At 36.9% G+C, this 67,359-nt stretch overlaps 1 protein-coding gene across 1 annotated transcript; it reads right to left on the reverse strand.

The window, feature by feature from the left end:
* Nucleotides 1–1,137: 1,137 nt before the first annotated feature.
* On the reverse strand, nt 1,138–43,244 carry Rols (zinc-RING finger and ankyrin repeat domain-containing protein rolling pebbles). The gene is made up of 15 exons (XM_076386119.1): nt 42,836–43,244; nt 12,169–12,539; nt 10,846–10,969; nt 10,615–10,758; nt 9,235–9,864; nt 8,121–8,452; nt 7,762–8,040; nt 6,915–7,358; nt 6,594–6,800; nt 6,080–6,346; nt 5,703–5,998; nt 4,715–5,163; nt 4,335–4,636; nt 3,479–3,898; nt 1,138–2,452 (listed from the first exon to the last, which is right to left on the reverse strand). The coding sequence occupies exons 1-15, from the start codon at nt 42,897–42,899 to the stop codon at nt 2,150–2,152; spliced, it is 4,632 nt and encodes a 1,543-aa protein (XP_076242234.1). The 5' UTR covers nt 42,900–43,244; the 3' UTR covers nt 1,138–2,149.
* Nucleotides 43,245–67,359: the final 24,115 nt, after the last annotated feature.

Below are 67,359 nucleotides of genomic sequence, written 5' to 3' on the forward strand. Positions count from 1 at the left end.
CACCGCTGGGTAAATCGTATCTTAACCGATGCGCATAATACAGAGCGAATCGTCAAACTTGAGTAGCTCGAAAACTCAGCTGAAAATAAAACAAATTTTATTCTTTATATTTGTCTTTATCATGAGGAATCACCTGTTCGCTTGTACCTGTTATTCGGAAACACCCTGTATGTATCTACTGTTTCATAAGATGGGTGATCCTTTGGGTAATTTAGTAGAAAATGGGTAATCCTGAGTGATTGTTCAGTACATACAATTCATGGATCAAGGAATGACGAACGGTTGATTTCTTCTCCTCTAATTACCTTTCAATTAAAGTTAACTGAAGGTTCAGGTATAATGAGTTTCATCGATTTGCGATTCCCTATCAGCATAGTTACGTTACATCGTTTAAAATGATGGCATTGAGTTGGTGCTTCAAAAGAGAATCGATAGACTTTTCATCATTTTTGTTTTGAAGTAACAGCTCAGTATTTGTATTTTTATGAGACTTTCTGTTTCTGAACTTTCAGTTAACTTTAAGTAGAAGGTACTCGAAGGTGAAGAAATCGGTCGGAAATCAACGAACTACATAAATTATTTTGCTTCAAGTACCTCTGTAAGTAGGTCATTTTTCATGTATCTGTGTGTTTGAAGAATACTAATTAACTGTTAACGAATTAACTATTAACGAATACTATTAACATAAACCTACGTATTGTCTTTCATCTCAAAATACAGCTCCATTTATCTGAACTGATCGTGAGACAAGACGGCTCGGATAACTGGATAGTTCGGATAATAAGAGTCTATGGATTATCTCTTTCACTACTAATAACTCGTTCATGTAATAGGGGATGATCATTAGAGGATCTGGCCACGGAGTGGGGAAGGTTATGTCTTTTATTAGGAGGACTATGGTGCACCTCAAGGCACTTACCCCAGAACCATCAGTCGAGAACGTTCTTATTCATTTCGTGAGTGTACTTCTAACACATGTATAAAAAAGTTATTTAATATTGTATTCCTGACAATATATTTCAAGATCATTTAAATCGGCGAGGTTGCCCCCTTTTTACATAATTACTATGAATATAATATAAATAACAATTCATTTCATAGTTTCAAGGAGTATAATGAAAAGACTATTAATTTGATTCGTTAAGAAGTTTGTTTATTTCGCACTTCTGTACTTCAATGCAGAAGCACATAATATTGCGACTGCGATCAAAGGGTCAATGCAAATTTACTGCATGCCTTCAAACAAATCAGACAGGTTGATGGACGTCGGCATGGCCGACGATCGAATATCGTTTGAATCGTAATCGTTCAAGAGCTCGCGTGATCGTGTCGAGTCGTGACCAACGTAAAAATTGATCGCGATTCGACAGGTTGCAAAGGAGAATAGGTGCAATAAATGCTTGGCAAGCGAATGCATTATAAATATGTCGGCGAGAAACTATTCTTCCTCTATCGTTGGAATATATCGAGATTTCTTTTCGACGAACAAAGTCGTCTCCCATTTCTCTTTGTATTTTACTTTTTTTTGCTTTCTTTCACAACTGTTCTGGCGTAAGTTAAAGAAAAACAAATACTGAGAGAAACAGTGAGTGAGAGAAAAATAAAATTAAATAATAACTTTCATTAAATTACAACGACACTAGAAACCAATCTTCATACGCGATAATATAATACAAATATTTATATATAATATATATATAAAATGTATATATATTAAACTCTGTATTCGACTCGAAATCGAATTGAACATCGTACAAAAAAAAACCTAAAACGATCATGCAATACGATTGCATAGAAAAGGACGTAGAAACCTTGCTTCTTACTCATTCTTAAAGACGCAAGGAAAGGAATATTTCTTTGAGTATACATAATTTACGTAACGAGTCGTTAAATACACTTTAACGCTCAGAATCGGCTTCAACCGCTTCAGAAAGAAATAACAATCTTCTCTAAATTACTAAAAGCAAATTCTGATCGACCGAAACCATCCATGAATCGTACATTCAATTAATGTCGGCTGATTGATAAATTAAATACTCGAACAATGAACAAAGCTAGAACGTTCATAGACAACAAAACCTGACCATTTTCAGGAAATGATCGGCTTTCTTAAAATAATCCAAGTCTTTTATCAAAAAATTAATTAACTTTACAGCTCGGTGAGAGTATCTACGGATGCTCGAAGTCGAGATCGAATCGTGCAGTCGTTGGATCCTTTGCTGGTTCCCACACCGTCTAATCGAGAGATGATTTCGTCCCTCAGGGCAACGAGGACTCTTCTATCCTGTCGATTTTGCGGCGGTGCAATTTGTAGAGCCTCTTGGACGTCGGACAGAGCATCCTCCAGTAATCCTGAGTCAACGCGCGCCTTTGCCCTCGCGTAGAAGGCTTCGTACGACACTGGGCGAACCTTTAAAGCTTCGTCAGCAAGCTCGATTGCTTCCGCACATTCCTGGCGATAGAAACGATGAAAGTGAATAACTTGATTTGGCACAGATCTCGAGGCTTTAGTATATAAAATAGTTTTGGAAGAACTACAAAGTTTAGGGGTGAACACAAAATAAGCTTTAAAAAGTTGCAGTAATTGATTTGATGAAGAAACTCCTCTGATTTAGTTTTTACGATTGATGAGTTGTATGCTTGAATTTAGATACTGTCTAGCAATAGTAATGATAGGTCTGAACACCTCATAAGTATTTTTTATTGTGTACAGAATGTTCGACAATAAGTGTCAGAACTTTTAAGAGGTGATCCTACATGACAAAATAGGACGAAAATAAAAAATGACAAAATTGCGTTTTAGCTTTCATTTCAGAGTTATTAGCTCTTGGGGAAACGTCTAAAATACGCGTGAAATGTGTCTGACTTGGGGCTTACTCTACTGCTGACAAGCACCAGTCAGGTCAACAAAGCAACGTCAGTAGAGTAAGTTCCGAGTCAGACACATTTCACGCGAATTTTTAGCGTTTCCTCAACAATTAATAATTCTAAAACTAGGCCTCAAACGCATGTTTATTATTCTTGATTTTCGTATTATTTTAACGTGTTGAATCACCACTTTCAATTTCTGACAGCTATTACCGAACACATTATACATTTAAATTTTCCTTATTGTTAAAGTTGATTTTTTCAATTGAATATCAGACTGCAAAAATTTCGAAAACCAATTTTCTGTAATCTTCAAAATACCTTAGTTTAGATCGTAATTGACGTATGCAAAACAAAATTTATATATTTAATCATTTAGTGAATTGGAAGTGACCTATAGCAATATTTCCTTTCAATTTCTCCAAAATTATAAATTTTTAACACCAGTAGTTTGTAAAAAAAAAAAAAAAATGAAATAAATGGCTAATGCAATCTTATTTCACAATCGCAGATGTGTGTATCACGCTGTAAAATCCATTCTTTTGAGTAACTACACGAATTGAACTCTTAGAAAAAACTAATAAATGTAATGTTTAACATAGTTACTCACATTCATCTTGCGCTTGCATCGACTGAGGTTGAGCAAGAAATTGAGCCGTAGTTGCGCAAATGTCTGCAGCTGCAGCATCATGTGACCCTGCTCTTGTCCCTGACAGTCCTCCTCAGGCGACGCTGGGAATTTCCTTAGAGCGTACGCGTATCTGTGCGACGCTTCCTTTAGTCTATTTTTTCGGTACAGCACGTTTCCATCCTCCAGTAATTTATTCAGCAGAATAAGAAGAACGTCCGGTTTCCCAGCAGCCATTGCCCAAGTGGCTGGGCCTAATTTCGCCCCGCGGCGCAGGAAGCACTGAACCACCGGTATGTTTCGACATCCGATAGCCCGATCCAAAGGTCGCATTCCGTGAAGATCGACGTGCTCGACCGCTGCTCCCTTCTCCAACAACAACTGCACGAGCTTCGGATTGCCCTGGGAAAACAGTGACCGCGAAATGAACAACTCGATCTTTCATTGCAGTATTAATGAATCATTAATGTACGGTCAGTTGCTCTAACATAAAGTACGTGTATCTCTAATTTGAAATGACTGAATGTTAGAAAGTCTTGATGTCATTTCTTAGTTAACGAGTTTATTTCTTTTAATTACTAGGTATACTAAAAGGTGAAACGAGTTGGTAGAGATTTTTGTGTTACGTTATGTAAAAAGTAAAATTGTCCTGTTAGAAGGTAAAATGTATTTCAAAGTAGGACAATTTAAAGGTACTCTATAGTGTTAGTGGGAATTGGAAAATATGAATTGATGTGTATGTGCTATAATTGATTGGCAATGAATACTAGTTAAGAATGGTCAGTACTGCTGCAAATTATTTCTGTCAAAATATTAATGGGATAGAAGGCAGGCTAACCTGGAATGCAGCTAAGTCTAAGGGAGTCCTGCCAGTGTTATCACTGGTATTAACATCAGCACCACGATCAATTAGATTCTGCACAGCAGCCAGTCTTCCCCTAACACAGGCCCAGCACAGAGCAGTCAGTCCCTCTTTGTCCCTGCTCTCCAATATAGATCCTTTGTCGAGAAACAGTTCAATCAAGTTCGTGTGACCCTCAGAAGCGGCTAACATAAGTGCTGTACGTTCTGCAGGATCCCGTTGGTCCAGAAGCGTCACTGCATCGTCCAAAATAGTATCAGTACTGCTGGATAGGGTTCCTAAACAGAAATAATCAGAATTTTTATTATCTTGATACTAAAATTACGTCATGGACAAACTTGACGAAGGCTACAAACCTTGTAGTAGTCTCTCAGCTGTACCCCAATGTCCCTCTCTCGCAGCTAGCATTAATGGAGAGAGCCCTTTCGTGTTCACAGCTGTTGGATTCGCTCCACGCGCCAACAAAGCGGAAACTGTGGCAGTGGAACCATTCGCAGCGGCGATAGTTAAAGCTGTTTCACCTATGAGAGTGTCAGGTCGATCCACGATCACCTCTGCCATGTCCAGCAAGTACTCAACGATGGACTCGTGACCCTGTGCTGCAGCTGCCACGACAGCCTGCTGGGCAGCCTCCTCTCTGCTTATTTCCTGAGGATTCTCAGATTCGTTGTCACCAGTCGGAATCACCCAGTCGCAGGCTAAAAGGTAACCAACCACTGATAGCCTGCCGTGCCTCGCGGCATGGACGAGGGGACATTGTCCAGCCATGTCTGTGTGACCTAACGATGCTCCAGCGGCGGCCAACCTAGTTTTAATTATACAAATGATTTCAAATAACCACTTGAGTCTTAAAAAGGTCTCAAATTTCCTAATTTAGTTTTATGCTAAATAAAGAAGTAAGAGAACAGTATCAGTCAAAAATTTAGAATTACATGTTAATTTTCATTAAAATCATATTCCATGACAAAACTACTTTGTGATTTGAGATCAGTAATTTTAGTATTTTAATATTCTGTATTTTAATAAAATCAAAAAAATTAATATATTTGATCACAATTAGTATTACTCTTATTTGTTTTATGGAAAAGACCCTAGTCTCCTAAATTCTCGGAGTTCCAACCTTTTAGTTAACAGTATACTTCATTCTCCAAACAAATATCTTGTACTTTGTCACCAATATATTACTATCTTGATCAATTATATACTCAACAAAATTACATAGGACCAATTTTAGTTATAAGTTTTGCTATCAGCAATGTGTATATTCGCTTTAGAGTATAAAATATCGGTAGATCAGTTTACATCTCATCTATAAATCTAAGAATCATGTCAAGCTTTCCTCACCTTCTGACAACGTCGCAGTGTCCACGTGCAGCCGCCAGCGAAAGTGCCGTGCATCCTTGGCTATTCGTTAATTCGACATCAGCGCCAAATTCCAGTAACAAGGACACCATCTCAACAGAGCCCTCGTGAGCATACATACAAAGAGCTGGTGCGTTGCCCAGGTATTCGGTGATGTGGTTCGGGGATGCTCCTGCCAGCAAAAGCAGCCTGGACACCTTCACGTTCGGGCTGTAGATATTCCGCAACGTGCACAGCGCTGAGGAGACGCATTCCGTCGATGATGCTAACCAGATGGCCTGTTCAGGACGCACAAAGACGTTTTGTAATCGCTGCATACTCATGAGATAAAGAATATAAATGAGAACAGGTGAGGCTACCTGTAAATCGCGTGAAGGCCAACAGGGAGCAACGCCTCTGTAAACGTGTGCTTTCAGTATATGATGACCTAATTCTAACGCTTTATCGCCGTCTAACGGTGCTTGGAGCCTGGACAGCCTGTACGCGATCGCCGCGTGACCGAGCCTCAGATCGCAGAGGAACTTGGTCGATTCTCCTTCGTCTCTTCTCATCAACCACTCCCTAAACGACGGGTGGAAGAACATGTACGTGTCGTCCAGGCGTTTCACGAGAAATCCAGAGAGCATCTGATAACAAAATACGGTCGTTTAGCTACATCGAATGGGCGGGCTTGTGTTTCGAAACGGAGATACATTAAATTGCTCTACTGTGACGCATGCGGTGAGACTTACGCGATCCACTGGTGAGCAGCGACAGGAAGCAACGAAACGCGCAATTAGAACGATTGTCTGTTTTATCTTTATTTGACTAACAGTTTAAGCAACTTAAGTTGTACGATTCTTTTCAAACGATTGATCAGAAAAGTCCACTCACTTTGAATCTCTGCAGGAAATCCTCCCATGAAACGAAGTGATCCGTGTTTAGAGAATTGACGGAGTAGAAGATCTCTGGCAGAGTGAGAGGGTACAGAGCAGCCAGACAGACGCCTAGAAGAGGTTGAACCTTGTCGAAGGATGTCGCGGTGGGGAATCTGAGATTGAAGTGCAGCTGAAAAATCTGCGCAAGGGATACCGGCAGGACCTGGAAGAATGATGAAATATTTAATAAAGTGTTTTGCAGCACACAACGATGGATCCCAGTTCCCTGAATCCATTGAGAAAGCGAGATTCGTCAAATAGATACGATTCTGCTCACCTTGTAGCTCGCAGATTTAGCTACCAAGTGGCCGCTCTCGATAAGATCGAGCGTCAGCTTTGCGAAGAGAAAGCTGCCTCTAGCGAGCGCGAGCAGATGTGAGGCAAATCGCGTTTGATTTGCGCTACACGACGATTCCGCCTTTCCATTTACTGACGCTGTCACATTCGTCTGGATCGCAGGACTCTGAGCCAGCCTGTAGCCGATATAGTCAGAAAGGTCCCTGGTGACGTTGCTTCCAAGGGTGTCGTTTGAGGATTTGTCTAACGACAACCTGGTATAGGGTAGCTGTTTCGCGCACTCCAGCAGTTGTGTCCTTACTGTGCAGATGATCTTCAGCCAGCTGGGGAAGTTTGGCGCGTGCCTTGTTAGGAAGGATGCTACTGTGTCGCCTCTATCTGGTCTGTGGTACTCGGCCTCACAGACTGCGTCGATTAGTATCACCTGGATAGCAGTAATAATTCTTCTTTAAAGGAGAAGGAGCTTAAACAGTCTTCCTACATATTGTACAAAACCACAGAAACAAACGTTTGAACACTTAAAGATATGCTACAATTTAAAGTAATATTTAAGGGTAGATCGGAATAGTTGAATCTCAACTTGGTCCAGTTGTTTAGAACGCAAAATCATTTTACTAACCAATTTATCATTTAGTGTGTCAAATAGAAAAGTGATTAAGTTTTTTAGTTTAATTAATTTAATTTAGTTCTTGTGACGTGATTATGATTTAGTGGTGTGTTGCATAGAAATTCTTTACTATATGAAAGTTAATAAGCATCCTCTAAATCTTGCAGTACTCTTTAATCCGTTTTGACTTATAACTTTAAAAGAAAGTTTTGTTCCTCACCATGTTAGTTTCAGGCAATCTATTCGTCTTCTTCAGAGTGGACAGAGGCTCAATAATACCCCTCGAAAGCGCGAGATCCGGGTCCACAGTGCATTCCCTTTGCGACAGGGAGCCCTGAATGTGAGGTTCAGAAAGCAAGTACTCTCTGTAGGAGATGAGCTGTGGAGCTTGACAAAGTTGAGCAGCTAACGAATGGATCAGGTCTGGTACCAGGCAGGTACTATTGTTGTCTGCTTGACAGAAGTGATACGCGACGACGTGAGACGCCAGTTCACGAACCTAAAGATAATTTGCAACAATGTTACATTAAACTTCGCAACAAAATATATTTCAGAAGTCAAGTAAGAACTTTTTCGTACCCTTTCGTTAGTGTTGCGAATGTTAGCATGTAACGCCGAAGCACAGCCAGTCTTTTCTTTTTCATCAGCTTCCTCGCTGATCTCCGGAGGGAAAGATTGTTCCCTTCGTCGTCCGAAGCAACTGTGCTCTACCAGTTGCAGGACCAGTGCAGTCTTTCCTGTTCCAGGGGAGCCAGAGATCAGAACTCCAGGACTGGAACCGTTTATCACGGACTCTATCTCTTGCAGCAGCCATTGGCGACCAGTGAACAAGGGATCCGTTTCTAGGAGAGGTACTTCGAAGAATAGCGGTTTTAGGGTTAGCTGTGATGCGTGATGTTGAATGAAGCGTACTAAAAAACGGAAGGTTTGCATTAAGTTGTGTTAAACAGTGAATTATAATATATTGTGTATGTATGTTGTGATTAAAACACTAAAAATACTTAAAATAAATAGAACGTTAGGAAGAAGAAAAGAACGTGATAATAAATTCAGCTTTTACTTTAAATCACTTTTCATATTTAATATTACAGTAGAACCTCCCTTATTCGAAACTCTATTATCCGAACATTCTGTTACCTGAACAGAATATCTCCTAACAACCTTATGTTTTTTGTTACAATATACATGTACTTCTCTGTATTCATAGTATCAATGTATGGAGTATACATACTCCATCTTCTTGTGATGAAGACAATAATATTGCTAAAAATATCATGCATATCATTTTAAATAAGCTAAGGTAAATGAAACATTTGGAAAAGGACTTCGATGGATTAAGATTAAGGCATAATAAGAAACGTAACTCTACGGAACTGCTTAAGTTAAAAAATCTATGTAATTTGGCGACCATAATGATATGAGATATTCAAATATTGCAAAAACTGTCAATTTTGTTGTTTTTTCAAATAAATAAAGTTTAGTGTCAGAAAAGTAATTGGTCTATTATCCGAAAATTCTCTTACTTGCACATTCTTGTCCTCCTATTAGTACAAATAGGGGAAGCTGTACTGTACTAATACTAGTTAGTATTAAGTATTACTTAATATCACTCTTATAAACATTACTATCTCCTAATGATTTTCAGCAGCATATACCACTACAATAACTATTAAACTTGAGTAAAGAAAATTACATTTCGCGTCGACAGCTCCCCTAAAATTTCCAGTTCTAGCTGATCTCCTGGCGCCAGATCGTCTGTTCTTGAACTGGCCAAGCTCCTCCGCGTGACCAGGTTGCGAGGCGTTGACGGAATGTCTTCTAGGAGTGAGGGGACTCGAGCTACCATTCGACAGGCCCGAGACAGACACGGACATGGACATAGACATGGACGTGGAGGCCGATACCGATGTGGAAATCGAGGCAAGGCTTCCGGCACTGTCGCAGTCCCTAGACTTGCTCTTTCCCTTGCCCTTCGTCTTCGGTTTCATGGGACATCGTAACGCAGCCGCTGCCTCAGCTTCGCTCGACGTCCCCGTCAACGTAGACACGGGACTGGTATTCGTCGAGGCGAGAGTTTGCGTCTCGAAGCTCGTCAGGCTGCTGAACGAAGCTGCCGAGCTGTCGTGACCTTGAATGGGAACTCGTGGCTGACACGCGCCTCCACCAGAGCGACTGGAGACACCTGGCAGGTCAACTGCGTCCACGCTGCTATTTGTTCGCGAATGGTTATTTCCCAAGAGGAGCCCTAGCCTCATATGCAGGTCCGACTGCGAGGATTTTCTCGTCTTCGAGGAGAGAGGCTTCACGCAGCCGCCTTCGTCGTCTGCAAAGAGAATTTTTAACGTTAATTAGACTCTACAAAGAAGGGATTGTGCAACGGATGCATTTTATCCACTGTACGACACAACAACACGTATATTTTCACGATGCAGAGTCCACTGTCGTCCAATGCTACCTTGAACACTCTCAAATTTCTACCTAATTCAAATTTGCTATCCGTGACGAATCTCATTGTCAGAGACTTAGCCACGTATATTATTTTGATTGGCAAGTTACCTTGCCAGAATGGGAAATTCGTGCTACTCAAACACACCACACACGTGTAGGATTAAAACAATCGGGACATGCTCAAAACCCATGGTCAGTGCTCTACAGAGAAATGTGAAGGAAAGAGAAGCCTGTGTGCTAGCGGTAGGGATAAGAAACAATAGAAATACAGGTTGCTTTAAGGGGACGTGGTTCATCCTCAACCATGAAACAGCCTGGTCAATTGTGAAACACGGCAATGCACACTCGATTTGAAAGTGCTCCCTGCCTGTGACTTTGCTCCTCGAGTCGATGAGCTGGTTCAGGCCATCGTTCGCCGTGCCTTGACTGTTGCTCCACAAAGATTTGATTTTTCCCAGCACTACACCCGGCCATCTTGACTTTCCTTCCCAAGACGTGGCCATCCAGACTGCGTGTGTGCGTAGGTATCAAGGTTAGTTAAATCCGAAGCTGAGGTTCCCAACTCCGCACTACAGCCTATCTTCATCTAAGAGTCTATTTTATTTACAGAAAACTGGGCTCTTACCTGATAATGCGGAAGGATTGTCGTTTGCAGTTGGTTCTGGAGATGACGCACCTCGCCTGGACGACCTCTGAGGAACGAACGAGCTCCTCAGCACCTTGGGATTTAGGAAGAATCGTTTCCTTTGATTTGGTGGCGTGGGGCAACCTAAAATGTTTATGGAATATTAGAAAATCTACATATGCAGGTGGGTGTTTCTTTGCTAGTTGTTCCAATGGGGAGGAGTTTACGTACTCTGCGTCATCATTTGAAGTTTCTGACGACCCTGAGATACAGAGGATTCTGGAAGCAGTGGCGGTTTATTCTTCAGATCTTTGGTCATTGCCACGAAAGAGATGCCTTCGTCTGACTCCCGTTGCTAGATAAAAGAACAGTTGATTATAGCATATTGATTAAATATTTTGCGTGTATTCTATGATAATTTAAAATTTACTAATTTATTTTAATATAGTAATTAAAATTTTTAACGATGTATTATAATTGCTTGATCTACTACAGATTTTCTTATTTTGATAGAAAAGAAGAAAGATGAGAACGTTCTACGAACATATCGTCTAGGATTAATTGTAGAAAGACTGTTTCAGACAATTTTCTGGAACCAGTTTGTAGAGAAAACGATCAAAGATGGATTCGAAACTTTGTTTTGAGCTTATATACATCTACATATTGCTTATTTGCTATAATAATGACATAAATAAAAAGATAGTCGTTTTTGAGTTAGGTCAATATAAATATTTAGAAAAAGAACAGTTCTTGTATTAAATGAAGACATTATTTCAGTTCTCAGAAAATTATGATTTTTGTCCTTGTTGTAATAAATAGTAGGTATATACCTAGTATTAGATTCTATGTCTTTACTTCCTGTAAATATTCTATGCTTGGCGTAGCCTTCAACACTAATTCCATGTCAATGCCCTTCGTTATCAAACATCATGCAATGACTATGTCGATGTAATTAAAATCAGAAAATACTAACTTTTTTAAATTAATTTTTTAAATTATTTTTGAATTAAATTAAATTAAATTGAAAATATTCAATCATGAATATCTACTTAATTAACACAACTAACAGATTTATAGAAGTGCTATAAAATGGAAGATTTTGGAAAATCCACAAGTAAATTGTTATATGTATTTTACGTTATATCTAATGTTCGTAACTATTATGTTAGGAGTACCTAATGCAAAGTAAATTATAAAAATTATAAATTATAAACGTGGATAAAAATCGCTGAGATGAGACAGTCATTTAAAAAATTTAAATCCCTCCACATATTATTATAATATGCCTTATAGAACCGTCGAAAGATGAGAGAAAATCATAAAAATTTCTAATACAATCTAATGCTTCTACCATGTCTCAACATCTTCCACGCTTAACGAAAAGGAAAAAGTCTGGAGATGTTCTCTTGTCAGCACAATAAGGACCTCGTCGAACAATAGTTCGCAAACTCTCTCAGACATTCCAGTCATCCCTCCTCGTGCTCGAAGAGGTCCCTGAAGAGTTGTCGAGGTTCTCCAGGCATGAAAGTGTTACTCGATGATGATGATGCTTACGTGTGCGACTCGTGACGGAAGATTGGCTCGCGTGGTGACTTTTGTGCGCGGTCTGGGGCTGCCGCAGAGAGAGTTCACCGTCGATGACTCATCGATCCAGCCATCCGTGGGCGCGAGGATCGACATGGGCCCTGGAGAGCCGACGAACCCGTCCCTGAAGGGTCCCTCCAGTCCTTCGTCGTCGTTGAAGTCGGCGCGCAGGCATAGTGGACACGCTTCGCTGCGAAACAGGCAGGAGTAACAACGCTCGTGGCCGCAAGAATCGATCAGCCGGCGCTTCTTCCCTTTGTCAAAGGGCATCTCACAAGATGGGCAGGTGGAACCGCCCAGCATGCCCGTGGACTCCACCAGTGCTCTGATTTGCGCCAAATCTGCAGGCAGATTAAAATTTTTACTTAGCTTGAATTTCTATTGCAAATTCGAACGAGGTTGTGTCTAATAATAAGTATTAGGCGTGAAGGAACTGGAAAACGTGGGAATCTGTAGGAGTTGTGAGAGATGTCGATGATTTAAAATTGAAGAATTTTCAAACTGTCAAAGTTTTAAAAATTTTCAAGTTTTCACACTTTTACCTTTTTAAAGTTTTAGGAAAAGTAATCTTTTAGCACTACATGGGATTTACCATTTTTATTCATAATCTCGTAACGGTTATTCTTAAGAACATTTACAATTCTAATTATTTCAATCATATTTTCTAATTTTCAGATACTTAAATTTCATAATTTTTAACCATGAATCTTCAGATTTTTAGGTATTTAAATATTTGAATGTTCAACTTCCAATTATTAGAATACAGCAGATCGGGATAAAGTAGCAATACTAAGCGAAAATAAGTATAATTTCTTATTTTTTCTACAAAAAGAAAAACAATATTTTATCATATCAATCCTAAATACTTCAGTAACAAAAATATGCATATACAGATTGTTCAATCTCATGAAGCAATATTACACTAATTTTTGGTATAAAATTAGAAACTAATTTATAAGTAAAGTTACTACTTTATCTACCATCTTACTCCAATTTCCCCTACTATAAAATATTAAAACATTTAAAATAAATATATTCAAATACTCAAATTTCGAAAATTCAAAGTTAGAAAAATTTCAAATTAGTAAATATTGAAACATTCAAAACATCAAATCTTGCAGGAATATAAGTCGCACGAGGTAGACAACATTTACTACCTCATAATATATTAGCTACATTCTTTCATAAATAATTATGGACATGGAAATGTTCAGCTTAACAAATTATACAAATTAGGTCAATAAGAAACAAACTGTAACACCATTTTTTATCGTTTTTAAATTTTTGCGTTACTATTCTCCATATAACAGGACAACGAGAAGTTGGAGCTCCATTATCATCCACATGGCAACGATAAAGAAACAGCTCCACGATTCACGATTTTTACGAGACGAATCAAGCTCAAACGTTCCACTTTAGCGAACATCGTAGCTGTTTGACAGCGTGGACCATCTGTCACGAGCAATCTGTATACGAGGGACCCGGTATATCTCGGTTAGTAGGGACACGTCGTGTGTCGGAGAAGCGGCGCTCGTTCATCGATAATGGATAAATGAGCCGTAGGTCTGAAGGCGCCATATACTTAAAGGATTCTAGAAAGTGAGGTCAAGAGGAGACCTCACGTGCTCCCCACGATCGTCCTCACGTACGGGAACGAGAACCTGCCGTCGCGCCGCGGTGTCCGTCGTCTTCGCTTCTATTTCTGATCAAAGATCCTCTCAATCGATTCCTCTGTTCCTCCTGGCTTGTACCGTTCATCATCTTGAGGAAATTTATGCCAGCATTCTGCTATAATCGCCTTCGATCTTCTCGAGGAAATTATGTCGCGAGGTTTCACATTGAAGAACACAAATTCGACGGTTGTTTCTCAAGATTCATGATAATTATACAGAGTATTGATGGAAGGTCGCTCGACTGTCGTTGAGAGAGGTACTCGATGAAGCGAGATATAGGTACAAATCGGGGATTAATATGACTGCGATTGTCGCGGCAGTTGACGTGGGCGCTCCTCAGGGTGACTGTGCAAGTGGAGAGATTAAGGTATGTAAGTGATAAGTTGGTGATTGTTTGAGTGACTTGATAGGGGAAACAAATTTGCCCCTATTTTATGAAGTTTGAAGGGTCTTTCTCAGGACTTTTTGTGTCTCTTTTACAAACAGCTTATACAACTTCTTGTCATTGGCTTCTATGTACAACATGTACTACTAAATAAAAAAGTTTGAAATTACTTGTTAATTCTTACTAAATTTATACTCTGTAACGATATATTTGACTCAAAGCCTTCAGTAATTATTAGAATTACTTTTTTGTTTTTTTGTTTTGTTTTGTTTGTTCTTTATTGTTTTTTATTTCGATAATTACTATGATTGTTTACTGTTACTTAAATAGCATATTTAACAAAGTAAGTTTTATTTTCCTTAACTTGAAAAATTACTCAAACCCTTTGACCGATATTAGTGTACCTATTAATATTATATTAACCCGATTTAATTTTAATTTGTTTTTTTTTTAATAAGATTTGTGAATGTTACTAAAACATAAATAAATATGTACAAGAGTACTAATAGATTTGTAGTTTGCACAAAAAAAACATTGTGGTGGAAGAACTTACAAATGATGTTCTCCTTATTTTTTTAAATACTTGCTAGGTCTCCATTCTTTTTTGTTCTTTGGTAAGACAGAATTAGTTAACAATTGTGGGAATACACCAGAGTTCGCGAACTGTTCGCGAACAGTATGGAGATTAAATTTCCTATGAATCGTCTGTTCGTGTTCCTTTTGCATATATTGTTCTTAGTGTTCACAAAAATATCGAGTAACTGTTTCATCGAACATTAACATGTTCATGAACTGTTTTTGCTGGTAGAGACAAAGTTGAATATTTTCTATTGTCTGTAATATTGTTAATTGTACTCAGTTACGAGTTACAGTGAGGAAACACTACATTCAATGTAACATTTCATGCATACAAGTGGAAACAGATGAGTTTTTACTTGGTTCTATTAAACAGGATAATTTGCAAAACAATTTTAATTTATTGGCGAACAAGTTATTTCATACATACTACATCAAATGGAAATGGTTGTACTGAAACACTTTCTATAGCGGAATTGAAAAGCGTTTCTCTCGTTTCACCCTTCAAATTAAAACTTATCTACTTTCAATTACGTGTGCTATGTACATACGTATATATGTATATCTACTTTCAAGAGTATTTCAAACTAAAATTATTAGCAAGCGTTACTTCATATATCTGTGAAAATAAGATAAAGTAGTACGAGTTGTGTTTTTAAAAAATTTAAGCTTATATCTTAATTGAAAACAAGATAAAATTCGTATTTTCGAGAAATACAAATTGAAAAACGAAAATATACTGAAATACATTATAATACAGAATATTTCACGTTGTGAAAAACTATTTTTCGTAAAGTTTCTACTTACACATAATTTAAAAAAGTAGAAATCTATTATCATACATATTATCTATAAACATGAATTGAGATTTCTATTCAATACTTTATAAAATATTCACCTTTCATATTCATACAAAATAGCATGTAAATATTCTAAATATTCTACAAAAATAGATTTTATACAAAATTCAGAAATAAGATTTGCTTCAGTCACAACTAAACTGCTTGTATTATGTGTATATTTAGTCTTATATTCCAACTATTTTTACATTCATTATTTCGTTCTTTCTATTCCACCAGTCAACACGTAACTATAAAAAAGTCCACCCCTGTTAGTTTCCTACTAAAACATGTCGTAATCAAAGGGTTGAATTCAAAATACCCTCCACTAGAAATAAATAAAAACGCAGTAAATTACAAAGCCCCGCACGAGGTACTTAAAAACAATCATTATCCTTAATCATGTTTACTAAATAGAAAATAAACAAACGATAGGACGCAGAGTACCTTGCAGTGATTTACGTTCATACGTAGTCGAAATATTAATTAACTTCTACACTTTATGTACTATTAAAAGTAAGGAAACTGGTCGAGAAGTAAATAAAGAAAATAAAATTCGAACGTACGAATTTAATAATCCTTCGTCGACTTTATAAGTCAGTTTGGTCGTTCGTCGAGCGCCTGTGCGTTTTCTCAGTGAATGCGTTTAAGCTACGCGAAAGGTAATCGGCCGAATCGATGTTGGCGCGAACTCGAGTGCTCCATCGATGGTGCGTAGCAGAAAAACGTGACCGATGGAAAGGAGAAAAAAGATGCGAAGGAAGTAATTCGGGTCGCACGACCCTTTATCCAGGTAAGTCCACGCGAGGCAGGTGCAACACGGCCTGGGTTACCGTAAGCTGGGTCAACGCACCCGACGACGTAGAGACCTGGCTTCCACGGTAAACTCGTACAACGATGTCGTTTTCTCCGGAGGCATCACTGACTCATGCGTTTCCACTGTGTGCATATCCAGTTTCCCTCTATGTACTTTGCATCACATCGGCTGGAACCATTCAGATTTATGTGCACTAAAGATACCGAAGGTCGAGGAAACTTGTTCAGAAAAAATATATTTCCTGTCTTCCTACTATGTCGTGTTCTGTACAGTTTTTTTCATCTTCGAAGCTTGAAAAAAGAGGAGTTCAATTTAAGAGGAGATTCACTTTTAGAGGTTCTTTTGGTAAGTGAGTTTTAGAGAATTTTTGTTTAACATGTTCTGTGCTGCATGGACCATCGAGGGCTCACTAGTGGAAGTTCCAGTACAGAAGCGTACTATAATTTGGAATTGAAATGGAATGGAAGAAAAGAGAGATTATGAAGACTTCAATACAATACTTGTTATTTTTCTATTATTAAATGTGATAACTTCATTTTTTGAAACAGTTTTTAGAGTTTCATAGAAAAATTAAAAAGTGCTAAAGGATTATAACACGTATTTCAACATTCTTTGAAGAGTTTTATTGATATTTAAAGTCTTTTTAGATTACGTGTATTACATGTACTTGAGATATTTAATGTTTAACTAATAAATACATACATATAGCAGATACCATTTATGTATTTAGAGAAATTTAATAATTTGATGAATTCTTATAACTTGATTGGATTTTACGAAAGTTTAAATATCTTAATTATTCTATAGTATTATTAGTGAAAAAGTTGTATAGTATACATCAAGATAAACTCTATACATCTGAAAATTAATTCTTTTTGCGATTATAGAACTAAATTAGAATATGTATTATCACTTCACAGTGATTATTAGAAGATGACTTTAATGAGCAGCTACTGATATCACATTTCTATATGTGTCAATATTGGGGTTCTTTATTTAAATCATTCATTTAAAAATTTCATGTAGTTCTTGGAACTCTATCTTATTTAAGAAATTTACTCCTTTACGATCTAACATTTATTACGCTTGATATGGTATAAATTAAATAATTAATAACTACCTATAACATATATTACTAATAATAACAGTAATAAAACGTACTATTCTTTTCTAAAATCCTGACTCTCACAATGAAAAATCGTAAAATAGTTTCTAAATCGAAAACCAAGTCTACTTTACTCAAAACCACGAACTCCCATCAAGAAATGATCTCCTTTTCCCATTAACTTTTCCTGACCTCATACAGAGGTTTTTTCCCTCAAGAACGTACAGGTTCACACATTTTCTCGCGTGTTGTCGATATCTCGCTTTTTGCTCGACACGCAACAAAGTATCGCCAGGTGTTTCTCCTTCGTCGCGTTGTTTATCGTGAATTAAGCGGGAACAGTGGTTTTTGCCAGCCGCAGAAGAAACATCGGCGATCGACGCTCGCCCCGGCAACATTACGTGGTTTTTTCACTCGGCGGCGATAGTCACGATCCAGACGTTTCACTCGTTGGCATTTTGTATCGTAATTTAATGGTCTTCCCGGGCTTTCGGCCTTTTTCCTCCTTCGACAGTCGATCTAACAAGGTGAGAACCAGCGTCGGGGCGGCCGAGAATCGGGCCCCGTGCGCCGCGAACCGTGTAAATCCGACGTCTATTATTCCCACGTTTCCTAGACCGTGACGACGGTTTTATAACATCAAAAGACTCGGTACCGTGTGGGAGTTCCTCTGTTTGGAGGAGCTCTTTCCGCCCGCTCCTATCGTTGCCTTTTCCTTTTTCTAGGCTGAGTAAGACACAAGGGATCATAGGGCACAGCTAGCGTTTTCGAACTTTCTCCAATTATTCTGAAGGTGAAAACGATAAAGCGTTTGAAGCTTCTGCGTGAAAAATGGACCGATCGATTATCGATGTCTAGCTTTCGACGTCGGCATCTGAGTTTTGTTTCATCTGCACGTTTTATGAGACAGAAGCGAGGTATTTGCAAGTGCATGAACTGATCTTGAGGAAATGTCTGCTACTTGCAACTTCGCTAATAACAAGCTTCAAGAGTAAGGACTCTCATAAAGTATGAAAGTATTTTACACAAAGTATACTAATAACAATAAGAAGTGGAAGTGGTAAGAATTGGAAGAAATCGTAGTGGTGCTTAGTTCCAGCACGTTGATTATGAGAAAAACACTATGATGAAGTCTGATCAAGAAAACTGTCTAAACTCTAGATTCTGAAAAAATGCACTAATAGTAAGGGTTAAAGATCTGAGATTACATGAGAAAATTCTCCACTTCCATGAGATGTCTTTTATAATAATATCGTAGGTACGGGTTCCCCGAGTTTTGGAAGATTGGACAAGAATTCTCATTCTGCAAAAAGATGTTTGGGAATTATCAGTAGAAGATAATAAACCATCCAGGGGAATTTTGATCCTGTATCATATTCTATCATATATCATATTCTATCATATTCTCTATATTCTATCATATAGAATATGATATATATAAAACTTAATAATATATCATATTATTATATCATATTAATAATATATCATATTATTAAGTTTTAAGCAACAACAGATTGAACTTTTATGTAAATTCTACAATAAACGTATCTAATGTAATTTGTTCTCTTTGCATAATAAAGACGAATTATTCTTATTATAACTATGTATAATATGTATAAACTTAAGATGCATAAACTTACACAAGGTGTATAAATAGCATATTTTCTACTTCTAAATACGCAAAACATACAAATATACATGATGTGTCTTATTATTTTGTCCAGTTCTATCCACGTAAAAACCAATATCCATTATCCATAACGTTTTTATTACTATTGTACGTTACACCGATCACGCCAAATGTAAATTAGCTTTTAGAAATCTGCATATTATAGCCCTACTGAATCATGTAATGGTATCAACGTGACATCGCAATGTCACTCGTTTCCATTAGACTCTACTAAACCATATAATGTCTACTTAATTCATGTAATTGTACGATAATCCTACTCCTACTACTACTAATAATAATTTATAATTCTACAAAGTTCCTCAATCCATTTGGTTACCATTCCCAGATATCACGGAGCACTGTCTCAAATTAGGAAACCATTGGTCACTCCATCCGTTCAGTGCCCTAATTGCTGCTCCGTACCCGGAAATCGGAGAGTTCGAATTCTTAAGCAGCATAGATATACATAATAACGCAGTAACAGCTGCGAGCGTCCTCTTCATTTTATATAACTATTTCGTTCGGATCGAATGCTACTTTTTAATTTGTTTACCTCTATTAACATATATTGCAAGCAGCCACACTGCTCAGCTGTTGACACGTGTGCGTATCAATGCAATGAGTGGTTCCGCATTCCTCGTTCACCCCTTTCGCGATACAACGACGTCGGACCAGTCCTCGCGTCACACTTTAGCGTCTTACGGTTTCATTTCGAGCTGAATGGAGGAACCGTTCGCAGCCGATCGAGACGCTTCACGTTACTACGATCCCGGCAGAGAGAATAAATCGATAGATGCCGTTGAAACATCTTCATGCAAAGAGCTCGTAGCTCGTCGGACCGTGAAAGCTTAAGATCAGATCTTCTCACGTGATTCGGGATTTCTGCACGTGAAACGCTGGAGCGATAGCGGATTTTGTGGTGGAAGATTGATTCGATTGACTCGTGGTACAAAAAGAAAATGGGGTTGAAGGTTGCTGAATAATGTTGGGCAACTTTTTAGCTGTAAAACGAGTCTAGAGGGATTTTGTCAATATGCATTTCTTACGATTTTGCGTTGGGTGTCTTTTCAGGTGCAGAAGAAAACTTAGGTTTAATAGTAAGTAAGAACAGGAGAGTTCTCTTGAATTGTAAATACGATATTTATTAATAAAACAGCGATGCGACGCGATGTGAGGTGATAATTCCATGTAATAATAAAACCACATTATTTAAAAAATCTAATTTTTTTAACAATTAATAAATGGCTCCAAGATATTCTTAATATCAGTTGCAAACGCAGAGCAAAGTAACAACAGAACCTTGATTTATCGAGTTTCAATTAAGTTTCGTTTATTCAGTGTGATGGTTATTCAATCTAACGACAATGTAAGAATACAGCAAAATATCAATTCAGACTAGAACTATAATTCAATAGTAGTCTATTTAAAATAATAAAATTAGCCATCGGAAGTGTACTACAAATTTAAATCTCGCGTTAAGCTGGTTAACCGAGGTCTGCCTATATAATAAACATATACCATAACAGGAACGAATAATACAGAAAATTTTCAACTATATTGTATATCCGTATTTTAAAATTCCTATTTTCTCTATAAAATTATCTGTATTTCACATATTTAAGAAGCGTTCTCGATTTGAATTACAGAGAAGTCTAAGCCCCAATTTCTAATCCCAATTGATATTCATTTCTCATTAATTAGAATACAATGGAAGCCAACAATTAATCCCATTAAAAATCACACGAGAAACAAATCTCCCAGGTTAATTCCAAGAAACTTTATATGACACTGTAAATTCAGAAATACACGGTCTCATCGACAGAAATCGTACTCAGTACTGCCCCCTCCGAAGGATCGTATAGGCTCGTTAAATCTGGCGCTCTCAAGAGTACACTCGTTCCCCATATTTCCTTTTGCTCCTGAAATCAAGGCTTCTTCTCTTTTTCCCTGTGATTCGTTGCTTCGTTCGGCTCCGTAGTCGAGGCGGCGATAAAATACGACGTAGCTGGGGCAACGGAGCGAGAACGGCGGCGATTAAAGCCCGTTCACGGATCGAGGGAACGGAGCAGAGCGATGTCGACATGGGGGCCACCTGTCCTGGACTCCATGTCGCCATTTCCGTTCTCCGTTCTCGGCTCTCTCGCGTCCTCGTAAATCGATACCCCCCGTCATCCGAACAACCTGACCCGAATCTTCGATCCCGAATCCTGTCCCAGGGAAACATTGTTCCTCATTCACCTCGCTTCTCATATTGCCCGATATTCGTTTCTTCCATACAGAGAATAAATTCTTTTAGTCAGAGGTCACAATCAGTCTTCAAAAAGTTCTAAAGACGGAAGCATTCGTGATTTTATTTGCTATTTTTCTTGAAAGTGTATTCGTACCGATCACTGTATAGTATATTTCGTAAACGATGTAATAAAAAAGAGGTTAGGTTTGAACTCAAGAGGGAAGGTGAGGATGAAAATGAAATGGAGTAATTAGATAAGTTAGTTTATTAGATAAGTTAATTAGATAAGTTTTTTACTAGATACATCTTCCTCTAATAGAAGAAGCTCTAGCAAAGATGAACTGGTACTGGGCAAACGTAATTACGTCGATATCGAGGGCGCAATAAGCGAAACACACCTTGCTGCGGGAGAAGTGGAGGGGCAGATTTTTCAATTTTTTCTGACTTAGTAAGTTGACTCAGAACGCGATGGTTGATAGCGAAGTGTTTCCTGTAGTTAGGTGGACCAGTTTCTGTGAGAGACATGGTGCAGATTTAAGTGTAGATATTTGTCTAGAATTTGAGTAGGAAGTGTGATACTCGTAGCTGTGGTGGTAAGTTGTTTGGCTTGTTAATCGACCTGTTCTTATAGTTAGACAGATGAAAAAAATAGTTTTATACACTGAGGTATGAGGTTGATATGCCTGATAAGGTTTCTATGGTATTAACAGCTTTAATTATTGCAAGCTGTTTTTATGTCTTGTAGTGGAGCTGTACTTTCAAACCACCAATTTCATTCGAATTTCCATCCTGTAATTCTTCCAAGCCTAATAGAAGAAGTTCTGAAGGATTATCATTTCCTTACAGGCTAAAAGTTGTAATACACTCTTGAGATTCTTACCGCTTTTCCAATATCAGTTATATCGAACAAATCTTGCTAATTGGTGATTGCAACCCTACAACCCGGATATGCAAGCGGGATAATGATTTCGTTTCAAAGGACTACTTCTTTAGGTACATAATCCTTTCACGGGTGTTTTCAAAAACCCTGTAACTTCCGCCTTTCTCTTATTCATATAGTACAGCACCATAAAGTGTGAGAATACTTAACTTTTTATTTGTTATGCTGTTGATTAATGTGGACCAATTCCACAATAATTTAATCTTTGTCGACATTTAATGTGGTGGCTACTTATATTATTATGTCCTTCTTATTATATATTAAATTTTCAATTATTAACGTTTACACCTTCATTAAAGTGCGATCCCATGCGTTTGATCAGCAGTGTACTTTTTAATCAGTGTATACATACAATTCATAATTTAATTCCTCTTATTCTTCTGTTAATTATGTTCCCTTTTGTGCCTATTACTGTTCACAATTGTACCTATTTGTTACAATCTAATAGTCGAACTTTTATTCCTATTATACCTCATAATTTTCATGATAGCACACATCGTCAACCATTGTGACGAAGTCAGACATTGACACGGATCAAAAAGAGATCAACGCCGAGGAAATGGTACTTGCAAAGGAAAAAAGCGAGCGAAACGAAGGGGCGTCCAAGGGGAACGGAGAACAGCGGCCATCCGGTGACCGTTTTGGTTCCGACGAGTCACGCGTAATAATCATTATTCGGTACCCTGACGGGTGAGAGAAAGTTACCCTGCCGAGTCTCGCCTACGGCTGTCGTATTTAAATCGACGCCTCCTGTTATACCGGGAGGCTATGAAACGATGCCTGCGAGTCAGGCGCATGCTCCGTTTCTATCGAGTAGGATAAATTAGGTAAAGTCGATGGGTGTCGAGGGAGCACAGAAAGGGTGGTATCTATTATCTATGAAGGGAAATTATTTATTATGCAAAGTGACACGGTGTAAGCAGGAAACTTATTTAAGTAATGACTCCCCGCGTGTGACGCAATTACATATCTATTTGAAAAAAGCGTAGATAAATGAACAAGTATTTTACTTTTCATTCTGCTATGAAAGCCTTGGGATTTTTACAGAGATTCATAGCAGAATTCTCTGAACTTTATTTATTCAAGACACTGTACTTTTAAGTGGTTGTTTTGTGTCTTGATTATGCATCAGTTATATGATCTCCAAGTCTTTTTAAATATAAGATATTATTAGGAAAGGTCTAGCAACAATTTCTCTGTTGCATGTTCTATAAAACTCGTTGTTCAGCGATCACGATTGATTAGAATTACAATTGAATAATGCATAAATTTAAAATTGATTCGTTTCACAAAAGAAGAGTAAAAAAGTAGGTAGTAGAATCATGCCTGTTGTTCTGAAATCTTTAGCAAAATTTGTTTCATTACGCGAGAATGGAAAATAAAATTCTGTCCCTTATTCAAATTAATACTTTTAACGATAAAACTAGTATACGTGGGTTTAGTAATAGGAAAAATTTTTTCTATCAGCCATTAGTTTAATTTCAAGCCTCTAGATATAAAATTGTATTTGCACATTGATTGGAAGCTTTTATTTCAAAATAATGTCGTAATACGTAATAAATATCGCTTTACATAATACCTACATACGCATACGCGTAAGATATTCTAATAAATGAGCAAAAATATAGAAAGAGAACCATCTCATTGGTTTATACGTATAAAATTGTAAGAAAATAAAATTTAAATCTTGAACGATTATCAAGCACCTGCTTTTGTGTAAGATACTTTTCATAGCTCTAGTTTGTAATACAATAAATATTAAATATTAATATTACTACAGAGACGACTAATGAAGACAATGAAGAAACCCCTGTTTTTATTCTAGTAGTTTCCATCCTTCTAGTGGTTTCTTATTTCAAATGTACCAATAAGAGTATGTAAATAAATACCGAAATTCTGTTCAATAACTTGTGACCACATCATTAGAAAAATTTCTTCAAGCGTAGCGTCTAGGAAAAAAGGAGCATCCGACTTTCTCGCCAGATTCAGATCGGACACTACAAGGAATTCCTTGAATATCATCGACACGGCACCGCTACATCCGTCGAGATATCGATGTGAAAGAATGGGGTCTGAGGCGGAGTAATTGGAAAAGTGGGAAAACGGAATTCGATCTATTAAAGCTGCTTTAGTAAGCACTGTCGCTCAGCTGCCTGAGATCAACCGTATTTCTTGCATTTTATGGCGTGATATCAAATGGAGTCCAGCAGTCTCCAAATGTATCATGTTCATTAAAATGTTTTAGTGTCTGTTAGTCACACTTTTTACCAGTACCGAAACAGAATTGTAGAACGCTTTCATTACCCATTTTTGACTATATTTTCGCAAGAAAATTCCACGCGGATTCGAAGAAAAATTCGAAGGCGGAAAATCGACTAAAATAAAAGACGTGAATTAAATTTAAATTCAAATACTTATAGAAGATTCAAATTTTTTTTAAGCAAATGAACTGAACTTCTAAATTCCCTGTCGCAGTGTGTTCCATATTTTTATAAGTGATTAAATAGTATAAACAAGTCGCTGAAGAAAATAAATGAATATTTTACCAAATTACAAATAACTATTTTATAAAACAAAATTCTAAGAAAAACTTCTTTGAACTGTGGTTTCCTGTTAAACACTGTCCCCTTTTTCTGGTAAACCAAAGAAGCATGAAAAATTTTTTTACATCATCTTCTCAGAATCTCCATCTTTTTTTCATAATCTATTACTCTCTAATAGAAGTTCAATTTGCCTACCATATTTGCCCCTACAACGAGACGCTCGGTATCCTCGAGTCTTTCCCGTCTTTATAACGACCAACGCGATTAATAATCGTGCAGTGTCGTTGATCCGAGGACGAGCAGAGAGCGTGTCGACAGCGCGGTCGCTATATTAGGTATGTTAATCGTGGGGAGCATTGTGTGGAAAGGGTCAAATCGCGTGCACATGTTATCGGTAGCTCATTCCTACGTTCATTCATTTCTCGACTCAATGTTTTTACGCTCGATCGAAATCTACGCTCTCTTTCGAATATCTTCGGCTTCTTTACTCAACCTCGAGATAAGCTTGAAAACAAATTGAAGACTAGATATGAAAACGCCTATATGTACTTATGTAGTACTAGTAAATACAAATTTTAGAAAAGCATTAAATAATATTTCAGTGATGAAAAAGTTATTTCGTTAAAATTTACCTAAATATATGCATCAGTATTTATGTAGGTTTTTGTATGTAGAGGGTAAGCTAGAAATGTGAAATACACTTGTATATTATATCTTGCTCGACAGAATTCGAGTGACAATCTTGAAGAAGTTTTGTAAAATGTCACTGCCACGTGTCTAATACAGGTACAGCACACAACATACTAAAAATATAAACTTCAATTTTTAAAGTGGTGTAGTGTATAATACATACACAGCATATTTTTGTTACAAATTTCTCGTTATATTGGTCAATGACACTTCTGCAGAAAAACTGTGACAAATCAGAAACGGCAAACTGTAAAGTAAAGCCGAAAGAAAATTTCTATTTGCAATGTTGCTTAATTACACTATTATGAAACGTATGTTACCTAAAACTTACTAAAAGATCTATTATTTAAAATTGAAAATGACTATAAATCTATTGAACATATTAAAATACATTAAAATGTATTAGAATATACTTCATAAAATTAAATGAAAATAGAAAATTTTTAACTGGTTGACATCTTCCTCGCAGGAATGCGACACTGACATTATCTAGAGTAAACAACTGTTTCTTCCATGCACTCTTATACACATCTTTCGTAAGATAAAAATCAGTTGCCAGTGCATGAACTTATCTCACAAAGGTGTTCCTTGTCATAAGCTCCTCGTCCTCCTGAGTCATGAGCCTATAGCGAAAAAATACTATACAATCTAAACTAAAAAACATAATATACAGTAGTGTACTGTACTGCAGGGTACACTATACGGTTTATCATCGACACAGTTTCAGACAAAAAATAAATTTCCCTTTCAACGTGGTATCTAACATAAGTCCAGTTGGTTGTCCAAGTGAATCACGTTTTCGATTTATAATTCGTCGGCGATAACCAGTGGCGACTATCGCCTTTGCGACGACTCTCATTTACGAATACAAGACGAAAGTCGTCCCAGAATAGAGCTTACCTGTTCGTTTCCAGAAGATAACGCTCTCGCGGCTCTAGTCCCGTAGCCAGGCGATAACGGACACCAGATAAGCATGGTGTACCTCCACAGATTAAATCGTAGACGAGCGGGAAAACTTGCGCGCGGGTTATCTCCGTTTATCGGGCCGAGTCGTTTTCCGGATTAAAATCCAAGACTGTTGGTCCGCTGAACGCGCGCGCGGCCCTCATGAATATGTATATCTATGCAATGCTCGAGAAAAGTCGCGGCGATTGCTACAACACACGCCGCCTGAAAGGAATGCTCGCTAATCGCGATACCACGTAATTAAAAGTAGATTCTCTTTTCTCTTTGACCATTTGCGCGCGTTCAAACTGTACATGTCTACTTGTACCGTTTCTGTCGATTGATTGTCATACTGGAGTAACGGAGGTTGACGGTCTGATGGATGCTGAGACTGAGCATAAACGAGCGCGAAGGAAAGGAATAACGAAGGGTACGAGTGATTGACGTCAAATTCGGGTGATATAGTGTTCGTAATTTTGAGGCCATTATATCTTTTGAAATTTGTTAAAAACGAGTTCTGCTGTTCAAAATCTAGCAGGTTTTAAATAAGAAGAAAGGTAGAGGAGAAAAGAAAAGGACACATTGTCAAAAGGGAACTTGGAGTAGGTATAAAGATGCACTGACTTGCATAAATTCTCAAAATTATAATTATAATTTAAGAAGTTATTTGTATATAGAGTTTTTAAAGGAAATTGTAAATATAGTAGTTCACTCGAGTTCTTTTCAAATTGAAATTTTAATTTAGTTTTTGTCTTTGGTTAAAAGGTTTCCTACTTTTTCTCATTAGTTTTACCACGTATCTGCGTTGATGTCGAATCAATTATTAGTTTCTTCTTTATTAAATGATGGCAACGATGAAGCGTAGAAGTAATGTTAGTTCAATGATTTTACATGTATCTAACGTTATTACTTATTTTACATTCCAAGTAACAAAATTAGAACTGTTTAAAAATAGATTTTAAAAACTTAAAAAATGACTGTAGAAAGCAATTTCATTAAGTACAGTTGAAGGTAATATTAATCTTTTTAGTGGTACAACCAAATAGAGGCTGTCCATGCACGACCAGAGTCGTTCTAGCTAATCAAATACAGTACAAATGTATACATATGCAATCACTTATTACACTTTCACCTATTAGTGTTATTTGTTCCAAACGTTAGATTTTAATGTTTTTCTATTTACCAATGTCAGAATGGAAATACGAGTAGGTAGTATTTCGAGACTGTGAAATGTATTCGTTTGATTGTAGGGAACGCAAGCTTATCACTCTCTTCTCATATTGCCCGATATTCGTTTCTTCCATACAGAGCATAAATTCTTTTAGTCAGAGGTCGCAATCAGTCTTCAAAAAATTCTAAAGACGAAAGCATCTATGGTTTCATTTGCTGTTTTTCTTGAAAGTGTATTCGTACCGATCACTGTATAGTATATTTCGTAAACGAAGTAATAAAAAAGAGTCTAGGCTTGTTCTTAAGAGAGAAGGTGAGGATGAAAGTGAAATGGAGTAACTAGATAAATTAGTTTCTTTACTAGATACATCTTCCTCTAATAGAACAAGCTCTAGTAAAGATGACCTGGTACTGGGCAAACGTAATGTGACATTGTGCGTTTATCCATGTTTCCAGAAATACCATACGACTTAATGGTTTTTAAACAAAAGTTTGTACACTGTAGATGATAATTAAAAATAAATTCTCCGTTAACACAATAGTTTATATTTTACTCTTTTCTATTACTTTATCATATCGCATATATGTATGTTTCGAAATCAAATTCGAACATAAAAAAGTCTGTTTTTCACGAAAAGCAAACATCTATGTGTATATTAGCTTTTAAGGAAATTATTTACTAAATAGATAATATGAAAAAAAAGAATAAGATTATATAAAAAAATGTATTTCATTTAAATAATTTGCGTGACAAATAGTTACTTCTTATTTGCAATAAATAATTCTATCGATATTACTCAAGAAACTTGTATTTTATATTTGAATACATTTCTTTGAGCAAACTTTACAATTTTCAAGTTTAATTAGCAAAATTTTTACTTCATTGCTTAATGTCCATATACTAATAAGATTTTTAATATATGACTTATGTTAGATTATCCAGAAATTAATAATATTCATTCACCTCTCTCCAGAGACTTTTCTAGAATAAAGATATGGTCATTTTAATTGGATTTTCATCAAGTGTACAAATCGTATACATGATAGTGTAGATAAATATAGGAACACAGTTTGAACTATTCAGTGTCACTATCAAATTTTTACAGAAGCTCGTAAAAGCAATAAAAGAGGGTAATTACTTTCAGACTTCGTTTAAGATTCTTCACAGTCTCAACCTCCTTTCCTCTCGTCTTACTTCGACGTTGGATCAGGAAACATACGGGCTTGTTTGACGAAAGTTTCTCTTACGATAAGTATCATGGACCACCGACGACTATGGGAACAGGTACCCAATGTCGTTTAGATAATCTGTGGAAAATGAACGTCGCAAGGGAACCACTAATTCGTGTAGCTGTTTCATTATGCTTATTGTTAGTCCATTGGTTCAACCACAGCCGCGCAGCAGTCGCTGGTCAGAGTGACTGATAAGAAGACGCTCCTATCAGCGGACGGAATTAACCGTAGAACGAAGCTAAGAAAAGACTCCTCTTGATTCCGTCGAGCTTGTTTCGTTTTCATCGAGGCACTGTGTGCTCCTTTTAGAACGTCAATTATCTTTTTAACGTAATGCTTAATTGACAGTTAATCTTTTTCCAGTTCACATATGTTTTTAACTCGGTTCAACAATTGCACAAATTATGCAATATTACAGTAGTTTATTGTGACAAGATCCAGATCCTTGTTCTCGTTTCGTTGTATGAAAATAATAAACTAGTTGAAGAGATTATATTTGTAAAATTTAATTTTCTCTAATTTTTGTGATAATAGAGAGAGAGTGAGGGAGTTCCTAACTTGCATAGCTAAGATACATTGGTGAGAATGCATAGTGTTATATATACATATAGAATATTTTTCAAAGATGCGAATTAGGTCGCAAGATCACTAAGAAAATTCTATAAATGAATAGTAGTCAAAATAAGTGGAATACCGACTTCTCGATCGACTTCGTTGTCCAGTAAGGTATCCAGTATCTCGAAAGCTCGAGCGCACTATCTAAATTAGACGTTCAGTAAAGATATTAGTGTACTAAATTCTGAGAGTTCCTTTCATCTCTGATATTTGGTTCACTCCAATGAATCGGCCTGATTACTTTGAACAGCGAATATCCGGCCTGACCCCATTCTTGACTTAGGTATAGTAATTTTGCGTACGTTACATCGCAGACAATGTGCTCAAACTTTGTCATCCTTTAAGAAAGAATTAAGATTAGAAAGGATGCTCTAAGAGAAATTGATTCAATGCATTATAAAATGTTTTAATAGTGTTAGTAACCAAGCTTAGGAGTTCTTATAAATTTAATAAATTTTGAAACTCTGAAATGAAAACTTCAAGTGAACATTTCTCGAAAATTTTTCATAAACAACAAAGATAACAATTTTGCAAACAGTTGTGGTTGTTAATATTGTAATTACCAGAGTAGTTAAAATGACAGGTATGAAATTAAATAAATATATAAATAAATGTTATTTCTGTGAGTTTGGTATGTACTTTACCAGAAAGTAGTAATAGTAATACTTAGTAAACAATAGACATACATATATCTGTAGTTGTAAGGCAAAATGGCCTAAGTAAGTCACACATTTTCGTTTTCGAGGTATTGACGTTTAAAATTTTCAATTTTAATACTGTCTTATAGACTTGTGTCAAATTGAACCCTCATTTTTAATTGAAAAAGTTCTTTTAAAGTTCTTTTTTCTTTCCGAAAATATAAATTCTATAGCTACTCTAGATCTAAATTAAGGCGTTAATTTGAATTATTTTAATAAGTATGACATAGATCATTTTACCTTATAGCCATAGATTAACCTTGGTATTTCTAGTGTTGCTTTTTAGCATAAGTTTCAAAAACTCAGACCAGAAGATTAAGAGAATACAGTGTTAGTCCATTTTGAATTATCTATCCTGTATTAACAGCTTCAAGTAAGTCTCTAATTACATTGCCGAGAAAACATTAGAATATGCTTTCTACAGGACGTGACTTGCACATCGAAACAAGAAGTAGGTAATATATATAGGTATCTATAAATCAGAATCGTGAAAACTTCAAATCTCATTCAGATAGCAGAGTCAACTAGAATTCACAATTTCTATCAATATTTTTCACTTGTATCAATCAGGTAGTAAAATAATATTATCATGTACAGAATATCAGCAAGAAAACACTTGTATGTGTAGCATGGAAACATATTACTATAATGTAGTACGAGTTCACAACTTATGGATATTACTCTATGAAGCTTCTAAAAGTCTGCAATCTTGTTTTACTTTGTAATTTGAGAGTAAAACTATTTCGAAGTGTTCATAATAATTTGATCACTCACTGTACTGAGTCTAAATCGGATCAATAATAAGCCATGCCATTGGTAGTGTTTATAAATTCAAATGCAATGAAGACAATTTAGTCTTCAATATAATCACGTGAAGTTATGGAACAATACTGCATCACTAATACTAATATCACTATGAAACAGTACTCTGTATTTTCGACTTATTTTTCGCGCAGATTCACCTCTCTTCAGGTTGAACCTCCAGTTCCCTAACTCCATCCTGACTCCCCATATAAAATGTTCTTTTGTATTTTAAACTTTCAACACTATTCTGTTTTAAAATTTGTTTCTCTGAAAGCGTCTCTACCTACAACTTTTCGACCTACCACGCACACCAATCTCACGGCAATGAAACGCGAGCACAGGCAGCCGTACGTGCACCTGTGCGCGTCCCGCTGCGTGACCGCAAGTGCTCTTATCCTGCGCCGTGGAAGGAGCACTGGGGATCACAAAAGCGACGAAGGAAGCCGCGTGAACCGCTCCGAAACCTGTCGTCTCAGGGCAACGGGCGATTGAAAAGCTGACACGCAAGCGTTCGTTCCTCCCAGGGAATCTCTCTGCCCTTCCCTCGGTTCTTTGGGTAGAAAAGAAGAGGAGACAAAGAGAAAGAAAGAGTAAGAGGGTAAAGAAAGGAGACGAAGGGACGAAAAAACCCGATCCCAGCAGCGGACGATGCATTTCGATCGCGTATCCTGACCTCGAAACCATACGCGCATGGTGATCTCACAACGTCAGCTGTGACTCACTTTCTCGTGCCTCCGAAAACTGTTCATTTGCGCTCCTGCCGAGGAATTAATGAGAATTTTATTCCGAGAGGGCCCCGAGCTCGCTTGGATGACAGGATGAAATGGTCTCCATTGGGACACGAGAAATTTGTCTTTTCACGGTTTCTCAATGGCCACTTATTGTTAGCCATGAATGTTAGGCCGTGAGTATTGAATGTTGGGTGACGAGCACGATTTTTGACCTGATTTTATGTGAAGAATATTCATTCAGCTCGTGGTCTTTATGTACTTGTAACAATAATAGTTGGTGATTGCTTCACATTTTTCCAATATTTTATCGTTTTGTCAGATGTTTTATCGTTTAAAGCGTGTAAATAAGTCAGTCATTTTATAATTAGTCCACGATTAAAGCAAATCCCTTCCTTCAATTTGATAAAAAATAATCTATTAATACGTACTTTAAATTTAGGCCTTAATGATCTCCAAATAATAAGTGGAAAATGTACAAGATAATTAATAATTAACCTTTAATTACTTACATATTAGTTGATAATTTTATGTATGATTTCAGTTACAGCTAATTAAATGTATTTTTAAAGATTTACACAATGTTGCATAATCATCCCAATTTTCTACAACGCAATACAAGAGAAAAAAGAATTCTTACGCAGACACTGAAGAGTAGCATGAAACTCACTATGACATCGCAAGAGGGAACAATCAATCACATGGTTAATTAATTTGAATGGGCCTGTGGAGGATACCCAGCGATCAAAGAACAAGCAATAAAACCTCAACGGAGCCAATGCAATCCTCGAGAACGTGCATCAGAAGCTGAACTCTCTCCCGAAGCAAGCTTAACACTCGATAGCCGAAGGTGATCATATTCATACCACCAATCGCATTGTTATTCAATAATTGCTCTTACGCAACTGATTCTTCCCCCCAGGGAATCTTTATCGAGCGGGTCTCTCGAGTCAATTTTTATCTGAACCCTATAAAACTCTCTCGTCTTGTTCCTCCCTTGTTCACTTCCTCGATCGACTCTTTACTTTACTTCTTTAGCAGCCACAAACATTATACAAGCAATATTTTTCTGTGTATGTATAGGAGTAAATTTAGAATTTTCTTCTTTTACTTCGAATGTAATTATACAAGGTGTTAAAAAAAGAAGGATGAAATTTTAGAGGAAAATAATATTCATTCAAAGGAATAAGAAGGTCCAGGTTTCAGGTATTCCTTCCATGTTTCCTATTGCACAACATGCATTTTCTATTTGTTATCTATCATAGTTCTAGTATCTACATTATTTACAAGTGATGGTAAAGTCTTTAAAGTACGCCTACCAAAAAAGACTCCAAAGGTTTCAAATCAGATGATCGAGGAGTCCATTTGTACCAGATTTGCTTTGATTAAAGAATTTGCAATTAAGAAATCTTAAGTACTTTGCCCATATAAGTTTCAAAGATAATAATCTTATGTTGTCATAAAACCTTAAACTAAGAACAGTATTTCTAATCCAATAACAAAAATTAATAACAAAAATTAATCTTGAATCGAAAGAACTAGGACCTGATTAGTCTTGTCATTTGTTACTTCTTTTGATAGGTATCTTCTGCAAACACCTAAAGTTCCAGACTATCTTTCTATACATCCCACACCTATAGAATTAGCACGTCCTCGTCACTTAACATCTTCATAACGAATGCAGATCTTGCTCTACGTTCTATGGAAACAAAAGAAAGTGTATGCTATGCATACATGTCTAACTCTCTCTTTGTCCACGTCCCATAGGGACTATATATCAAGTGATATCAAAATTTTATTTAAGTTCTTTATTTGCCACTGCTAAGAAAAATCAATGAATGAAATGAGGACTTAAATGTCTCGAAACTGTTAGAATATTTTCATGCAGCACATATGTACTTCAAAAACTATAAATAGTTTTTATAGTCGTTAAATAATTTAGGAAAGGAAGGGAGAACACGATGCCTCGTCTACAGACTCAAAACGTACATGCGTTAGTACACGTTTGCTACGACACTTCGCGGAGAGAGGGCCTTATTCCCAGCGCGTACTATCGTCGAGTCAATGCATCCATTCCCATCACCGAAACCGTTGCATTCTTCGACCACGTAGTTCTTACAATATACCTGTGGACACAATAGTGGCACCCACGATAGAAAGTGTCAACCTGGCCCATGTTTTACAGCTTTCCTTGACCTGTTCGTAGCAAGACGGCCTCGGAACAGGCCCAGGACATACGACGCCGAGGGACCGTTTGCTGGTGTTTGGCTCGTGACGTAGACAAGTAAGTAAGAATAGAGGGTCGTGCACCAGTCCTACCAGTCGTGTCTGGGACATCCATTCTAAGAAACCTGCCAAGTTAATAGGTAGTCGGTGGCCTCTGTACCGTGCGCTGAGGATCCCAGCCTCCCTAATTCCAAGCACTGCACAATAGTTGGGAATACGAAGGAAGATAAATGCTAACTCGTGGAGTTGATACTCCGTGACAATTTGCAAACTCAAATTTAGTTTGTAAGAATAAAGCGAAAATTTTCAACCGAAGAAGAACAAATATGTATAATTTGTGCATACAGGGTGTTCTCTCTATTCTCTAATGAGTGTTGGCAGCATTTATAATGCTAACAGCAATTACAATAAATGCTGCCAACACTTGGAGGGTTACTTGATAAACTGATCACTTTGTACAGTAACTCAAAGTCTGCTCATACGTAGTCTACAAATTTATTGTGAAAACTACTATAGCGTATTTGTTCTTTTATCTGTTTCATTTCAATATTTAAAAGTGTGGATTTCATCATTTTTTGTTAACAAATGAGTCGCTGTGAGTATGTAACTTTAATTATTTCTTTATTCATGAAACTTGATTCCAATGTTACAACACACTCTATATAAACTTTTGAATAGTGTTACAAATTAGGGGATACAAGAGATTCCTTGTTAAATAAATCAAATTGATGTCACTAGTGCAAATATTAGGGTATCGGAAGAAAGATCAGTATTTTACTTTTTTATACAAATGGCCTAATTTGTATAAAAACAGCGTTAGGAAATAAATGGCGTGAAATTGTTTGTAATAATAGAGGATACTATATTTTAAGATCAGTTATGAAGGCAGTTCAATTAAAATAAATATACGTAATTTTCCAAAAATAAAAATGATGGATTTTTTTTGTAATTCTCAATATTAGTTTTTAATTTAAAAGACTGTCTTATGCAATACGATTTTAATGAAAATCGAAAGCTGTGCCACAATAAGGAGGCAGTTAGACTTTTTATACAGCTCTATTACATTATATCCAATCTTATATTTACCTAAGTATATGTATCATCTTTTCTACAAGATAGGATATACCTAATATAACAAAAATTTATAAAAAAGTGAGTTATCTCTTGATTGTTGCAGTTGCTTTAATTGAGAAAGATTCCAAACTTTCGGTCAAGCAGTGCATTTTCTCTTAGTATAAAATTAAATTGAAGAATGTGTAGTGTGAGAAGCCCCAGTGTACAAAAAGATAAATTAAATTTTGCTCAGGTTTTTGGCGATTCTGACCACCATGCATCATGCCCCTGCATTTCTTCTCTTTCCTCTGCCTTTCCTCTCACGGGAACTTGCTCGTCTCGTCGCGATTAAACCAGTTTTTGTTAAAGTTGTTTCACGCGCACGCTCGTCCGCGGACTTTTAATTCTCGGAGATTATCTGTCGGTTTATCCGAGTTCGCGGCTTGGACCCTTGGAAGCTTGTAATTCCCTGAGTTTCACCTGGGATGGTTGCGAAATATAAGACCTTCTTTCTCTTGAAACGGGAAACTGGAAGGATGACAATGAGCCTTTTTGATAAAGAGATGGGATCTTGAGATTTGATTGTAAAAATAGTTATGTACGAGTGCATCGTTGTTTCAAGGTGTAAACCATTCATAAATGTTTAAGAAAATTCTTTAGATATGTAAAGAATCAATCTTTTGATAACTTTTTAAGGATTTGTTTTTATGAAAATAGAATTTTATGAGGTAGATCTTCTAAATTAGTTGATTTCCAACTCCGAAAAAAATGATTAATCTACGTAAGTGATTAAGTAATTAAGCATAGCTGAATGTGTAAGTTTAAATATTTAAAATAATATATAATATTATCAATTACTAAAAACTTTTTACTTTTCAAGTATTCAATCAAATCTACATAAAACAAATTAAAACTCCAACGCACAAAAATCTTCTTAAGGAAATTTTTTAACCATTTTTCACAATACACCTCTACAAGGAAATGATCATAAAGCAAACATTTTCAATTTTCATTTAATTGAATACAGCATCTTTTAATTCATAGATTTCCTATCACTTTTAATTTTAAATGATAGTTCTTATAGACCATTTCAACTATAGTATGATTCATAATATTTTAATTCAGTAACTTTGCATATGTAAAATTTCATTTAGCCTTATTAATCTTTAACAAAGATTTTTTTCTTTTCGATTTGTAACAATTTCTTTACTGATATGCGATATAATCATACCACCTCTTACCCTTATACATAGTTTGAGCTAATTTCACCCCTAACTCAAGTTTAATTTTTACCTAATATTTTTCGCTAAGTGTTTATAGTATTTATACACAGGAGTTAAATAAAACTACTTCTCAACATCACAGAACTGCCACCATTTCGAAGATTCCTTGCAAATATCCCACTAACTAAAAGCTACAGAAGGAAAAATAATCTAAAATATATCAGAATAAACTGAAAGATATCAACGCGATGCTTCAGAATTCCAATAAATTTCCAAAAACCTTCAAGTACCTACTTTCCACTGTTTTAAGACTCCAGTGGATGGAGGGCGATTCAACTCTCGTAGCGATCGCCCTTATCGTAACGTGCTTATCGAGATTCACAGAACGATAACGGTGACCTATAATAACAGCCGAGAAGTATTGGTATCGCGGCAGAAATCGCGTGGGACTTCGGATCGGCACTCGGCGCAGCTCAGCCCCGGAATCGAACCTCCAAACGTTTCACGGTTTACGTAATATCCCTCGAAACACGTCAAACGTGTTTGAGAGCGTCGAAGGCACCGCTTACGAAACAGCGCCGTTGAAATTTCCACGTTCCCCTAAATCGCGGTTTCATTCATAATTCGTGATCGCAGTCAGGTCTGCAATTAAATAACGCACGTCGGCGTAAAGACAGAGAACAGCGGAGCAGGAAGTGGCAGAAACTGGACCCTGCTCGTGGTTACGCCTCGAGAATGAAAGAAAATCGGCAAGGGTAGGGGACAGCCGAGGATGGCAAACCAGATACGAGCTGACTGGTCCGAAAGAATAAGGTAACGATTTAATTTGCGCAGCGGGCTTGGCTGATACCGATTTGCAATTTGTCACGCGGTGTCTCGTTCCATTCATTGCGAAATAAATCTGCGCGAAAAAGTGCTTCGGCTAGACCGACAGGTTTTCTGCGAATAACGCCATTATCTAAATGAATTCTGAAAGTTTTCGAGACGTTGATTTTCGAGTAATGACGAATAAAGTCAAAACACCCTGTTATGCAAATGATTGACAGCAGAGAATTGGGAGAAATCGCGAAAACGACAGCGGGGACGTGCTAAGTGGCCAGTTTTACTGTCGTGCTAGGCGACATGCGAATTTCTAGATTCCATGTGAAGTCCTTTCACGACCAAGAAAACGCGTGACGAACGGCGACACGAGTCGTGGCTTGATTCATCAGTTGACAGTGGACCGACGAGTACCGTACGCTGTATTTTCAATGAAGCTGGTAGTTCCTGTCGATGACGCGCACCTTTGTGAACGCATCCATTAACGTGTGATTCTGGTTGTTGTCGAGACATTGAGGAGTGGTATAAATATTAAAAGAGACGGCGATAACAATTTGTGTAATAGTGTTAATAGTGTTTCACTCTTTCAAGTGAAAATGTCTATAAGTCAATTTTGTTAGATACTTCTTGTGCCATCGTAAAACCATTGCGAAGCGGAAGTGTAAAGAAATTCAGTGTTAATTACTATAGCTAGAAATTAAAATATTCAAATTTAAAAATAACTCAGTTTTTTATACTTTAATGTTTCAATTTTTGAGTTCATAGATTTTCAAATATTTAAATACTCAAATGTTTAGATGATCAAATACTTAAAAATTCCGATTAAAACAATTTAATTTTTTTATATACCATCATATCTGAAAGAGTTGAGGGTTTTTCGTGATCTAGAGGGTTGACCGAAGAATTCTTTAGCTCATGGTATTGAATTTCTTAAGTTACAATTTTTAATTAAATCAAATAAAAAAACTGAATTCTTACTTTATATGTTTTGTTAAAGATTAGAGTTTTTAATGTATGTATATTTAGAACCTATATTCTACTACATTCAAAATAAGTTAGCATTACGTGAGCTTCTGAAGCGATTCAGTTACTTTCATAAATATGGTATACCAGTAGCCAACTAGAATATTTGAATTTTCTATATTAAAATGCATTATTTTTTATTTATTCATTTATTTAATTTATCCATATTAGAAGAAAGCTCATTATTGGTTAAAAATGTTGAATCACCAGCTAACTTTCATTAAAATTACGTTATGTAGCAACGTATGTTTGACTTGAAATTAGTACTGTCACTAATAACTACAGTTTTCTTAATTTCAGCATAGCAATTTTTTATAATTATTTAAATGTTTGTAAAAGGAAGAAATTGTAGAATGTTCATACCTAATGGTTTGTTCACTTATCTTCCAATAAACATTCACTATATGTATATCTCTCTGTTCTTTAAATTATCTTTGGCCTACAAGATAAAACAGTAAAACCACCATGTTCCTCATTTTAAAAAATAATTTCAAACTTCTACTAAAAACAGATGTATAAGGAATATTCAATAAATATACAGAATTACGATACACGAAATCAACGAATTAGAAGTTACACTAAAAAAATGATTACACAAGACTCGTAAAACTCTCCTTAGATCTTTTGCACATTTAAATTTTTCATAAATATGTAAATATTCACAGTCTATTAACGGAGGAAATTACAGCTTAGAATATATTCTAAGGAAAGTCTAATCCAAATAAACATAGTTTTACAATCATGAAAATAATGAATTTCATACCGATCTTTGCATTGCATTACCAATACCGCCCACCGCTTCAAGGCGCATGGAAAAAAATGATCACACAGATCTTGCAAAAGTCTCCTAAGTAGATTTAAGCAGTGTAGACATTTGTGGGATCTGTTATAAATGCCTGTAAAATTAACAAAGGTAGCTTGACTATAGAAAGAGCAGTTTCGCTAAACCTACAAAGTCTACTCTTACTGATTTTATTAAAGGCCTGTTAGAGCACTTTCGTAAATTCTATAAGAGACTTAAATAACGAATATTTTTTTCCGCGTAGAAATTCATTAAGAGGTGTTAAGAGTAACAAGACCCATCTAATGGAAAACCGATAAGAACGCCTCCGACGCGGCGGTTTTTGCGATGAGAAAGTGCGCGGTAGGCTTGGCGCGAAGAGAGAACGAGATTTAATGGAAACAGAAGAGAAAAGAAGGGAGAAGTCGATCGGTAACGAAAATAATGACGGAGTACTCGGCGTGAACGTGTGCAGCGTTCTGTCACGCTCCAAAAACCAGGCGTCAATTACGCCATTTAATTGGGTGCAACAGGTGGCCGGTGACCGCCAGTTCGTGTCTGCCCCTTTTTCGAAATAATAAGTTCCCTGGGAACCTGTCGGACGCGCGTACCGAAAACGGAAGCGGTCGGTTCCACTCCGCCGCGGAACGCGCGACTCCGCGTCTACGCGACCAGTTTTCCGTCACTCGAGTCGTAGACGAGAGAACGAGCCAGGGGCAATGTTAAGTCTTCCGCCGGTTCGTCCCTCGAGTCAGTGACTCACTTGTCGCGACGCTTTCCAGATGATATCGCGATAAGTCCACGAAATCGGAGGCCGTGACGTAACGGCCAAACAGCTGCTTTCAGCTGAATAAAACGAAGATATGTTGGAGATGTTTATTGATCCTGTGGTACGGCCAAAACGGGACTGGTTCCTTATTTAACAGCGAGCTGAAAATACGACGTGCGATAAGAGTAATAGGGATTTTATTTCCTTCTTGAAAGTATTGTTGATGGTGGTAGTTTTTCATTGAGTCAAGTAAGAGTACGAGTACTTCAGAATACAAGACTGTAGCTAATACAATTTTTATGAAGGAAAAGGAACTTAAGGTTTTCTGGAGTGATAAATAACTGTTTTCTGTTCTTTGGATATCACCTGTGATTTTTTCTTACTTCCCAAAATAAAATTGAATTAACATTCATTAGGGTTAACACCTTATATGTTCTGTATTTTGAAGTACCATTTACAGTAAACTGCTACTATAACAACTAAATATGCTTAGAACCCTGGCGGTGGGTTAGATGATGGTGCAATTAAAGCGAACGTGACAATGTCCATAGATTCTTAGCAGAACATTTTTACTAATGTTTTAATACAGTTATGTAATATGCAAAAATGTTCTTAATATACGCTTTAATTATTATTTAATTATGAGAAATCATAAATATAATATAGGTACATATATCAGATACAAGATGTCCAACTTACGCTAAATATGGATAAAGAACTATTAGGAAAAGTTTAGCATAAGTTCTTGAGACTGTACAGGTGGATATAAGACTTAACCGTAAAGTAGCCTTTTATTATAACTGTGAACCAATAATGGGGTTATTTAGCATGAAATCATTAGAAACTTGAAAAACTACTTTAGAGTTACTTTTCATGTATAAATTGATCAATGAAATTGAGTGCTGTCCAGAACATTAGGAAAAATTGATTTTTATGCTTGATTGAAATTACTTAGGTACTATAGGTATTTATAATCATACAAACGTTTTATTCGTTTCTGCACAAAACTGGTTTAAGTCTTCCAGCTAATGCTTACTATCAATTAATAGACTATCTCTGGATTAACCACATCCTTTAAAAATGCGCTTCATGAAGTTTTTCAACTTTCATAATCTTATTTAAGAATGTACCTACTTATACTTTTTATGCTTGTGATTCTTACTATCAAATTAAAATTTCTAAACTTTATGCACTATGGGAGTATATACTATGTATCTCGTCAATTGAATTCAGAAATAAGAATTCTACTCTCTAATTAAAATAAATTTCATTCCAGCACGTTTTCTAAACCACCAATTCTAAAACTTTATCTGTCGAGGAATATAACGCGCTCCACGAAGATGGCGATCAGCATTGGCGAAGAAAATTGAATCGTGACAGGCTTGAGGCTTCCCAGACGGAAAGATTACGGTAATCTGAGTGGAAGTCGAGCGATTTCATGCGTAACCATTCATTAAAGTTGACTAGACTCACTTTTTTGGCGTCCCTTCCTCCGAAGTGTTCGAAACGATTTTGTTCCTATCGTTCATTTTGAACTATCTCGTCGGCGGAATTGCTCGCAGGATTCGATTTGGTGAGCCTCGAAGAAAAATAGAAGAAGACCGATAATCGCACAACCGACTAAAGCTTCTACGCTCCACTAACAGTGATTATCGCGAATGGTAGACGCGTTAATAGCGACCTTGTGGCGAATGATTTAAAGAAATTCGATGATAACGACACGCAATCTAAGCGCCACGGGATCAACTAGTTCGCTGGTATGCGATAGTGTTCCTTGGTCGTCGAACCCGCGAATCTGGCTGCATTCTTCGTTAATTAAAACTATCCCGCCTCTTAACGACCAGCAAGCTCTCGCGGCGCGATGCACTTAGCTCTGGAAGTTCATCGCGAAGAATTGATAAGCTTGCATCGTCAGGACTTAAAGACAACCTTTAGCATCCTTAGTATCAACGATTAAGCTAAAGATAACTTAACGTACTTCTCGACAAAACAAAAAGTTACGCACCTGCCGCATTATTGATGCGAACATGATCTCCCAACTTATAATCGCTTGAGCCCTTATAAGGACCCTCGATCGAGACTCCTGACTTCCTATCGATTCTAGAGACACAGCAGGCGCCATGGAAACTATCGGACATCGAATTTTTGAGAATATACTTTAAACTTAAGGATTCCTTGATCCTTAGAACATTCTTTACTGTTTTATAAGTCTTTGAATTATAAGTCTTTCGTTCCTTTTTCTGTACTATGAAGTAGCTTCTATAATTGTGTTCTTTTTATCAACTTCTAACACACTCTTATGAATGGTTATCTATGCTCTATTTTTTAAGTCATTGGGGTATAGATGGAACTGAACAGAGACAGGAACATGGACACATTGATGATGAGGTAGAATAAAAAAGTGAACTGAACAGAGACAAGAATTTGGATAAATTGATGAAGAAGTAGAATGAAAAAGTGTTGAGATACAACATTATAAGCACAGTTACTGTACTTATGATCTGTTATACGTCTTATAACACGAATTTTGGAGTCAAGACTTGAGACAATTATTTTTCCTAAAAGTTACTTCCTTGTAAATGTATACTATTGTAGCATGTATTTATTTTCCACTAACAATAAGTAGATTTCTCAAACCTCGAGGCGTAACAGACGCTATGAGAACTATCAAAGATCTCATCTCTCTAAGAACCTACTCCAACTATAATCTCAAAATCCTCCAATGCTTAGAAGAACCGTAATCCCTTGTTTCCAGTTAGCTGGAACTAAGATCGCTCAAAGATCGGATCAGTGACACTCCACTAGCCACAGACAAGTCTGCTTTTAAAGCCCCGGAGCTATCGTTCTACAATATCGTTCTAGAATCTCCTGTTACACGACAGTCTACAAGCTAACGCTCCTAATCCTCTCCATGAAAAATCTCTGTAAACCTACATAACTTTAGTTATGCTTAGAAGACAAGCTGCTTCGGAACAATCGAACACCTTTGCGAGTAATTCCCGCGTGTGACTCGAGACGCCAAGCCCGTAGCACGCCGAGGCCACGGAATAGCCAGAGACTTGTAACTCGTGTAAACTCACCGAGCACGGAGAGGCTGAGCCCAGAGCCTGGTCTGGGTGATCTGTGCCTGTCTGGGGGCGCCATGGCTGGGCTACAATTCTACGACAGCTTAATCCAGTGGCAGGCACGGTTCTTTCATCGCACGGTCACACACAGGTCACGCGTGAACCGAACGCGAGCGGTTCGTCGACACTGACAATGAGCGCGTATCTCTCGGATCCGTGACAGTCGGCGATCGAACGAGATTCCGTCTCAGGGGCCCGTTCTGGGTCCGTGATCGGACGAGCAAGGTGCACTGGGTCGGTTTTCCTCGCGATGGAGTGTCATTGTAGTCTGAACTGTTGTTGCACACGCGCGGGCAGCCACGCCAAAGCAGAAAGCACACCGATCGCGGGAGGCGATTGCCGAGGACTTGGGACTGGTGCACGCTCGCAGGGAAGGCTGGTCAAGCACTGACTGCCAGCCGAGCTCGCCACCTCGGCACCGGTCTACTCGCGTGACGCCTGATTGGCTGATTGGCCGACCGCTCGACTGGCTTGACTGGATAGATGCTAGCTCGCCCGACGACTCCGTTCCATTCCTCACGGTCGTTCTTCCTCGCTGGTTTTCTGTCTGGTAGCGCGGGCGCATGCGCTCCGCTGCGGATGCTCGCGAGTCTTCTGCTCCGTTCGAACGGAGGGCATCTATTCGCCCTCGTGCACTGGCTCCTCTTCTCGAATCCTGTCTCTAGTTTTTTTTTCGGGAGGGGAATTTTAATTGTATCACCGATAGTACAGGGGGATTCAGCGCGAGTTGGGCCTTAGGGACAGGGAAGGGGCTGGAGCACTCCGTGGCGAAGGAACTTGCTCCAGTCAAGGACAAGATTGTAACTCTTCGCGGGTTGACTTCACCGATCCTGATTTAATGCAGTTGTTGTTTAGATCGCAGGTGAGCGGCGGTTGCAACATGGCTAATCGTGCTGATCGATATTTCAAGGGGCAGACAGTCTCCTGCTTTTAAAGCAAGGATTAGGTCATCCTATGAGTAATGTTGTTTCTTATTACACGGTTTGTTGTTTATTTATTATAGACAGGATGATCGTAGAAATACGTACCGAAGAAGAATTAAATATGATCGTAAAACTTAGTTTTCGAGGAAGAGACATTATTTACACTTATAAATTAGTAATTATGCTGTGACTCATAGAATCCCGTACATATATTCAGAGAAAACTACTCTGGTATATTTTGTTACCTGCGACAGCTCTAGTTTTTATAAGTCATTTCAAAATTGTGAATTAATCTTGTAAAGTGAAACAGCATAAGAAAAATATTTTTTTTTAAATATTGACTGAGTATTATGAACTTGTGTTTCATTGTGCCCTCGTTTTTAAGGAAAAAGTTTCTTTAAAAATGCAATTTATTTATATCGTTTAGACTTCAATTCAAATATAAACACAAATTTTTTAAAATATGATTTATGTTGTTTTGACCTGTGGCCATGAAAATATCAGCAAAAATTATTCAATTTCTATAAAATGTTATGTTAATAGCTATCATTGATTTTCGTTTATAAAATAATTTTTCACCCGTTTTTACTTTTTTAGGTTTCTATTCTAGATAGAAAAATTTAGGAGCCAAAACTTACGCTACAAAAAATTGCATTACTTATGGAACTCCTAATCCTGTATGTATATTCTGATAATATATCTACCTTTAGAATCTTATTTTCAGTGAAAAATTATATATTCACTATCAATGCTTCATATCAATTGAAACCAGATTGAAGCATAATGATTCTTGTTCATGCATACTTTAATCAAAGACGAGATGGCAACTCTTTTCAATTTGAAAATATCGATGCTATTAGGTTCTCCAAACCACCCTTAAAGTTTATCTCTTACTCGAGTTCCATCCCCTTTCTTATATGAATTCGAATTGTGTCAATGAACCAGAGATACAGGTCGATGCAAAATATCCTGTTTCAATGTGCTCCTCTTTTCTAACTTGTTCCTAACAATACAGGTGCTTGCGTAGATTGCCTCATTCACGGTGCAACGCGATGCGTAAATTGCGTCTGAAAAGCATACTGAAAGTGATTTCAGCTTGGACACGACGCAGAAACTGTACACGCGCGAACGTCGATCGACTTATGCAACGCGCTTATTTAATAAAACAAAGTTACGACCGGTATCGAGTGGTAATAGCACAGCTCCAGGGGAGAATGCTACTGTTGTTCAGCTGTCCAATGCTGGAGAAGTTGACGCGACCGCTCGTTTATCCGCGAGGCGTGAACGCATTTAGATACCACGTGCATGCAAAGTCTCTTGGAGTCCTTGCACGGCACGCATCAAGAAACAGGACACCTAAGCGCTAATCCTGTACGCGCGGTGGAGAGTTACGGAGCAGCTTCTGTCATTCGAGCTGAATTCTAGCCGAGTTAGACTCAGATTTTTGGGACGATTCGGCAACTGGTATCGCGCAAGTATATGTAAGTACATATTAACAGGTTATGAAATGTCATTACATGTGCATACTTTTTTCTACAGTTGCATTACAGATTATATCATAGACTAGACAGTTCAAAAAACGTAGTTTAATTAATTATTTATTTTATTGTTAGTAATAAGTTAACAAATAGCAAAAACCTCTTTAATTACTAGTTAATTATTTAAATAGCTTATTAGTTTGTTATATTTTTATTTTCCAGATGCTAATGCTTGAAGTTTTGAATTTTAATTCTCTATCATTCTCGATTCTGTGTGTTTGATGTTATTGTATTCTGGTTTTTTAAGCAAAGAGTTTCTTTATTCAGTTTGCTTTCGTTGAAAAAGCACATTCTATCTTGCTCATATACATACCTCAATTAACCAGGCAGAAACAAACTTGTTTCAAAACTTATGTCTTAATGTCTTATAGCTACAGGCATCTACTTCAATACTTGAAATACGTATGTTTTTATGAGCGTGTCTCGTTCTAAAATAAGGAATTAAGGCTATAAAAAGAACTATTGATAATGTTTAAAAACTATAGACTAAGTACGTTAGATAAAGGTGTAGAAGAGATTTTAATCCGAATATATCATTTTTACACACACATATCCTCCCGTTTTAGTATCAAGTAACTTTTGTAGAGACAACTTCTTGATTAAAACATTATTTTACAAGTATTCAAACGCCATGTCAGTGATGACCAAACTTTATTTCGTCTATCATAAATACTCAAAAGCTGTGTTCTTTGTTGAAATGATATTTTGTATAAACATTAGTGTATAGATTTACTACTGTATACAAAATATTGTAGCAGATATCACTGCTATGTTAAATTAAAAGTACATACATTTATGTAGCTATGTAAAAACGAACAGCTATAAAAACATACTTTTGCAAAAATGAATTTATTATAACTTCATTTTAATTAATTTTAATATTGACAATGAAAATCGAGAAGCAACAGCAAGTGTCTCAAAAGGCGCCGTTTAGCCACACTTCTACTGTCACATTACTTCGACTAATCCAGTCTATTGTATTTTTTACATTACGTAAACTTCGATCAAACCAAGTTGAAACTTTTCAAACTTCTTATTTCTTATGTCTCTTTGAAGGAGAGAACCTGACAAATCCTCATTCCGAGATTCCTCGAGAGATACTATCAACAAGATGAGCTGGTCGCTAATGCACCTCCACCGATTCGTATGCTGATAACATTTCAGGAGGTACTAACTACACGATTATCCAAAGGAAATATCACTGAAAGGATGCGTATTCGCGGCCTGACGTTGCTCGACCTACGCGATTGTCGCACGTACGTCCACGAGAGCAATGCGTACCTCGCTTGCGAAACAAAGCGCGGAGCCACAAAGTCGACGGGCGTTAATCAGTGACTTGGAGTCCGGAAATTGAGGACACACTGAGGTAGTAGAGGCGTGCGTATAAAAAGGACAGCGAAATGTTCAATCGATGGCGCAGGTGTACATATAGTTGACGGCAGAGAAAATTCGAAGTCATAAAGCTGAAAAGGTCATAAAGGAAAGCGAGGTTCTGCTGTTCGTTTGAGTGACTTCAACTGAAAATTTAGCAAAAACGATCAAAGCTAAATTATATTCTGTTGTATCGAGCTGTTTAGAAAGTTCATTTTGATTGTGTATAGGTACCAATGTTGAATTCGTCGTAACAGATGAAAGTCAATAAACGTACATGATATTTACATATTACTATGTACTAAATGGCTACTTTTTCACGGGTTTGCATGTGTATGTTAATGAATAAAGAAACAATTACACTGAATTGTAATACATAATGTCAACAATAATCCTTTTTCTATGCAATAGACAGTCGATATACAAAATTTTCAACAATTAACTGGAATTGAATTGGAATAAAACTGCTTAAATTACTTAAAACTTGACATGAACTTTCTGGACAATTCAACATGTTTTCTTATGTACTATTCCGAGGCTACCAGATTAGGGTGGGCGAAATATAGGAAGAGAAGTTTGATTTATTATTTATGATTTTTAGTAATGGGCGAACGTTGTTGCTTATAGTAGTATGTACTTAAGTTATAAAAATAGAACTCGTTCCTGCTCGTGAGCATCCGTCATTCAGTTTCTGCGCAAGCTTCTACGGATGCTACCTCTAATAACAGAATGAAATTCATTCAAGGTAAGGACTTTTTGTCTGTAAAATATGGTTCTTTTTCTGCTATAACCTTCTCCAATTAAAGTAATACTCTTGAGTTTATTTAATTTCTCATATCTTCTTAATTGATTAGCAAAGATTAATTCAGTGGAACAAAATATGAGAGTAAATCTATTTTATTATTTATAGCTTGTAATAGTGGATAAACAAAATGTTCTTAAAATGTTCTTTAGTCTATTGAAATCTCAATTTGATCAACCAATTTTTTTAAAACGTCATATGCCATTGAGAAATTATTATTTTTATTGATTTTGTGAAATTCTCTGAAACTTATTCATTTAGTTCCATAACATTTTATGAAGTCTCTTTTACGGTCTCTTTGAATTGCGATATCTTACCACACAATTCAGTTTTCTTACATAGTAGGGAAAATGATAAAAAATGTTGAAAAATCTATACGTTCAAAAAATTTTAACAGTTTTCCTACACAAATGCCGTTTTAAAAGGAAACAAGAAGAATTATTTCGTACGTTTAGAATATAAAACACGAGATACAAAATTCTTAAAATATATTTATGGGAACGAAAAATGGAAACTTCAAAATCCTTGTGGCATTTTAAACACGATATAGTAGCTTCAAATCAATCCTATCTCTCTCTCTCTCTTTCTCAGATGAGCTGTTCTCCCCCGAGAAGAGGAAGAGACCCTCTTAAAGAGAGATCCTATATCTCCAGAAATATGTACAATCAAGTTAAGGAAAAAGTTGAACTCACGGTACGATTCACTATTTCAAATAGCTTCACAGTGTACTTTCTAATTTCACACGAGACTCGATCAGTGCAACCTATACAACGCACGCTTTTGTACGCAGGCAAAGCGGTCTGACAAAGGATTTGTAGATCGTTCTGAGAAATCCTCGCATGTCGGTAAGACAGCGCGGAAAAAGAGGCGATGAGGCTGCTCCTGAAAAGCTGGTTCACGCGCAATGCCTCCTGCCCTTAGTTTAGCTACCGATCACGATCCTCATCAATCCCTCGCGCTGCTTATCGTCCCCTCGGTCGAGAACGGTGTCCCTCTCCAGGGTGACCTGATCTCGATCGCTGTGACGAACAGGTTAAAGTAGCTCCTCTGGTGTGTGCACGCCACTGAGCAGCCTACCTTCCATCCTACCAGCCGTATTATTACGTGCCGGTTTACAGGCCCACAGCTCCCGACACGGACGTGTAACAGGTTCTACTCGAGGAAAGGGCATTTCGCATGGGAAACGCGGGAAAAAAGGCACCGGACGTGACGATGAATCCGATGACCGCCTACCAGCTCGTCCTCGGTTCGCGATCGCGTGGTCGTTCGTTTAAATTCAGCTGCGGGTGTTGAAGGAACACAGAGACCCTCACTGGCAGACATTTTTGCGAGCTTTTTTCTTTGAGGGTTTGGCGATGAGAAAGCAGATTCAAAAGGAAGGTTAATGCACCCTGGGAATGGTAGTTTGTTTGGAAGATGGCGGCGTTGATGGGGACGTAAGTGGTTTAGATTTGACGCTTTTCTGTTTCTGTGTGTTTTGTTGGTTTTTTCTTGAGTTGAAAGTAGAATGGGATTCATTGATGGATTTAGATTTGGAGCGAAGGAGTTTTAACCTGCAGAGTCTGTACAGAGTGTAGAGGGGCACTTAGAATTAGTTTTGACTGTGGAAGGTATCTCTTATACAGACTGTTAGTTAGTCATAGTATCATGCGTGTGGTAATGGGTAATACTAATAAATGATACTGTTTATTATATTCTACATTCTGACCAGTAGAATCAGGCATAAACTTGGCTATTACTGTCTTGTGTAAGTAACTATTTAATTCTTTCAAAATACTTTGTCAGTGAAGCAAGCAATTCATTATCCTTGAATTTATGAGTATACTATGAATTTAAAGTGCGAGAATTCATTCAAGTTTAACTCGTCTGATGCTCGCTAAAGTAAAGAAATCTAGTATGGACTGCAAGTTTTATACATATGTATGTACAGGGTGAATCATCTAATTAGAGCCTGAAATATTTCCAAAACTGTTAATTATTAAAATCATACATAAAATGGCATAAGTAAAGACTCATTGCGCAACTGCAGGTAGCTGTACTCGTAACATCATGTATACTTCAAATTTAAATATCTCCAATACCAATTGTTTTTTGGCATAAATGGCTTTTTTATATGAAATGACAATCCGAATGGAATCATGCATTAAGAAATATACGATTCCATTAAAAAAAAACAACTCTGAACTTTATTTGTCTTCTACGCGTTCTCCTGTAAAGAATTAATTACATGAAAACATGCTACCCTTGAAACCATTTAATTTATGTTTGAAATATTCTTCGATATAATAAATAGTTTCAAAAATATTTTAAGTTCTAGTTTTAGGAAACTCACTCTGTATGTACATCTGAAGCAAGGATGGCCAATACTCGGTTCACAAGAAAAAATTATAATAAATCTATTATTTCTGAAAAATCTTTTTCACATATATGTGTATCTATTTATTAATATAGGGTTATTATTAATATAACTTAATATTACCCAGAAATTTTAACCGTCAAGGGTCCACTCAATGCATGCTTGGTTCCTGATAATATCCAGTATAATACTTTAACACTATAGGTACACAATACTGTTTCAGTAAAAGATGTAACTTTCGTATATCTCTGCTAGGCTAAATATGGTTCCTATCACGACAAAGTTTGACAACCACAGATATAAAGTATTAATTCCTAATTATTATTAATTGCCATTCAGTGCTAATTTAAATAAGGTATGAAAGTCAATGCTCAATCCGACTCTGAAACGAGTATCGCGTCCCAATGATCGTTAACTGCTAAAGTAGATCGTTTCAGCTATATAATTGATCGTTATCCAGTAAGTCATGGTCACCCGATAAGATATAAATATTGAGTTATTGATACAGTCCCAGGACTCAGACACTTGTCATTCGCAAAAGTCGCGGAATTTTCAGCGTGCACGCACGGCTGACCAGTGAACCGGAGGGATTCGTTGTTAAAAACGACGAGCTCGTCCAGCGAGGTGCTCGTTTAATTACCGATGCTCGTTTTAGCGTAGGCTCTCTGGCTTCGCTGCACCGCCACGGGCCCGATCCCGGTCCGCCCACCCGCATCCGCCACACTGAGCCTACGTGGAAAGGTGCGATGTACACCTATATATTTACACCGTATGCTCATATGTAACGACCGAAGCGGATCCGTTCGTCCACCGATCCGCGCTGGTCTTTACCTACACATTTTTCCACGGCCTGCTTGCTCTTTACTTTCTGCCGTGGCGCGTTTTTCGAGACAGCAATCTCTGGGCGAACAAAGAGAAATGAAGTTTGACTTAAAGGGGTGTTCCCACTTGGAGGCGTTGATTTCAGGCAATCTTTAAGATAAACAATTGTTGTGTGATTACAGACCATGAATTTTAACATTCTTCATACGTGTTTAGTCATTTTTCAAGGTAACAGATTAATTTTCAGGGAATTATTTTTATTATTGCTCAAGTTATTGTATATTTCTCGCAGTGTATCGCTTTGAATTGCTGCGATGATATTTCAATAATGGGTTGACTGATTTTCTTCAAATTGTACACACATGTAAAGTAGATGATTCTTTATCCTTCGAACTACAAGTTGTGTCTGCGATATTTTTGTTGTTATCGCCTGAAGTAATACAAAATTCGATGACAAAGTGTATATGTTGACTTTACATGACTGCCATTTTGCTAACATACATTTTCTTTAATTCGTTGTAGTTCAGATGGTAACTACAGTCACAGATAATCTTAATCAGTATTGATTCATCAATGTTAATTAAGACTATTTTTTATTTTCCTGTCTTAAATGAATGCAACCACGTGAATCGTGACAACCATTAAAAACGATACATTGCGAGAAACATGATATAACTTCAGTTATAATGAAGATAATTGCATGAAAATTGCATTGCGTTATCTCAAAAAATGGCTAAACATGTACATAAAATTTCCAAACTTTTGTTTTTAATCTGTAATTGTGTATCTAATAATTCTTTATTTTAAAAATTGCTTAAAGTCGATGGCTTCAAGTGAAAATATGTACCACCTTAGTTCAGAATACATAGTCGGTGATTCGTATAGGCTTGAAATGGATCGCCGATAAAGTGATGTTCATAGATATAGAATCGCCCAAAGTATATCTTGCGTTCTAACATAAATGCAACAAATTGACTAACAGTAGAATGAATGGAGATGCATGGAACGAATCAAAAGTTTTAAAAGAAAGCTCAACCCTTTTAGACTCAAGGTAACGAGCTATCGTTAGTCGGATTGTTACCATGAGCCTAAAAAGGTTAAGGGAGGCTACCACACAGAAAAAAATGTTAAGCTGAAGTACTTGAAGTCTCTTGTAGAATTTATAAGAGTACTCTGATAGGCCTAGCAAGAGTCGACTTCGTAGATTTAACAAGATTGCTCTTACTGAAGTCAAGCTATCTTTGTTAACCTTACAAAGGTTTATAACAAATCCTACAAAAGTCTACCTTGCTTAATTTACTTCGGATATTTTTGCAAGATCTGTTTAACCATTTTTTTCCATGCACCCTGAGGTGGTGGACGACATTTATTACTTTTTATTATTGTAAAGATGCTTATTCTGATTAGACTTTATTTAACATTTATTCTAAGCTGAAATTTCCCCCATTATTAATGGACTGTGAATGTTTACATATTTATGAGAAATGTAAATCTGCAAAAAATTGAGAAAAGCTTTTAATACGAAGAAATATAAGTACAAAATATTCCATGTACAGAAAACGTGATAATTAATAATAACATAGACATAGAGTATAGAGGATGCAACAAATCTTACTTCATTACATCTCTTTATAGTTATGTTTATGAAAAACTGAATTTGTATAAACATCTGCAACCTAATTATTGTACATATACAGTATTCACTTTGTTTATTAATTTTCAAATACCATTTATGAAAAAATTAGATGAATATTTTTAATAAATGAAAACCAAAACAAACTGACAGAATTTTTTCTAGTACGTATTTCTAGTATTCAATATTACGACGATCAACTGACATTCCATTTTATCTGGTCAATTGTACAAAAGAAAAAGTGGAGGAAAAACTCCGTCTCAGTTAACACTAGGTTAACGAACTTTATGAGCCCGTTAATCACGTTTTTCCATTACATCAAACGACTCCAACTCCGACAATGCGAATCCCTCGACCTACGTTCTCCAAGTAGTTTTTACTCGATTCAGTGCATTGAACCTCTTCTTCGCCGCTCTGCATATTCTACGATAGAGGGGATAGAAGTATGTTAATCCTTTTTGAAGCAACATACCTACTATTACTGTCCCAGAGGTCAACCCCAGTAAGAGCGCCCTGCATTCGACCAGCTCTTTCGACCAGAGTACCGGAAATAAAAAGAGAAATGCTACAGCAGCCGAGAAGAGAAGCTACGACAAATTAACTACGCATGATCCCGCGTCGAGATAGCCGATATCGGTACCAAGGTATAGCGGATCGTATGTACAGGAAGGCAGGGGGCTCAGGGCTCCGTGTGCTGTACCGCGCAGCTCGGTCCTTATACGGGCCCCGAGACACAAGGTTCGGGCCTCTGCGAAGCAAAAAGAACCCCTTGCGTTCTGCGCGGACTTTTCGGTGGCCCCTTGCACGGAATACTCATGATACCGTAGCACATACATATGTGGCTACAGTACTCGAGGAATCTCGGGTAGTCGAATATTCCGTGTTTCTTGCCGGCACTGTGGAAAGGCAAAACATAAATGACAGAGTGAAGTCTGTCCCAGATAGAGCCGAGGCGCGAGATAATTGTAGGGTGAGGAGAGTTGAGGATCTTTTAGAAATGCTTGAACGGTATTCCCTAGTTAAAAGTTCGTTGCTATATTCGCTGTAGCTTTGACTTATTTGGAGCAAGAAATTGTAGCTCTGCCAGTCATATTGATTTTTATATAACTGAAGTGAGCTATTACGAGCATGAGGTGGATTTCACAATTAGAAATTTGTCCTTTGCTTTAAATTCGACAGTATGTTATGAGCCTAGGTAAAGGAAATATTGTATTAGATAACATGATTCTGGTTGTGCAAGTATACGCTAGCAAAAATTAGTTCCACATTTCATGCATCATTTATGGTTATGTGACCAGAATCATATAATTCAGATATACGGTAAAACATTGGTAACTTGAACCTTTATAAAACTATATTTTTAACAATTCCCTTCCGCTACGTAATGACCTTAAAACCTTTGCAAGTTAAAACATAAACTTACCTATTTTAACTCAAATTATTTGCCGCTCGATTAGATACATTTTCTACCTCTGTAATTTGAATTCAAAAGAAGTCGACCGTTGTAAGTTAAAGTTTACTTCTATAACTTGAAGTTTTATCATCAGTGCCTCTATCATTCGAAATAATAGGTGTTGTACGTACATATCGATATTTTGCAATGAGAAACACATAACGTACAGAAGTCTAGTTACATAAAATGCATACAATAATTTATTTTTTGTTTAAAATCCGTCTTATGAGGATTTTTATACTAACATAGGTTTTGTGCATAGACGTACAGGTATAGAATAAATAACTGATTTCTAAAACTTGAATGTCTTTCAGTTTCTAGAATTCAGGAAACAAATTCTTGGAGAAAACGTGTATAAATTGAATTTTCGTTTATTAAATTTCTTAAATTCGAAGATTTCGATGGATAAACACCTCTTTAAATGACGTTTATAGCCCTTCCTTGAGATTTGAGTTGCCCACGTTTAACTATATATGCATTTATATTTTTATATCATTAACCCTTAACTGATATGCTATCAGTATTTTAATATGTATAGATACTATGATGGTCTAATTATAGTTCATGTGTGAAAAATAATTTACAGCGGTACAGAGAAAATTCAGAACTTCTCGTTAGTTATTTTCGATCTGTCATTCACAGACATTCCATATATGAACCGTAAAAAATAGAATTACTATTACGCAAAATGGCTCTACCATACCAGCTAAGGTGTTGGCACTCTTATAATTCTTATTTCGTAATATACATTATTTTTCTGTAGTAAACTTAATAACTATAACGTATTCGAGCTGCTATATAAAAGCTTCTGTGAAAATGAGTCCAACGGGATATCTCATCTGTCAAAAATGCTTCGCCATAAAGAATAACACTTAACTGTAAACAGCACGGGAAGTGTCTACTCTGAAATCTAATAAGTTAAGAGAATATTAATTAAAGCGTCGTAGAATCTGACAAGCTATTAGGAACCTCGATTAATGACAAAACTCAGCGCGAAATATCAGTCGATAATGGCTACTGGAGCTCTGCCGCGGATTTAAACGCATGACTAACCACTTTTCATTCCGCGCTCGTGCGCGTCAAAGCGTTAAAGAGTGAACAGCCGCGAACGATCGTAAACGAGTCCTTTCTTTTATCTTGGCTCGAATGTGTCGCGAGAAAGAGGGGCTCGAAAACGGTCGCACACGACGTTCGACTTTCACGTTTATTAACAGCTTGACGGCGATAAAAGAAACGAAAAGGTACGTGGATTCGCGGATGTTCGTGCGCGGAGGTGAAATCTCCCAGCTAAGACGTTTATTAGTAACTCGTAAAACCCGCGCGGTCGATTCGCCGTACCTATTCATTTCGTTGTTACCGCGATTTATGCGGTCTCGAAAGACGCCTCGACGATGATGAACGACGAACGAAGGCGCCACTTTTGTTCCGTAATGCACGGTGTACGCGACGCTCGATCATAATAATCCTATTTAATTAGCTTCTCTCTAGTTGATATCTAAGGAAAGAGGAGTGCAAGAACTTACGAGGCGTCCCGAAGTTTCTACTCTTGGGCGCCGATATCGACGATGAGACCAGCACAGATTTCCTCGGTTAAATTTTACTGAAATTATAATAACGCATCATCACTAGTAATCGTTATATGATGGTCAACATTATAAAGGTGCGACTAAAAAAATTAAACAGCGTGGATGTAATAATTATTTAATAACCGAGATTGTAACTTTTATAATTGTCGTTTTATTTTAACGAAAATAGTATGTATCAATAATTTGGTGAATTGTTCACGAAGAAAATGAGCCTAAACAAAACATAAATCAGTATTTATCAATAATAATCTATTTCAATCTAAATAGCTTAGTTATTCTAGTTCCATTTGTGGTATATTTGATCTTATTTTGTGCAGAAAACCTTTGTTAAATCATTGTTTCAGAAGGATAAGATGAAACTTATTTGCATTATTATTTATTAGTTGGGTTTCGACAGAGAGCACTCAACGTGATATGCATGTACATCCGTCTCACACAATCTACAGTTTTCCATTTTTCTTATCTAATCTTAAGGGAACCAATTTTTGGAATAAAAATACTACCCTACATGTAAAATTTTAATATGTGAACCAAAACCGAGGAAAAATTTAATCAAACAGGATTGTATAGATACAGTATAGAGGATGATTGTTAAAGACAGTGTTTTCCTCTATGTACTTGGTTATTTAATTGTTACTTGATCTTTTTAATACCTAGACTCGAATAAACGCTCTGCATCGATGCCGCAGGAAATTCGTATGTGGGCGAGCAATCTCGTCGCATCGTCTCCTATCGTGACGAACGATTTAACGTTTAACATTGCCCACGCACCCAATTGTGCCTAATGCGTCGGTAGAGGTTGAAGTAACGCGAATAATTTCCTCTCATCGGCCCTTTGGAATGTCGTTCGACATCGCTATAAATAGTTTTCACACTTTTTACTTCGGCTCTTTGACCCTTCATCCAAATCACTTGGAACTCTAATTTCTCTGCTTCTCAACTCGATTAGTATCTAGCTATAGTTGATGATTCTTATTGTGCAAGAAAAGGAAGTGCAACTTGTTCAAAGTGATGTAGGAAGTCTGATTCAAATCTGAAGATCAATACGATTAACCTTTCAGAGTAAAATAAAGATTCAAGAAGCTTTTAATTTTTCACGTACAGACAAAAGAGTGTTCTACTTAGGACAATTATTTAACTACAGCTCTGTTTTTTTGAAAATTAAAAATGATGGTAAATACTATATATGTATATCTTCTTATTAGAAGATATTTTCCATAAGAAAATAGAAATTAAATATTTTTTCTTTTGTAACCTCTTCTTACAGGTGTAGGATATGTTCCAATCGCAAAAGATTTTCTTCAGATGATATATCATCATTATTTTAACATAATATGGTTGAATTATTATTCAATTTAACAAATATACAGATAATTCATAATTTTTAAAACTATTAATTATTGTAGATCATTCATAGATTTTCCTCTTAAATATTAAAAGTTGAATTAATATAAATACGGTGACACCACGTGTCAGTTAAGGGTTAAAAGTTAAAACTCATCGTCCTCAGCTAAGTGATGCAGCAGGCACAGTCTTAACGGAGAACAGTAAAAAAACTCTATCTGCAGTGACGAAAAGAATCGATTCGGTTAGACCAGAAGGTCAATGGCGAAGAAAGGGGGGCGAAAAAATGCAAAGTGGCCACGTCATTCGACAGGTAGTTGCCCTGGGAAGATCGTAGACGTCGAGGAATTCTCCTTGGCGCATAGTAGTCCTCTTCCAAGGAGGTCTCATCGAATCCGTTTCACGAGCTTGAGGTCAGCGGTCCACTGCAAGACCGTCGAGATTCGTTTCACGTGATAGAACCGCGACAGAGAAAAGGACCGCTCGTAAATTTCCGTAAATTCGTGCCACGAAATATTATCTCGCTTGAGAAAAATGTCTCTCGCATGAGTTCGTGTAGAGATTCAAATGAAAATGCTCCGGATGCCCGTCGAGATCTCGACCCCTTGGATCCTTCAGATAAATCTGCCGTGTAACGGTGGAAAATGGTTCCAAACTCCAAAATTTATGGCTCTGCTGATGAGTGAAATAAAATCGTCTAGTGTTAACGACTGGGCCTTGTTTTTTACGGGCGTTGATTGTTTTAGATTGCGCGTGAGCTTTCATGTTACATTATCTTATATCGTGGTGTCTTGTTCAGAGCTAGTACTGCTCCGTTTAATTCGATAAGCTTAATAGTAGAGCCTATTGCATGGGTCACTCGATTGCTTGGTAGATAGTTCTTATAGTACTTTATCGTCTGCAAGCAGGTTTATCATCAATTATTCGTTTTAAAAGTTTATTATATAATTATTACGAAAGAGTGAGAAGAAGGGACTGGTGCCACTAGTTTCGCGTTAAGAAACTATGTATGTATAAAAATTGTTTATTTTCAAAGAATAAAATAAAACTATTTTATCGTCACAAGTGGTAACGAACTGCTTGAATGTTCTTAATAAAATAATTTCACAAAGAGAAATCATGATAAAGAAATCTTCAGTTTCATTCGCTTAACTCTTGCAAGATGAATGATCTGAGTTTGATGCAATGAACGATTACAGGGTCACTTTGACCCATAACTAAAATCTCATTATACGTGGATTTGAAGAATGAATTACGTAAAAAAGTTTGAAACATACTTTCTCTTATAAATAGACTGCAAATATTTATACATTTATAAGAAATTTAAATATGCAAAAAGTACAAGTTATAAATAATATACAAAAGTATTCCAGATATTTCAGATATTCTGGAATATTTTTATACAATATAAATATGTATATGAATATGTATACAATATATGTTATAGTACAATATATGTTATATAAAGTTTTTGAGGAACGTAAAAAGAACATTTCTATTTGGAAAATTATTTAATTTCATTATCGAAATATACATTAGCTAATACTTATTGAAATCTCCATTTTCTAAGCTTGACAACAGTGGTTAATTAAAAGATATTCTATGTACTAAAATAAGAATTTTAAATTGTTTGTTTGTAATAGTTTTCTACCAATATACATGCATGTGCATACAACGACTCATAGATATGTTTATACATATTCAGAAAATTAATTACTTGTGTAAAGTAGCATGGCGTTTTTCATTAACGTTTATAATCAATTCCTGAGCAGGTTTCTAAACTTCGCTACAAAAAGTAAAATATCTTTAGAATTTGAATATGTGAATTTAATAATCATCCGTGAACAGATTTTTGAGACCTAGTTTTTACATCTGTCTCTCTCTTATCTACAGAAAGAAGAAATATTTCCACGATCATTCTACTTTTGTCTTACCTACATACATACTCTACCATCCATAACCACACATGTTTCAACACTCGGTGGAACTTGATTAAGACGTTAATATCTTCATTTTAATGAAAGCCTTTTTAAATAGATGTTATGGATGACCTTAATGAAGCCAATTGATGGCTAGAAAATCTAATACAATTTATTTATTAAAAATCATACCAGTAATGATATATCATACCAGTGAAATCATTAAATATTCCATTCATTTATTATATATTCGCCACGCTGGACAATATCAGCGTTGATTATTCGAGGCAATCTAGCTACTGACTTTCTTAATGTTTTCTCTCAGATATCCTACCAGGCAGTTTGTTAATATATAAATTCTTTCGGACACTTCTGCCTCGACCGGTTCTGGACCTTTAGCCGCCTGCGTGTTAGAAACATTTGGCTGTCCTATCAATGTAAATTACGAGTAGATTTATAATTTAACTCAACCAATAGGAATCTAATGTTAGTATGTCTTTATGACAGTTACATGTAATAAACAGGAGAAAAAGAATCCATAAAAATTATTGAATAGATTTATTTTCATTTTATTCAAATAATAAGTTAGAATTGCACTCTTCTAGCTTTCTTACTTGACAATTCATCAATAACATTTGGCACCAGGGCTGTTCCTAGCGAGGGTGCAGAAGATGCCCTTGTACCGAGTCAGCCAAACCGAAGGGCGGCCACAAACTATTTATTATATGTAAAATTTTTATTAACAAAAATAGTAATCAAAACTTTTTTTATAATTATTAGCCTTTCAGACGAACAGAATTTAATAAAATTAAACTCTTTCCTTAATCGAATAATATTAAATTAATAGGGGCAGTCATTGGTTTTTGCACCTGGGCAGTTAATAACCCAGGAGAGGCCTTGTTTGACACAGTGAATTAATTATTATTTAAAATGATATATTAACGTCTGTAAACTGCCTATGCTTTTGGTTATGTGGTTCACAACAGTATATAATCAGACAGATGTCGAGGACTCCAGTTGTTGAATGTTTTAGTTAGCAAATACGTTTACAATAATGTTTATGTTCTTATTGTGTGCGCGTTGGGTAACGTTTTACAGTAAAATTTGTAATGTTAGTATTTTGTTTAATTTTCATTATAAATGGACGTTCAGCGAATACAAAAACTATTTTTATTCTTAAAGTACAGTGTTGATCGCCTTAGGGTTTCGGTCGCCTGAGTGCATGCACGCACTGCACACCTACTAAAACCGGCCCTGCTTCTGTCCTACTTCACAATTTATTTTGTCTCACATATTGCGATCGGATTATTATAGTAGTTATTGAATAATTCTTAGTTCATTACTAATTATTTAATTATTAACTATTAGCACAATTTTTAACATCTAACTCGTATTAATTGCTTTAGATGTCAGTAACATTCATAAATGACAATTTCTCATTAAAATAAAACATTGATGGCAATACTTTATTAAATCAAAGTATTAATGACAATTTTTTATTTAAACGAACTACTGATGGCAGTTTTTCATTTAAATAAAGCATCGACGGCAATCTTTTATTAACGCCCACGGTAGTAACAGATACGGGCACATTTTATAACGTTACAATAAAAACATGAGTTAAAATTTAAAATACAAATATGAATATTTCATATAGTCAGGTTCCATTAAGTGTTCGAATATATAAACAGTAGTATACGTATTTATTTAGACAAAATCGCTAATTGCATCGATACAACTTGCAAGTTCTTCCCATAGTACCTGCTCCAGGTACATGTACCTTTAGTCATTTCTGAAACCAGAAAATTATGGAGCACCCACGAGCACTCCCAAGCCAGATCGAATGCAAGAAGATATTTCATTCAGTTTAAAGTTCTTAACGAACTACGACAAACGGTCGCGAAACCGAAAGATAAGCTGCCTTCGCGCGGTATAAAAGCCGTGAAAATCCAGCTGAAAATACGAGCCTGTGGTGAAACGCAACGCCGATACGTGTGCCGCATTTAATATCCCTCGAAGCGAGTAAGATACTAATTACGATTGCCGAACGCGAACGCGCGGGCTGATCGAAACGTAGCCGTGCGCGTGAGCCGTGTTTCAGGAAGAAATAACACCTCATCGGTCTTAAATGTCGAGGCGCAGCGGATATGCTGCTCGTGCGCGTAAATTATACGCGATGCGTGCGCTAGAGTGCTCCGAGTCGAATCAAAGCCCTCTTCCAGAGGAGGAACGTGTTCGGTCGACACGCCAAATTTATTTAGACCCTCGCAAGCCGTAATCGTTAAACGTTTCTACCGAGGATCAACGATCGATAAAAATATCCCTGCACCGCAGAAGTGTTTACGATCGCGAGATGCGATAATTACTGGCTGGAGATGTAAAGTACGGAATTGCCTTGCTGGATTCTGATTTTGACGATGGTGGAGTTTCGGTGCAATTACCTCCTTCGGGTATGAGAGAATTTTTGTATGCATTAGGATGCATTCTATATCTGTAGGTATTTAATGTCTACGTACTAGACGCGTTATATTTTTCACTCTCAAGTCACCTCTCATTCGGTGCTAATGCCTCAAATTGATACAATAACTCATAAATTCGGTTACAGGGAGTTTGAAAATTAATTAATTCCAATTTAGTCGATTCTGATTCTGTCACATGTGTAAGTTTTATGTTTAATTCTAATTCAATTCCCTTAATTTCAATGAATAAGTAATATGTATTTCATATTTCCACATTTGAATTTAATCATTCTGTGTAAAATTGTTGTGTTATTGTGATTTTACGATTTTAATCTACTATATATTAACAGTAGATTAAAAGAGTGTTTACTGACACCTGCCTTAACATTATTATTCCATTAATGTGTGGCGGTATAAGGACTTTTTATTGCAATCAAATTTAATGTTTTTCAATCTAATGATTTGCTAATAAAGAGAGCAATAAATTTCTTTCCCAATAAAATTAAACTATTAAAATTTTGAAAATGTTACATTTTATATTAATATATGTAGTTTTATGTTTGCATTTGAAAGATTTAAGATGAGTTCGCATGGAAGAGTTGCAATAGATAAAAACAATACTATTCCTTATTATTCGATTATTGATTTTGTCATTGAACATTCGGTGAAACTAAAAGTCAGATATGTTAGTTATACACTGTTTAATAAATTACATATAATAATGTACGACATTTTATGAACTTGATAATAATTAAATTAATTTCAAGGATCTAATTTCCACTGGGAACATAGTTAAATTACACAAACGTATATAAAAATTAAAAGAAATTTACAGTAGTAACAAAAGGAAAATAATTCATATCATATTTTTGTAAAATGAAACAAATTATTAATATACATAGTTTCAGATTTCTCTGAAAGCATCTTTTCCAGCAAACACCAAAACATATCAAAAGTATTTGACGCCAAGGTATAATAAGCTTACGAAACTTCCATTTAAAATATGAAAACACTAGAAAATTAAGTAAATCTAGCAATACTAAAGCAAGATTCCAAGAAGTTCAGCGACCAATCTAAAATTCTTCTACGCTTCCAGTGGTCAACTCTCGAACTTCTCAAGCAACCAGGATCCCCCAGGCCTAACTGGATCAGGAAGAATCGAAACGGCCCAAACCAACGAAGCAGACTCTAGACCCCAATCCACCGAGACTATACATATGAAACGAGATTCCTAAGGGTCCAAAGAATACCAGAACCTTCGCGAAGCGTTTCGTGCAGACGGAGCATAACAGCTACCTGCACGCGCGTGCAGTCAGCTATCCCTGAGACCCCGTGAAACACATACCGTCGAATCGGCAGACCAATAACGTGGATACCTAGTCCGCCCACGTGGGCACTGGTACACCGGTTCATGGACGAGCGTCCACACACGTACACGGAGACCCACACTCGCGTTCGCGTAATTTCGCGTGTCCGTGCACGGGTACACACGTCGGTTCATAACCGACAGGGTGCAGAGAGGGAAGGGTGAGAGAAGGGGTAGAAACGAAGAAGGAAACGAGACACCGGTTTTCCAGCGGGTTGCATTCACAGAGACCAGAATGAACGAACGACCGTGCACATGCGGAACACGAATTAAGCCTGTCCCCGAAGCGTAAGTATGCGACTACACGGGGCGACGTGTCCACCGCTCGCGATTTACAGTGAATGGTCCCCGTCGCGTGGGCGTAATCGCGTAAACGTCGATACACGTTGCCCGACCGAGAGGGATCGTGGAGGCTGAGACGCGCGACGAAGGACCCACGAGAGACGAGGATTCGGGTTTTGAAAGCGACGCTTCGTGGCGAGTTTCATGACAGAAGATGCCGTGGATGCGTGTCTGAAAGCCTCGCGTCGAAGTCCGCTGAAACGGGTATCCGCGACGCAACTTCGCGCGTTCTTAACCGACGTGCCTCATTTGCAACACAATGCACGAGGAAGTGCTCATGCGTTCGCTCTTCAATAGCTAACGGACATACGGCGTCAAGGATTGACCGATCGATACGTGAGCGTTTTGAGAGATTTCGAGGGCCTGTACAAATATTTAAAGTTTTAGACAGAGTTCAGATTTTGAGGTCTGATATGTGGCTGTCGTATACCATGGGGGTTTATAATTGAATTGGTGAGTTGATGAACAGTACAAGTCCATCTTATTTTCTCTTATTTTCTGTAAGAGTTAATACATTTTGGCTCTGGTGCTCAGATACAGTTCTTAATTTAATTGAAAATGTCTAATATTAGATTTGTACTGTTCTTCAACTCACCGACTTATTTGAAAGCTTTATCCAAATAATAAAACGGTTTTGGTACGATTTGTTTTAGATTGCCGTGGTACATTTAATAACACACTCATTGTATGTCATAATGTTTCCTTATAAGATTGTAAATTTATATTGTACACATGATTGTATTATTGCATAAATTTTTTTGTAGAATAATATACGTAGTGAGTTTCTGTAATAAGATTGTTATGGATTCCCTACAATTATAATTATGTTGTATTAATTTACGTAACACTTTTGCCACGAAATCATGATAAAGTATTTTCAAATAATCTAAAACATATTAAAGTAAGTGATAATTTTTATATTTTTGCAGCTTTTTTAAGTAGAATATTGTAACGTCATTTCAGTCCTTTTAAACATATAATTAATATTCAAAAAAAATTGTATAAAAGGAACAAGGGAACACTGTTCATACACAGCTATGCTTTACCACTAAACTCATTCACACAAAACTCTTCTAAATATACCAACTGATTCAAGAATGAAACCTTAAAAATTACTCGAAATCGAACCCACGCTGACACTTGCCAAGACTCCATAATCAGATACCCGGTTAAATACAGCGTATAACAGTCCACCTACGTTTGTCATCAATCTCGCCAGTTACATAACAAACGTTTTCTCCTTCCACCTCGGAGTAAACCGTGACTCAAAATCGCGATGTATAGACTAATATTTAAACCGCCTGAAAGGCCATCAGAGAGTCTTCCAAAGCGTATTTGAAAGCTTTGTATATACCGTTTATCCAACGCGTTTGAAGCACTAAAATCTCTGAGTGGTTGTGCGAGGCGCGCGTGCACAAGCAACGAGCACACACGCGAAATCTCTCGCGGATGTACGCGTGCGCTCGCCCACGCTCGCTCCTACACGCCACCGCGCCGGCTCTCTTTCCACGCACGCGGGGACACTCGACCGTGCTTCGGTTCATTCAGTCGTTCGAATCCTTCTTTCATTCAGGCCCCGATACACTTTGATCGCGACGTGTACGAGCACTGGTCTCGTAGATAGTCACGCGAGTGCACGTGCAATGCGGCGCACGTTTAATCGGCTGCCAAAGGGAAGTAGTCGATCACACGATAGTGTAACTTTAGGCGTGGAAGTTATCAATACTAAGAACGTCTGAAAATGTCAGCGGTGTCGATGAATCATCAATGTAATCACGGAAGCTGGTTTTGTAAATACTGGTTTCTTGAAAGTTGAAAGAGAATGTAATAATTATGTATAAGTATGTAACATGTAACATGTATGTATTTATATTCAATTTTGTGCAGTTGTATATATATGTATATATAAAACACGTGTGTATAGAATATACGTATAGGGTCTTCGACAATAGGTGTTACAAATTTTAAGGTGTGAATGCATATACATGTCACTCATTAGGAGTGAATTCTATGTATATGTCAAAGACGAAAATGAAAAATGGCGAGAACGGGTTCGAGACTTTATTTTGAGATATGAATTGCTGAAGGAACGCCTAATTCGTGTCTGAATAGATATATTCTACTGTCTTATTCTACTAATATCGGTACGTCTGATCTGCCTAATTCGTGTCTGAGTAGATGTATTCTACTGTCTTATTCTACTGATATCGCTGTGTCTAATCTGCCTAATGCACGCCAGAAGTAGAATAAATCTCCAAGTTTTTAAGTGCATTTTAGATGTATTTTTTAATTGTTGTCTCCAAAATGAAGCCTCAAAACCAATTTCATTATTATTAATTTTCCTCCTATTTTGACTTATAGAATTGCTCTTCAAAATTTCTGATACCTATTGTCGAACATCCTGTATACGTACGTATACAATGTGGAACAGATTTGAGCTAATATTAATTATACTATTTAGATACACGAGTACATTATAAATGTTTATGCACAGTTATATTTTTATACATACATATACAAAACAGTAATAGTATTTACCTAAGCAGAGATTTGTTTCAGCCCCTAAATATTGTAGCATGTGCTTTCAATATTTTCATGATTTTACATGTTATATGCATTCTGTACGTTTTCAAATGCTAAGTTCTCTCACACATGTACAATATCCGCAATCTATGTGTATAACAGGAGCAAGACTTAATAATAATTAATACTATAATTATAGTATAAATTGTAATGGAAACAATCATTTTTTAGAAATTGTATTGTTACTCATTTCATTTTGTAATTTTCATTGTATATAACTATTGCAAATTTTAATATATACATACATACTTTTTTTCATATGACAAATGCAAACAAATATCGCCATAGAGTGCTGCTTTATATGTAAATAAATATAATTGTACAATGTTTATGAATCAACGTGTATACGTATAGATAGAATTACCTGTTAAAAGATTATCTTAAAATTAATTAAAAGACTGATAAGTTATCAATGATAACATTTATAATCTTCAAATATATGGTACAACTCCGACTAATCGATTTAATATTGAATCACCCATTTGATTTAATCGAGTTAATTTTATCATCTACGAGGTATAATTAAATCATAACTTAAGTTTCAGTCTGATTGTTCTTTTATCGCTAATCCAATAAATAATCAAGAACTTAAATACCAAAACCCATGAGTTCTTGCTTCAGGAGGAAAAGTATCCCATTTAAGACATCGTTAATTTTAAACAGCAAATAATTCAATCTTATCTTATACAAACGTCTTCGTTCTTTGCTATACCGCAAATTCATAGGGTGAACGTAAACTTTCACAATTGACCGAGCATATCTGTGTTTGTGAAGAGGGTGCCCCTAACGTATCGCGTTACACGGCAGTTCTCACGGCTTCCCCCAGCGGAACACGTTCGCATAAATTAACTGCAATAATTACAGGCTCATCGAGTGGGGGAAGGACAGGGTGTAATTAATTAATGCCAACTGCAAACATGGAAAATCGACGGGCAATTCGCCTCGCGTGCACTAGTTTTCACCCTCCCTTCACCTATCCTCTCTCTTCCCCCTTAATGAGCGGCTGTGCGCTACGTAATCGGTTTTTTCTGTATTTCTGTTCTTTCTTTTTTTCGATAAAATCTGCGACGTGTATGCGCTCGCGGCGGCGTCGCCTCAATTCGAATTGATCGGCGTTACCGATCGACCGAGATCGTGCGCCGTATTACACGACGCCAGGCAAGGGAGAAAAACCGGGCAGCCTATAAAACATCGCGGGCGAACGTGACACGCCGCCGAACAAATTGCTTTCCGTAATATCGGACGACGATCTGTAACAATAACAGTCTCGATTACATTTTACAACACGTGCACGCGTATTTTATCGGGGCGAGGTGTCGCGACGCCCGGCTGCAGGTCCGATAAATGCACCGCGGCCACAGGTTGAGCAACCCATCGCCCTGGGCGAGATTGGTGCAACCTCTCAGCGCGAAGGGTAACACGTAGACCGAGAGAGCCGAAGCAAGACCGTAATACGATTGACGCGAATTAACCGGCCGAATGGTATATAATTTTCGCGTAATTAGTGGCCCTCCGGCTATCCATTACGGGACGCTTGTCATGCGTGTCTATTTGTCCGATGCTTAATTAAATTTTATAATCGATTGACCTTTGTCCAATGGAGATTGTCTAACTCTCTAATTCATGTTTAGGCCGATGAAGTGGTCAATGAAGTTCGCGAGTCGTATTCGCGTTTAGGCGCTTTCTCTTATAGAACTTTTCATATTTATGGCGTTAAGAGCAAGTAACTTTCGAAAAAGTATTTACGTTGAAAGTAATTGAATTGATGAGTTAAGGAATAATAGAGGGTCAAAATTAGCACTTTCAAATAATCTAGGAACTACATTTGGACCCCAAAGTCAAAGTGTATTAAGTCATATAGGAAATCAGTGGATTTAATATTTAATACACTCTGACCCTGAGATCTAGACATGTAAAATGCACAGGACTATACGTTGAGATCAAATATCTGAAATATAGTTTTTGTACATGCACATACTGTT

The sequence above is a fragment of the Calliopsis andreniformis genome, chromosome 9 (assembly GCF_051401765.1).
Source record: "Calliopsis andreniformis isolate RMS-2024a chromosome 9, iyCalAndr_principal, whole genome shotgun sequence".
Taxonomy (NCBI): domain Eukaryota; kingdom Metazoa; phylum Arthropoda; class Insecta; order Hymenoptera; family Andrenidae; genus Calliopsis; species Calliopsis andreniformis.

What these genes read in the sequence shown, in the direction of transcription:
- Rols (XM_076386119.1), bottom strand. Translation starts at nt 42,899, where the DNA reads ATGGCGCCCCCAGACAGGCACAGATCACCCAGACCAGGCTCTGGGCTC. An exon ending in GGGAGCTGTCGACGCGAAAT is followed by an intron (nt 8,453 to 9,234) that starts GTAATTTTCTTT and finishes TCCGTTTTTTAG; the next exon opens with TACGCTTCATTCAACATCAC. An exon ending in GGCCTTCACGCGATTTACAG is followed by an intron (nt 5,999 to 6,079) that starts GTAGCCTCACCT and finishes CGTCCTGAACAG; the next exon opens with GCCATCTGGTTAGCATCATC.